The sequence below is a fragment of the Hibiscus syriacus genome, unplaced genomic scaffold (assembly GCF_006381635.1).
Source record: "Hibiscus syriacus cultivar Baekdansim isolate YM2019G1 unplaced genomic scaffold, ASM638163v2 tig00110429_pilon, whole genome shotgun sequence".
Lineage (NCBI taxonomy): Eukaryota > Viridiplantae > Streptophyta > Magnoliopsida > Malvales > Malvaceae > Hibiscus > Hibiscus syriacus.
Window position 1 is genome coordinate 12,682,644 of NW_024062733.1, and position 72,089 is coordinate 12,754,732.

General features: G+C 32.6%; 3 protein-coding genes across 5 annotated transcripts; 1 reads left to right on the top strand and 2 right to left on the bottom strand.

Moving 5' to 3' along the window:
• The first annotated feature begins 15,884 nt into the window (after positions 1-15,884).
• On the top strand, positions 15,885-21,016 carry LOC120124879. 3 transcript variants are annotated; one of them, XM_039143446.1, is made up of 16 exons: positions 15,885-15,991; positions 16,092-16,197; positions 17,067-17,219; positions 17,327-17,438; positions 17,538-17,672; positions 18,442-18,546; positions 19,206-19,289; positions 19,420-19,535; positions 19,654-19,755; positions 19,865-19,978; positions 20,074-20,130; positions 20,225-20,291; positions 20,383-20,436; positions 20,595-20,669; positions 20,748-20,783; positions 20,864-21,014. In XM_039143446.1, the coding sequence occupies exons 3-16, from the start codon at positions 17,200-17,202 to the stop codon at positions 20,960-20,962; spliced, it is 1,176 nt and encodes a 391-aa protein (XP_038999377.1). In that variant the 5' UTR covers positions 15,885-15,991; positions 16,092-16,197; positions 17,067-17,199; the 3' UTR covers positions 20,963-21,014. The 3 variants fall into 3 exon arrangements, with proteins under 3 accessions (XP_038999377.1, XP_038999376.1, XP_038999378.1); XM_039143445.1 differs by lacking the exon at positions 15,885-15,991 and having other exon boundaries at positions 16,010-16,197; XM_039143447.1 differs by lacking the exons at positions 15,885-15,991; positions 17,067-17,219 and having other exon boundaries at positions 16,010-16,197; positions 20,864-21,016.
• A 5,668-nt stretch (positions 21,017-26,684) lies between these two features.
• On the bottom strand, positions 26,685-29,065 carry LOC120125088. The gene is made up of 2 exons (XM_039143579.1): positions 28,793-29,065; positions 26,685-28,035 (listed from the first exon to the last, which is right to left on the bottom strand). Exons 1-2 carry the CDS (start codon positions 28,868-28,870, stop codon positions 26,941-26,943), a joined length of 1,173 nt encoding a protein of 390 aa, XP_038999510.1. The 5' UTR covers positions 28,871-29,065; the 3' UTR covers positions 26,685-26,940.
• A 17,119-nt stretch (positions 29,066-46,184) lies between these two features.
• LOC120125067 (ethylene-responsive transcription factor ESR2-like) lies at positions 46,185-47,360 on the bottom strand. Its single transcript, XM_039143567.1, has one exon. It carries the CDS (start codon positions 47,358-47,360, stop codon positions 46,185-46,187), a length of 1,176 nt encoding a protein of 391 aa, XP_038999498.1.
• Positions 47,361-72,089: the final 24,729 nt, after the last annotated feature.

Sequence of the window (72,089 nt, forward strand, 5' to 3'; positions counted from 1 at the left end):
GGGTTCGTATATATGGAAAGCTACCTGGACTAAGTTGTCGTCTGCCTTTGATGACCGCAAAAGTTTGCGGGGCGATGGGTCCAAATACACTTTGTCAGGCTTTGTTTGGGCCTTTAAGGTAAGAATTTCTATATAATGTTTCTAAAATTATAATTAATTATTTAACAATTACTAATTTTGTTATTATATTGTTTGTAGATTTGGATATTCGAGGCTTTCCCCAGCATGCGTACATATGCAATAAAACGTCAAATGATATTCCCAGGGCTATTTCCTGGAAGAGGAAAACTCTGTTGGATTGGGAAGACTTAATACCATATGCGAAAATAAATAATGTAAGTTAACACAAATACTTTCATATAATATAAACAAGTTATTAATAGTAGACGTTTAACTTTGTTTGAGTTTTTATATTTTAGGAGGCCAACATTCCATTACAAAGACTGACACCCACGGAGGAAGAGCTTGCCACTGATTGGTGGCAAGCTAGTCAGAGTTTTTTTGATGGCACGGATGATGAGCAGCATCCACTTCCTCCAATTCGAGAGCCATCACCTCACCTAGAGCCATCACCCGATCGACCCGACTATACACCTCTAGAACGAGAGCCATCACCTATCCCGTCACATCATCGAGCCTCTTCTCCACCATCACCTCATGATAGGCGACCGGCAAAGATGCCACGACTCCTATCTCCCTGTTCTCCACCTCCACCTCAACGGGATGAGTCAAGGGAGTTACGTGATGAGGTCAATGCCTTGCGTGAGGAGATCGGTACTCTACGCGATAACGATGGTGCATGGCGTGTGGAGGTGTCAACTTTACGTGGTGAGGTTGCCGCTCTACGTGAGATGATAGTATCATTGCAGAATGAGGTTCATACTCTACGCAACGAGGTAAGTTTAAGATTTTCCATATTTAACTTAATGATAAATTTACTCGTAATTTCACTTAGATTAGCCATTTCACTTAGATTGCTTAGTAAATTTATTCGGTTGCTGCCAATTCTGCTAAACTGTGTATTCTTTAACACTGTGAAATAGTATTTGTCTTTGTTTTGTCTTTTGGTTGAAAGTAAATTTGTTCGGTTGCTGCCAATTCTGCTAAACTGTGTATTCTTTAACACTGTGAAATAGTATTTGTCTTTGTTTTGTCTTTTGGTTGAAAGTAAATTTGTTCGGTTGCTGCCAATTCTGCTAAACTGTGTATTCTTTAACACTGTGAAATAGTATTTGTCTTTGTTTTGTATTTTGGTTGAAGTAATGCAATCCATTCAAGTTTCAATTTGCAGAAGAAGAAATAGTTTACTTTCGCAACACGAAACTTAAAATCGCAACGCGAAATAAAAATCGCAACGACAGAATCGCAACGCGAAACCAAAATCGCAACGACAAGATCGCAACGCGAAACCAAAATCGCATTGCGATTTTCATTTCGCGTTGCGATTCTTTCGTTGCGATTTTCATTTCGCATTGCGATTCTGTCGTTGCGATTTTCATTTCGCGTTGCGATTTTGGTTTCGCGTTGCGATTTTAAGTTTCGTGTTGCGAAAGTAAACTATTTCTTCTTCTGCAAATTGAAACTTGAATGGATTGCATTACTTCAACCAATAGACAAAACAAAGACAAATACTAACTTCAGGGTATTAGTTTGAAACATATTTTTCTTTGTTATCTGATGCATTTTGTGAACTATGATAGAATAATGACTTGGGTGAATACAATGCAAGTTTGAAACATATTTGTCTTTGTTTCACTGTTTAAATATCATGTCTGTTTATTTACTGATTTTTGTATTTAATTATTTAGCGGCCCGATAGAGTGGATGCTTTACGTCGGGTTATGCTTGCACGACGGAGTTCACGCATCAGACAGCGTGCACGTGCTATTAAGTCTCCGTACACCCCAATAGTGCGAAGACACCGTAAGAAGAAGCCCGACTCGCCTGTCATCCCTCAAGAGTCCACTCCTATCGTTGAAGAGGCCCCCCCTATCATTCCTCGAGAGTCCCCTCCCACCGTTCAAGAGGCCACAGTCATCATTGAAGAGGTCCCTCCCACCATTCAAGAGCCCGATTCACATGGCGTCATATGTAGGCTTCTTGAGAAACCCTCTGACGTGCCGGACATGATGGATTCAAGTTGGCTCTCGTATGAGTTACCGGCCAGTACCATACCGGTATCTGAAGAGGAGAGGGAACAACTACCGGACACAATTCTGGATAACACCCTTTGGGCTAAGACCGCTGTTGATTTTTATCTACATGAGCAGAGCTAGGGGTGTTTCACTGACATATGCAAGCTCACCGATGATATCTATTTGTTGCTTGATCGGTCTTGGTGGGGCGTATTATTAGGGGTCGAAGACAATGTCTATTTCGATGGGGGGGTAAGTCTTATATTTTTCTTATATTTCAATTTGATTAATTTTTTTTAAAATTTATGTAAGTCACTAATATATGTCTTTTTTTGTAAAACAGCATATCGATGCGTGGGTGACACGTCTTCTAATAATAAGAAAACTTAAGAAAAATAAAAATATACGATATACAATTATGCCGACGTCTTTTCACGCCGTTCACTTGAAGAATGCACGAGATGAATCATTTGATTTGGGCAATGGACAAGCTAAACTTTATCCTGCATGGTGGGAGGTCGATAAGGTTAGTATTTATTTTAGATTGAGTTTAAAGGTTTTATGAAATAAGTGCGCAAATGAATGAATTATTACTTATGATTGCAGGTGTTTATCCCTGTTTGGAACGTAAACATTGGATTCTCGTCGAGCTTCAGCTCCCATCCCTTAAGACAATAATGTATGACAGCATGATAAATTACATATCATTGGCTGATTTAAGAGATGTTATTAAGGGATGGAGCTCTCATTTGGCTAAATTCTTGGATGCGATCAATTATTGGACTCGTTCTGGAAACAAGAAGCCAAAGAAGCTCAATATTACAGTTATTAGAGACGAGACCGCGCCACAACAAACGAGCGGAGCCAGAGGAGATTGTGGTCCTCTCGTATGCTTGGCGTTGGAGCGTTTGACGACGGGAAGCATCAAGTATCTACCTCCCACCGATAGAGATAAAGCTGCAGTAGGCTTGTGGTTTCGGCATTATATGGCTAAATCGATATATACGAGACGCTGCCTACCTGCATCCGCGTTATAAAAATGTCCATAAACAATTGGTAAGTTTATATACTTTTGGTTTGAAAATGTTTGGTTAAGTACCTAGAATTCAATAATTTGCTGTTTGTAGGTTTTAGATGTGTAGAAAGTGTTGTTTGAGCAAATGTTTGGTTTCTGCAGGTTAATCTCAGAAGTGAACTGCGTGAAAATGATGTATGGCTGCAAAAGTTGATTCAATAGTTTAATTGATTGTTTTTTGATTGTTTAATTGATTTGTAAAAGTTGATTCAATAGTAGATGATCGGAAATAAGAATTATTGCTTATTTTTTGATTGTTTAATTGATTTGTAAAAGATGATTTGTAAAAGTTGATTTGTGTAATTGATGCGAACATAATTCTTATTTGTGCTTGTTTAATTGATTGAAATGTAATGGTTGATTTTGTTGATTTCAATCTGCATTATGTTGAAGGCAAAAATGACTATCGCAATGCGAAATGAAAATAGCAATGCGAAATGAAAATCGCAACGAGATAATCGCAATGCGAAATGAAAATCGCAATGCGGAAATGAAAATCGCAACGAGAGAATCGCAATGCGTTTATAATTTCGCATTGCGATTCTCTCGTTGCGATTTTCATTTCGCATTGCGATTTTCATTTCGCATTGCGATTCTCTCGTTGCGATTTTCATTTCGCATTGCGATTTTCATTTCGCATTGCGATTCTCTCGTTGCGATTTTCATTTCGCATTGCGATTTTCATTTCGCATTGCGATTCTCTCGTTGCGATTTTCATTTCCGCATTGCGATTTTCATGTTGGGATTTTCATTTCGCGTTGCGATTGTAATTTCCGTGTTAAGTCAAAATGGTTGGCCTGAGTCATTAATTCAACTGAAAATGTTAAAAGTTCACACATAAAATCCACATAATACAACGTTTGCATTTAAAAATCACCTAAGTTAACAGTCCCAAAAGGTGAAGCCAATTGTGATTGGGATTTTAAAGATGATTGCCTTTTGCTTGACACCATATGAGCTTTGGATTTTGATGAGGATCCATATTTTGGTAGAGGAAAAGATGATTTTGATGGCACTGGTGATCCACATGTCAACCTTGTATGACCACTTTCCTTGCACCGACTACATGTCGATCTCTTCTTCTCTTCACCCTTAGACGGTATACGATCGTGACTTTTTGGTCGGCCAGGTAGCCTTCTGTCCATGGCTGGTGGCAAAACTGTTTGTAAGTCATCTGGTATGTCCCACTCAGAAGGATGTGGAATAGGGTAGACAATCTCGGCATAAGTCTGTCGATAAACTTCTGTAGTGTAGCAATCCATAGCGTATGCGCTTGAATCATCTTGGTTTAAATGAAGAGCAACTTTTATAACATGGCCACACGGATAACTAGATGTTTGCCATTTCATACAACTACACGTCTTTGCATTTAGATCGACTAGCCCATTTAAGTTATTATCCAGTACTTGAAACAAAGTGTTTGAACATGGTTCAACTCTCCATGACGTTGACTTCACAACACGTTTCGTTATCTTTTTTTCAGTCCATGGTGTAACACGATGTTCCAATGTTCCTGTAAATTTAAATAAACAATACTTAGTAAAATATAAATATGATAAGTTACGAATTCAAAGAAATAATACCTGCATGGTTTCTTTTCTTGTAGTACCACTGTTGAATAGAGGCTCGAAAAAACTCCATTAACATAGTAATGGGTAATTTCCGGGAATGACGACTTAGAGCGTTGATTGATTCTGCACTATTAGACGTCATGAAACCATATCTTGCTCCAAGTTGATGTACTCTTGACCATCTTTCAAACCCGACATCTTCTAGTGTTTGAGCACACTGAGGCAAAACACGTCTTAAACAATTTATATGCTTATTGAAATCCACTTCCCGATAAGCTTTTACAGCCTTCCAGTATGTCCATTTGTGCTTTTTATACCAGCAGACCTTGATTTTAGATTTCTATACAAATGAACACCACAAAGTCCATGAAAAGCATCTGGGAAACACCTTCTAACAGCGTTGTCAATTGAGTTTGCCCTATCGGATATGATTGTCAGATTGCTAATAGGACCTATGCAATCCCTAAGATGCCCCATAAACCATGTCCATGAATCAGAGGTTTCAGATTTGCCAACCCCGTAAGCTATTGGCAATATCCCATTGTTAGCATCCATGGCTACTGCTAATAAGTTTAGTCCAAGGTATCGACCTTTCAAATGTGCTCCGTCAACTATAATAACTGGGCGCATGCAAGTAATAAACGAACGAATCTACAAAATAATATACACAAGAAATATAATCATTTAAATGTGAAATGCATGTAACTAACAAAAATGAGTCAACAAAATTATATTGATTTACTAACCGTAGCACCAATGGCGATAAACAGCAACTCAAAGCGTCCATCTCTATCTGTTTTGATATGAGTTACCGACCCAGGATTTTTCAGCTTTAAATTGTGACAATAAGCCGGCAGTTGGGCAAACGATGCTTCTGGCGACCCCCTCAACAATTCCAAGGCATACATTTGGCTCTCCAAGCTTGAGAATATGATATACTAATCTTGAACCGAGCATTCATGTCAGTCATAATTTCATGTCCCCGATATACCCTGCCATTCAAAACATTAACTCAGCCAGAAAACCACCCAACCCTTTTTGTTTGCCTGTCAATGGTGAGGAAAAACTTGGGTTCTTGAACATGTATGTTTATCAATAAAAGTCCTAACTTGAAACATTTCGCAATCTTTTATTCTCTTTGCAATCATACGCCACGTACAGTTTTTGTCAATCATACACCTTGTTTCGAAACGATCTTTGCTTGATTTGTTAACTTTTAGTTGATAGCCATCTTCCACACATTTCGTATACAAAGCTATCTTCAAGTCTTCCTTTGTATCAAAACAATCATCTTTCTTGATACGAATAACTTTTGTGTAACAATCAACTGCTTTCTTTACCAACTCTTCTTCCGGTATCTGAAGTAATTCTGGCATATTCCAGTTATACGCCCGTGGCATTTTCTTTTCTTCGGGGACTTTTTCTTCTTCTTTTTCTTCTTCAGGATTATATGAATTACAGAATGGATGTTCAACATGTTCATTCACAGTCGTAACTTCCTCCTCATTATCATCAACAATATCTTCTTCGGCAACGGCTGTTTCATCATCAAAATTTGGGTATTGACCAATATCAAAATCATTACACGCAGGGTCTGTTTCTTCTTCTGAAACATCATCAAAATCCGTGTATTGACCAATATTAAAGTCCGAATATTGACCAAGACCAAATTTCGAATACTGACTAGTACTCACAATTTTTTCTGTTGGCTCATCATCGTCTAACTGATCAATACGAAAACCGGAATTTGGTGCTGAAAGTTGATTGGGATTTGGATTAGAGAAAGGTTGTGGGTTTTGAGAAAAACTTAGTTGATTACTACCCGTTACTGACCCAACAATACTACTTCTAGTTTCAACAACATACAATGTAACATCATCTTGTGAAACACTAATGTAAGCAATGAATCGTTCAACATCTTCATTGTCGGTTAACAAATAAACTTTACCATTTCTCTGATAAGATAGCCTAAATCCACTTAGGGGCTCTAAATTCAATTTATTTGAAACACGTAGCATTAGAGTTTCATAAGTTAACTTTTGTAAAGACAATTTTAGTTGAAGATTCATGGGTAAAGGCATATATTGTAAAACACCATGAACATTATCCCATGACCCTCCAAAACACAAATCTATCCAAACATGATCAACATTAGATGATTTCATGGTTGTAAATTAATTTACTAAACAGACGAGCTGCGAAACTAAAACCTGTTGCCGGATTGGGAAGGATGTCGTTGGATATAGGAACGGATGTCGCCGGAGAGAGTGATAGATGGAGATGGAATGAGTTGCGATTTAGGGATTTAGTTTATGATTTCAGTGTTATATACCCAAAATTTCAGTGTTGTGATTTACAGATTCTCGTTGCGATTTACGGATTATCGTTGCGATTTACAGATTCTCGTTGCGATTTACGGATTATCGTTGCGATTTACGGATACGCGTTGCGATATACGGATACGCATTGCGATTTACCCATACGCGTTGCGATTTACGGATACGCGTTGCGATTTATGTGTTCGCGTTGCGATTTTCATATTCGCGTTGCGATTTTGGAAAATCGCAATGCGAATTTGTACTATCGCATTGCGATTTTCAAGAATCGCGTTGCGATTTTGGAAACTGATTTGCGATTCTGGGGATCGCGTTGCGATTTTTATTTCGCGTTGCGATTTTGTTGGTCATTTTGGCAAATCCAAAAAAAGTTGGTTAAAATCGTATATTATAACTTTTTTTGGGTCACTGAGGCGATTTTCTCATTATTAACTATGACAATCATTTAAATATGTCATTCTAATTATAAGTAATTATACATGATTATATTTTAAAGTGGATCATTTGATCAATATAGTCACTTAGGACACTAATCAAATGACAACTCTCTGAAAATACAAAGTCACTCGAAGTTTCCCTTAATCATTCTCCTATATGATTTTAACAACTAAATCTTACGAGTGATAGTTGTATATCTACAAACTGATAGTACGTTAACAGTTATGATGACCTTAGACCTGGCATCAAGTCATCAACTACCATACAATTAGGATATTAATATATTGGGTAAGATAAAAAATGAGATCTTTTGAAAGTCAATCATCTTCGGAAAAAAAAAACTTTTCTCCTCTCTTCCCAACAAAAAATAACTTATTAACAATTATTATCTCATCGTTTATAATTCTCTATCCAAATTACAAGAGGTAAATCATCTCAAGGTAAATTAAACTTATTTCATCAATGTATACAAATATAATTATTAGACTTCTAAACACACTTTTAATATACGTTTATAATTTCAAAAGGGTTTAATATCTAAAATTATTATGTTATTTTAGTAAAATTATAGTTTTTCTTCATTCTTTTTACTATTTTATCGGTTTGTTTAGTCCTTCGACTTTTAGTTTACTATCACTTTTAGCTTTTGAGTGGTTTATTTTCTGAGAAATATTGTGACTCAATCAAGTTTAACCCCGTATATAGCAATAAATTGGAAGTTGAGAATTAAAATGAATTAAATAACAATAAAAGAGTAAAAATATTATTAAAACAGGAGAGCTAAAATAAGTATTAAACCTTAAAAATAATAGATAGTATGAATTAAACATGGTGATATCACTTATAATCCAAGGACGTTGTTAATGGTCAATGGCTGGTCAACTGAACGTTTAAAAATCTGCTCATAGCTTTCTTCTTGGAAAATGTTGAATTGAACTTCTTTGTCAAGAAAAGTAGATCCACTGTTTCTGATTATTTTATATTCTTTTATTTTTGTATTATTCAACACGTTAAATTATATTAAAGTCTTGAGTTTCATATGAAATTTTCAACTATTAAATTCAAACCTATCACACTCCTTAGGTATAAATTGAATCCATACCATAAATTAAAGAGGCAAGTTAAACTCTACTGTAGCAATGCTAAATCTTATCAATAATAAGAAATTTAATATAAATTTAAAAAAATACAGGATGTGAAAGTAATCATATAAAAATTATCAAGATGTAAATTATATATTCAGTTGTCCACCTTTTCTATGGTTTTATTTTGATTATTTAATTATTTTAAAATCACATATAATGTTACATCTTTATTCCATTTTGGTCATTTATCGTTAAAAAAATAAAATTACTAACGTGATATTTTTTATTTTTTAATGATAATGTGCCTTTATTTAGCATCCTTCACATTTTCGTGAAATTTTGATTCGATCTGATTTTTCGATTTCAATACCGAACTTTATTGCTTTATAGCCTTTAACACAAATTTCGTACCGAAAATATGATTTCCATTAAATATTTTTCTTCCAAACTGTTCATTTACAGTCTAAAATATATAATTTTTATGTGATAAGAGATGAATTATTGAAACCATATGACGATATGTTTGATTCTTTGTGAATTGAACAACAACAACAACAACAAAACCCAATTCCCATATGTATGGGGTAAGGGGGAGGTAGGGTAGTAGGCTGCTCCCAACGCCAGGTTGAGAGTAGCTTCCGTGGAAGACCTCCGGCAGTCAGAAAATTAAAAATATAGATAAAATGCAGTGCATATATAAATAAATACATAGCTAAACAATATTCATATGCAGTCATTAAAATCATATGTGCATCTGTAACGGGAATTAATCCCTGCATAATAATCCCTGCGAAAGAATCTCTGCATATAGACAGAAACATAAGACCCGGCTAAATTTAAAAGAGGAAACATGAAGAGAATGATACACAGAAGTCAACGATAGCAAGCGCAGTTCTAATCCTTCATAAATACCAATAACAGAAACATATAAAAAGTAGAAGTCATGGAAAATACTACAAAGACATTAAAAGAAGACAGAGATGATACACCCTATAGATGTGACCCACACTACTCGACTACCCTAGTCTTTAGCCTCCATATTTTCCTATCAGAGGTCATGTCTTCGGTAAGGGCTAAATCCCTCAAATCAGATCTCAAGCAGTCTTCCCACTTCCGCCTTGGTCGTCCTTTCCTTCTGGCACCGTCGACTGTAATCGATTCTACCCTCCTGACCGCATCCGACGGTAGTCGTCTAAGGACATGCCCAAACCACCGTAGTCTTCCCTCCCTCAATTTTTCGGAAACAGACACCACCCCCAAGGACATCCTAATAGCAGAGTTAGTCGTCATATCCCATAGAGTCCTACCACATGTCCATCGAAGCATCCTCATTTTTGCGGCCTCAATCCTCCTTACGTGATCCTTCTTGGTTGCCCAACATTCTGATCCATACAACAGTGCTGGTCTTATTGCCATTCTATAAAATTTTCCCTTAAGTTTTAGAGGCACCTTCTTGTCACACAGAACTCCAGTAGCGGCCCTCCACTTTAGCCATCCCGCCTTTATACGGTGTGTAACGTCATCATCTACACCCCCATCTTTATGTATCATAGACCCTATATACTTGAAACAATCCTTTGAGGGGAGAACGTGTCCTTCTATGCATACTTCTACATCTTCATCGTTTTGGTTCCCATTGAAGTTTGAACATAAATACTCTGTCTTTTCAATATTGATCCTTAAACCTTTTTCTTTGTGAATTAAACTATGTGTTATATGATGTGCACATATAATGAATAAAAGATCATATGATAAAAAGGATTGACAATAATGCTAAATGTAAAGATGATGATATACATGTGCATGTGTGAATTTGATATATGAAATGATATATGTTTGTGCATGATAAAAGAATAATAAGTGTTCATGCATTGTTATGAGTTAGAATTTTCATTATATATTTTTATGTCTCACTAAGTCATCGACTTGGCGTGTGAGTGTTTCACACGTAGGATATCGGGAAGCAAAAAGATAAGCTAAGAGGAGCGAGACAGGTCAGCCACTCCTTTACAAAGTTCATATCAGAAAAGGATTTTTGAATCATATGTACCTTGTTATATTTAGCTGGCATGTACTAAGAGAATTGTATTGAATATGCTCTGGTAGGTTTTGTAAAACCAAACGTTTTAATTTATGTAAAATAACGAATTTTATTTAATGAAAGTTTAGATTTTTCATGATTTTTATAAGAGACAAACTTTGAAAAGTCAATGTGACATCTCGGACTCGGATCCGGGTCGGATCCGGGTTGGGGGTGTTACAATTTTATTATTATACGAATATAATATGAATATATATATTTTAAAATATATTAACTTAATAATAAAAATTATGTAAAATATTTTTTAAAATATATTAACTTAAAATATTTTATTATTAATTTAATATGTTTTATATATTTATATTTTTTTAATGTAAAAAAATATTCTTAATTTTTATTTATTAAAGAAAAAACTACTAAACTACAAGATGTATATTGTTTGTTGTATAATTTTAACCAACTGGATCCATTTGGCCCAATGGTTTGATTTTTCCCATTTCATTCAAGGGATCATGGGTTCAAATCCCTCCTTCCCCTTAATATGTTTTGGTTTATTTTTATTTTAAGTGAGGGTGAGGGTGACATATGTAAATCTTTAAATGAAAATAAATTTAGTCATCTAATCGAATGATAAAACGTGTTATTATTTTAATTTATTAAAATGAGGACCATATTGAAAGAATATATAAGTAAAAGAAATCATTTGTGTAATTATATCAAAATGTTTTTAACTGCCACATCACATGTTGTGTTAACTATTAATAACAAGTGGTTTGATTGAAATATTTAAATAGTTGGATGATTTGTTTGATCAAATTGAAACATCTGTGATCAAAATTATTTTTTACCATAATTGGGTGGTCATCCATATAGTTTATCCTTATGTTTGGACATCTGATTAATTCACGCTGCTTTGCCACTTGTCCTTTTTTTTTATTTAATTTGTTATATTATTGGAAGATGATGACAATTAATGACGATGAAATATCTTCTGATAAAGTCAATTATTTATTTATTTATATTTTTACGAGGAAGTCAATTATTCTTTTAATTTTAGGATTTTTTTTATTTATGACCAAAATATTATTGGAATTAGATGATCTTCTATTTATTCTTCAGGCAATCTGCCAAGTGTTGGAAAAATATAAAAATATATTTAGAATGCGTTTCAGTAAAAAATTTAAAGAAATTTATTTTTATGAAAGATTTTATATTGTTTAAAATAAAATAATATTTTTTTAAAAAATTTACAAGATATTTCAAAAGGGAAATAATAGATGGATGGAAAAACTACAGATGAAAGGGAAAGATACCTAATCTAAGCACATCAATCCCTACGTCTAAGGCTAATGAAGGCATGAAACTTTATGGAATTATTATGATAAAGCATGGGCCCCAAGTTTTTATTTTCGGACCTGCCCTTCAATTTTGGGAACCATACCGTTCAACCGCCGTCAGATTCGAATGAGTCTATGGCCTTGGGGGCTAATGCCCTCTCCTTGTAATTAAAATGAATTAAATAACAATAAAAGAGAAAATATTATTAAAACAGGAGAGCTAAAATAAGTATTAAACCTTAAAAATAATAGATAGTATGAATTAAACATGGTGATATCACTTGTAATCCAAGGACGTGGTTAATGGTCAATGGCTGGTCAACTGAACGTTGAAAAATCTGCTCAAAGCTTTCTTCTTGGAAAACGTTGAATTGAACTTCTTTGTCAAGAAAAGTAGATCCACTGTTTCTGATTATTTTATATTCTTTTTTATTTTTGTATTATTCAACACGTTAAATTAGACGATAAATTATATTAAAGTCTTGAGTTTCATAATGAAATTTTCAACTATTAAATTCAAACCTATCACACTCCTTAGGTATAAATTGAAACCATACCATAAATTAAAGAGGCAACTTAAACTCCACTGTAGCAATGCTAAATCCTATCAATAATAAGAAATTTAATATAAATTTAAAAAAATACAGGATGTGAAATTAAAGTAATCATATAAAAATTATCAAGATGTAAATTATATATTCAGTTGTCCACCTTTACTATGGTTTTATTTTGAAAATTTAATTATTTTTAAATTAAATATAGTATTACATCTTTATTTTATTTTGGTTACTTATCGTTACAAAATAAATAAAATTATTAACATGATATTTTTTATTTTTTTAATGATAATGTGTCATTATTTAACAATGAAATATCAATATCATCGTTAATTTTTCTAACGATGGATGATTAAAAGATAATATTAAATATAATTTTAAAAAATAATTAAATGATTAAGACATACTATAAACATAATTTACCCTTTTTCTATAAAATTGTTTGCAACAATAAACAAACTTTATATAGATTTAAAAGTTATCAATGATATGCCTCCTGATGTCACATCGCCAGTTTAAAAGATAAGTAGAATTGACGTGAAAGTAATCTATTCGTGTTATAAAATCATATACTTTAAATAATAAACAAATAAAAAAAGGCATTAAACGACATTTTTACACAAAAGTAAAAGCTACTCTTATAATTTATCCAAAAAAAAAAGCTACTGTTACTTATTAATCCAATGATATAGATTGAATGAAGTATTGGTGTATGAAGTGTTAAAATTAACTAATCCTATTCCTATATGTAATGGGGTAAGAGGAGGTAGGGTAGTAGGCTGCCCCCAACGTCAGGTTGAGAGTAACTTCCGTGAAAGACTTCCGTTATGAATTGTCCTCAGTAGGACTCTGTCCCACTACCACAAGGTTAAGAGCATTGTACTCTACTAACTGAGTTAGACAGGCAAGATGATGACGCGTACTCTTTTTACATACATGATTAAGATGATGACACGTACTCTTCGTTTTACATTTTAAAAATAAATAAATAAATAAATAAATAATATAACCATCGATCTTAACTCATAGTGTAAAAATTATTATATTATGTATTGATATAATGGGTAAAATATTTATACCCATCAAATATTTTAACATTGTAATTATTATATTATATATATTATACGTTATGTATTGATAAATTGTAATAATTAATTTATTATATTATTAAATCACATATATCAATTTAACATGAAATTTTTAATAACAAAAAATTTACATATTATAAGTCACTCAATTAATCGTCAATGATAATCATGTAATATATAATATAAAATCTATTTGTCAATCATGGTTGATTTGAAATTTCTTCACAAGATTCACATATCTGCACTCTTCTCATTTTGGAGAGTTTTTCACTTCAAGACTACCATAATGTCAGTTCATATTCTCACAACCCATTTTGGTAAAAAAAAAGTATTAGAGGTTTTTATACTTTAACAAAAATTAATATAATATTCATATATTTTTTTAATAATTTTAAAAATAAATTTAATGTTGTAATTTGACTAATATTATTTTGTTATTGACCGTTATAGTGTTGATGTAATTGTCTATGATGTTGATGTGACATTTCATGTGTTATATTTGAATTATCAATTTATTTGTCATGGTATCTATCACATTATCAACTACATGGACAGTTGCATCAGAACCGTAACCAGTGCCTGTCCAATGAGTTTAATGCATTGGGCGAGATAATAATTTTATGCCCCTATACTTGCATCGAGAAGACCATCTAACTTCCATTAAATTTTTTGAATTTTTGAAGGGAGAATTGATTAAGCACCATCTGGCATCTACACTTCCAAGGGAAAATTAATTTTTTGGATCGGCGATTAGGTGTTTTGGGCTAATTTTTTTGGGCCAAATATATATATACACACTATAAATACTAGAAAACTGATGCCCTTCAAACATGTTGCCCCTGGGCTAAGGCCCATCTTGCACATATATTGGGTCGGGCCTGACCGTAACTGCAATGTCAGCATCGTGAATTGTCACTTTATTACCGTAACGATCAACGATAAAAAAATATTGGTCAAAAGGCTAAATTGAACTTATCTTATGAGTTGAAGGGCTACATCAGAACCCTTCCAATATTTTTGAAAACAAAAAATTGAATAAATTGATTGTAAATTTTTGAATATAATGATTTATTTGCAAACTTGTTAATTACAGAGTGACATTGTTAATTTACTTAACAAGCAAATTTAATTAGAAATGTTTTCTAACAACCTCTTTTAACGTATGTTTGAAATTTAATAACACTAATTTTGTTGTTATAATCAACTAGTTAAATAATTTGATTATGTAAAAAAATTTTCTTTGATATATAGATTATATAAAAAAATATTACATTATTTTAAAATTTAAAAAGTTTAATCTCTAAGTTCTAACTTCTAAATTTTAGATCCCTAAATCTTAAATTTTAAATAAAATATATTCTTAAAGTACAAAATTTATAAATTTTACGTAATTTATATATCAAATAATTTTAGATGATAAATACACTATTCAAATTTATTTCAATTTAAATTTATTATATATAAATGATATGGGTGGTAAGCTAAATTCATGATAAATATCTACATAGATGTTTAAGTGTTTATTATCAAATTATTTAGAATATTTAGAATAAATACTACCTTGTAACCACTTAGTGTAATAAAAAAGTATATATTATAATTTTTATAAATTATGATGCTTGATTTTAGTTATAATCATATAAAAATATTATTTATAATTATAATTGAAAAAATAATATATATGTTGTGTATTTTTTTGATAAATATAAGGTGAATACATGGACGCTCGAATCTAAGATATCAAACAATAACAATAAATTATTTGACGGTTTGTCCATATATTGCGTTAGATTTAGTTTATATAAATTGATTTATTTTAATATTATGTGTAATAACTAAGATTTAACATTTTAAGTTATATAATTTAGAAATAAAGATATAAGGTTTGGATTTTAAGATATAAGATTTAAAATGTGAAAAATATTTATAAACTAAATTTCGTATCGCTAATATATTAAGTAATAATTTTATTATCATAAATTTTAAATTTCTTAAAAAACGTAGAAGAATGTAGAGTATTTAAGGGGGTTAAAAAGGTTAGTTTAACAGGAAATCAAGGAAGCTTCAGCTGGGGGGTCCAGAAGAATTAAATGTCAAACTGTAACAGCAGCCTCCACCACAAATCCATTGTCCCCTATTTGAATTAAATTCAAAATTATGTACATATTAGACTTGAAATAAATTTCATTTTCTGCTCCTAAAAACACTATAAATTCTTTTTTCTAAAATCTCTTTCCCCGGATTCTATGAAATCCGGCAAAAAGAGTGAAACGAGGATAGCATTCTCTTTGGTTTTTTTCCCCGGGAAACTGAAATCCTTCTGATCAGGTTCACGTCTTCTGTTATCTTCTTTCCTTCTCTCCAAGAAGTTTTTGTGCTCCCAAGACTTAAGAGAGAAGCATAAACTTGCTTCCTTTCATATTTTCAGTTAAAGAGGCGAAGGTGATTTTTCTCGTGATTTTAGAGCCCGTATAAATACACTTTCAGTTTCCATCAGATCTTCCTCAGTTGTTCTCAATCATCTTTTCTTTCAGGTATGTAAATTGTTTTAGCTTCTTCTTTTCAATCTTTTGTTCAGCTTAGTTTTCCGTTTGTTTCTCGAGAAAAATCATCGGCTTACCTGCACAGCTTATATTAGTTTTATGTTATTTAAACCTTTTCTGAGTTAGTTTTTAAATCTTTGAATCGTTTAGTTTCTCAGTCTCTTGCTGGTACTTGCTTTCTTGCTTTTCTTTTTCTCTTGTCATTAAATTTTTTGGTAAAAAAGAAAAAGTAATCGAAAAGGTGGTTGAATCTTAGATTTTTTAACAAATAAAACCGGGTTTTATGCTAATTTTGGGATCATGTTTATGTTTTTGGTGTTTTCGGTCTGTATCTTTCAACCTAAGCGAACACGGTGCATGCTGTTAAAATAAAAATTATCGGTATTGCAGCTTTTTAATTTTATAATTATAGGACATTAGTAGAAAAGAAAAGCACATGTTTACATGATTATGGAGTTATTGAATTTATGATTGGAATTTCTCTCGCTTTGTGTTTGGCCGTTGACCGTGATCTTTTGTCAATTGGGTAGCACATGGACTTGCTTTGTGGTGTTACTAGTTGAGGTTTTTGCGGAAGTTCTTAGGTGGTACTCGTAACTTCTTATGGGGACTTGCATATTTTTTTACTATATAATAAATTCCTTGGAGCAATTGTTAAGGGTCTAATTAGCTTGTCTTTTGCTGTCTGCATTTTGTATAAACTGGTAAATTTCATTGAACTAGGATATAAGCTGAGAGTTAAGTGCCATGCCCCTGAAGTTTTTGCTTGAATCTCAGTTCTTGTTAGTGCCCATCTTGGTTGATTTTATCTGTAACCACTAAACTGGTTCATTATTTTAATAAAAAAAATTGGTCTTCAGGTCTCTGTGCTGAGGGTTTCTCTTTGTTTTGAGAATGGGCAACTGAAGGCCTGCTAAATAATACTCCAAAGCTCTTGCAATCTGAATTGCCCTTAGTTTGTTGTGAATATACAATCAGATAAACTTAAGTAGAATGGGGACCTTTACACGCAGGTTCACATCTTATGGTCCCCTTCGTATCACGTCTAATTGTGTATGTGTAGAACAGGTTACTTTGATGAGGAAGCTATCTAACTTTTTTTCCATCTTGGTGGCTGCAGTCCGGTTAGTAGAAAGTCAAATGAGAGCATGAGGCTTATTGTGACAACATTTGTTGGAGTAGTTTTTGGCTTCTTAGTAGGATTATCTTTCCCAACTTTGTCATTAACAAAGGTAGGCAAACTATGTCCCCTTTTTAATTTTATATTCATTGTTATGCATCTAGAATAATGATCTTTCTGATCCGAGCAATGGAAATTTTGTGTTTGGCAGTTCAATCTATCATCCGGCATTCTTACGACCATCGATATCAAATATACTGAGTATACAAAGCCTAGCCTCTCAAGCCCAATTCCTTTGCAGCATCCACTTGATAATAATAGTTCTGCTAATGCCACATCAAAGAAGGTATTTCTACAGGATTTGGAGATAGATATTCATTGAACCAAATATATTAGTACTTAATCTGGTGCAAATCAAATTTGCAGAATAAGGTTCTGGGTAGTTTTTCAAAGTAGCTTTCAGGTGTTTTCTCCCTGGGGAAAACTATTGTCCTGTAAAGTTTCAATATCTGACCGGTCTTTTTTTTTCATTTACCAAAGTTTTGGTTTGTGAAGGGGCTATATAAATAATTGGATTGTTTTCTTCATGCACTTTTAGTATTCTACACCAATTTATCTATTCATGTCTAGCTGCTTCTCTTGCATCGTAGACTGTAGGCATTTTTAAAATCTTGATGAGGAAGTGTGATTTTTTTCCTGGGAAACAAAGATAGTGTAGTTCTTATGCCATTCAAGCTCTTGAATGTAGGGACATTTTCTGTTTCATTTTATAAAAAATTGATCCTGATAGTTCTCACGATAATACATATATGGTTCCCTTGGTTTATCTCTAGTATACATGCATTGGGAAATTGAATAAACACTACATTGAAAAAAATGGCTCCCATTGCTCATTTTTAGCCTAGCATGTTTCTATACATGAATGGACGTGCATTTATGATCTATGTATGAAACAAATGCTCACATATCCGGATGCATCGTTAAATTAATCTTATATTATCTTCATTTTCCTAAATGATGTGACTTTTATGTTTGGTTGTTTTGTAGGACCTGATTAATATTATGGTGCTACTCTAATATGCCATGTTTTTCTGCTTCTTTTATGACTGGTACAGATTTGGGTCCCATCAAATCCTCGAGGTGCAGAAAGATTACCACCAGGAATTGTTAGAGCTGAGTCAGACTTATACCTACGCCGACTGTGGGGCAAGCCGGATGAGGTGTGTTTACTTGGAACCTTTTGTTGATTATATTTTGAACCCTGAATATCTTTTCAACTTTCTAATGCATTCATGAATATGTTTATCTCTGGTATGTACAAATAAATTGTTTTGGTTTGATTGAATAAGTTTTAAGTGAAATATCGCTTCTGAAATTGTTGGAACCATCTCTTGTTGCAAATCTTATTGCTCTTGTTCCAGGGCAAATGCTAAAGAATAACCGAAACTGCAGACTATATGTGGAATTGCTGAATGTTTGATACACAAGGGAAGGGGTCAGGGTGCTGGACAGGAATAGTAGTGGTATATCTTGGTATCTGAGCGAGTTAACTTGGATATATGAAATTACCCTCTTTCCTCTAGCCTTAAAAGCAGGAAAAAGGCTATTAGTGAAGTACTTTCTGAGAAGCTAGATTTTTTATGGGATGAAATGATATCTGCATGTTTTATTCCTTAAGCATTAATGCGTAATACATTTCAGGATCTCAGAAAGACATATTTTAGTGTCTTGACTTTTTTTTTTCGCATTGTTAATCTCCATTCACATGATAAAAGCCATTATTACTTGTCTGAGTCCATAGATTTAAGAATGGTATAGATAAGAATAAAACATATTTTCTCTAACCCTGATTGCTGTTTGGAAACGTTGGCATCTACAGGACTTGACCAGTACGCCAAAGTATCTTGTCATGTTTACTGTTGGTTATAATCAACGAAAGAATATTGATGCTGCAGTTAAAAAGGTATTTTTCTCTTTATTGTATGTGCACCTGTGTGCGTGATTTTTTGTCTGAGTGCTTGTGTGAAGGTGCATCCTCATACGATTGTGCAGTGCGCATTGCATGTTGTGACTAAAAATGTGCTTCAAAACAGTTTTCAGGGAATTTTACCATTCTTCTCTTTCATTATGACGGTCGAACAACTGAATGGGACGAGTTTGAGTGGTCAAAGGAGGCAATACATGTTAGTGTTCGGAGGCAGACTAAATGGTACGTAGTTAATTTAGACTTTAAAGTCATTTTGCTGGCAGGATTGGGTGCAATGACTAGTTATCTGTGTTGATTAACGATTTCAAAGATTTAACTCTAAATATTTTTATTTACCTAGGTGGTATGCCAAGAGGTTTTTGCACCCTGACATCGTGGCACCATATGACTACATATTCATCTGGGATGAGGACTTGGGGGTTGAGCATTTCGATGCAGAAAAGTGAGTATTGGACATTGCGGGACTTCTTGACAAATAGTTTGTTCAACTTCAACCCATTTCCTTTAAAAAGAAGACCTTAAAACAAGGTTCTATTTATTTAATTTTTCAGATACATTAAACTGGTGAGGAAGCATGGATTGGAGATTTCACAGCCTGGTTTGGAACCTAATAAAGGGTTAACCTGGCAAATGACAAAGAGGAGAGGTGATCGTGAAGTTCACAAGTAAGAAACTGTAGGCAATTATACCAGGAATCATTGAAGTCTACATAATGCATTGAATGTTAAATAACATTTTTCATTTTTGAATTTTGGTTTAGAGAAACAGAGGAGAAACCAGGCTGGTGCAATCATCCACACGTTCCTCCCTGTGCAGCGTATGTATAGCTTTGAACATTGTTAATATACCATGCTTTAATTCTCCATAAGCTAAGTAAATATTAACTATTCCTTTTTCTTTTGTAAATGTAGGTTTGTGGAGATAATGGCTCCAGTGTTCTCACGTGATGCATGGCGATGTGTATGGCATATGATTCAGGTATTGAGTTTGTTCTTATTTTGTTCATTTTAACTTTTCTGCTTCTTCCATAGTTTTCTCGGTATTACTCAATCTACTGTTTTTCTTGCAGAATGACTTGGTCCATGGGTGGGGTCTTGATTTTGCCCTCAGAAAATGTGTAGAGGTTAGCATTCCATTGCTCCCGTCTCTGTCGTTTATCTTCTTCCGTCCTTGAATCCATCCATCGTTTATGAACCGGTCATGATAGTTCCCTTCCCTTAACTCTTTAAAAAAGGATTTATTTGTTCACTAAGTAGGGATATCTCTATATCTTGAAAACAGCCCGCACATGAGAAGATTGGCGTGGTAGATGCTCAGTGGATTGTTCATCAATCTGTTCCCACTCTTGGGAACCAGGTAATGAAAACTTTACTTTATCTGCCAATTTCCCTCATTTTCCCCGTAGAATTTCGGGCTTAATTTGTTTTCCGGCAGGGAGAGTCGGAAAACGGGAAGGCACCGTGGCAAGGGGTACGTATGCACTATTTTGCTGTCTTTCCATTTTCCCTTGTTTTGTGAATTGTGAAATGAATGCATAGTGAAATTGGCAGGTAAGGGAGAGATGTAAAAAGGAATGGAAAATGTTCCAAACGCGGTTTTCAAGGGCGGAAAAGGCATACTTTAAGGCACTAAATACAACTTCTCATTAGGTACAGCGCCAAACCTGACCTTATAATTCATTATACTTCTCATTCCCATACAGTTTGTAGATGACAGACATTGTAGTCGTATTCATTGTTACTAAATAATCATTACATTTTGGTCCTAAAACCACAAATTATGCTTTCTTAAATTCCATTTCTCTGCCAAACTTTGCTCACATTGGGAAAACATAAGAAAAATTTGGAAATTGTGGGGTTAAAAAAAAATCCTTTTCTTTTAAATAAAAATAAATAAATTTGATGTAAGAACCCAATCCAAATTCATTGGCCAATCACGAGTAGGGGTGCGCAAAACACGAGTCGACTCGAAAAATTAATTTTTTTATTAGATTCGACTCGAAAAAACTTGACTCGAATTGACTTTGAGTTGTAATTTCATAACTCAACTCGAAAAAAAATTTCAAGTACAAATTGAGTTGTAAAATGAAACTCGAATAACTCAAAATTTTTAGTAATTAATAGATTTATTTTCAACTTTGCGTCGAGTCTTTAGTCTTTATATGATATATGCATATACACATGAAAAAATATGAAGAAATATTTGTATTATATATATATGGTTATAGAAAGTAAGTTAAATTGGAATTAAATAATATTATAATATTATAAATATTTACAATTAAATTTTAACAGAAACTCGAAAAATTGACTCGACTCGACTCGACTAGAATTTTATAACCTTAACTCGAATTTTTTTTAAATCAAGTCCGAGTTGTAAAATAAAACTCGAATTTTTTTTTACTCGACTTGATCGAATGCTTACCCTTAAATTCACGAGTTTATTATCAAAAGCAAATTACCAAACTAGATTAAATCTTAAAGTCTTAAAAGTGTATTTTAATTTTTATTTAATATGAAAAATTCTGATTCCATATTCACCATCAGCGAAACAGTTTTATGAAATTATTTAATTGTACTTATTGTTTATACAAGCAATTAAAATGATATGAATCAAAGCAGTTGTTCGACGCTAACACTCGCACGTAATAATTTATAAACTGTGATCCAAGTTCTTTTACGATTTTGACATCAAATAATCAATATCAACTATCAGTTTACTATTTTGAAATACATTGATTCTTGATATATCAAAATGTACAAGTCACACACACACACACACATATATTGGATAAGTAATTGGTCTCCATATATTATCCCAAAGAGTTAACAAAGGAACACCGATCATCAATGGATACCCCACTCCCTACACAGCATCAAATTTACTTCATCAGATTTATCAATACAACTCCCATTCGGTCTCATACTAACAATCTCATTCATACCTGCAACAATGTCTTCCTCCTGTCGAGCACTCCTGAAATGCCAGCAATTCCTTTCCACCCAAATGCTGTACGAAAAGCCAACCCAAGCTAACTTGAGGGTTCGCACAATCAATGTTCCTTAAGTTACTCACTGCCCACTGCACAACATCCTCCCAGCCCATTCGCCTGTAGTGCAATTTACAGCCCTGCAGAATACTCCTCCAAACCTTACCAGAGAACGCACAATCAGCAAATAAGTGATCTCTAGTCTCCATGCCGCCGCCACACATGTAACACTTGCCATCATTAACGATCCCCATCCGTGTAAGTCTATCCTTGGTTGGCAACCTGTCCAAAGTATACCATCTAAACAATAATAGTCTCTTTTAGAATGTGCAATAATCAAAACAAATGATCCAAAGGGCGCCTCCACCACCAATTGAAGGCCTTTTTGCCTAGAAAGTTGTGAGCCACGCCTTATTTACAATCCAAATGAACCCTAAGAGGATTGAAAAGTGTCAATAATCTCACGGGTTTAACACTTGTTAGCCCCTATGTCTCCCTGAACTTCCCCTCCACGATCTGTGCTCATATATTTGTAAGAGTCCAACATGTGATAGAATCTAAGCATTGCTTTTAGGCAGATAAGTTGGCATCTCATACATTTGTCACAAAATTCAGCAGAGAAATGGGGTATCATGAAAATGATATAAATTGATTCCTATATCTACTGGTGTCTCCCGTTTTCGTTCGGGATTTATATTATTTATTCATAATTTTTACTTTATTATTTTTTCATTTTACAGGCCTGATGTACACCCAAACCGAGCACAATATTACAAAACCCCATGGCCCATTATGTTACAACTTTGGCTAACCCTAATTTTCAAAGCTAAGAGGGTTGTTTCGAGGTAATCCTTACAGTCTTTGGTCACCGTGAGTGGCGGTCATCACGTTGGCCGGATCTTAGTTCTCATGAAGTTAAGAAAATAAGAGAGGGAAGAGGAAAAATAAAAACAGCGGGGGGAGAGGAGGAAAGAAATGAGGCTAGGGTTTCTATAATGTTTATTGGGGTATTTAAATCCCATTTAAAACGACGTCGTTTCAAGGCATCCATGCTTTGCTCTCGTGGGTTAATCACTGTAAGGATTCCTCTTATTTCAATATTAATGCAATTTAGTTCTCACTCGAGGTTTTTTAGATTTCTGACTTTGCCCTTTTACTTCATGTGTATTTTATTTTAGTCACTGATTTTTGTTTTGCATATATTTTTGTTTATTTGTACATTTGGTAGGTGATTTCTAAATACTTTCATTTTAGTCTTCGGATTATTTGTTGGCCATTGTTTGATATTCCTGTACATTTGGCATCATATTTTGATATCTATCATTTTAGTCCAACGGGTTGGGGGTTATTCGCTCTTAAGTGCCTCTCCATTTTAATATTAACGCAATCTTCATACCCTAGGCATATTTTGGTTAAATTTCTTATTTTTATTGCCTATTTTCTAATTTCATTTGTTTAGTCCCCATATTCCTTTATATTTGCATGTGATTGATTCTTTGGATTTGTTTTCCATACATATTTAAGCATTTGGTGTCTTCATATATTATATTTATTGTATATAAATTTGATTCTTTGTTTACCATATATTTTAATAATTATTTTTGTAATTTCCTTAAATATGCTTTATATATTGTGCATATGTACTAACATATTGTCTACATACTTTATTGAATGTTTTTTTTTATCACCATATTATTATATTTGAACACAAATTTTTCCTCATTCTTTTTATTATTTTATATTTAAATAAAGCAAGACAACGTTATTTTGGGGGAACTCGTATAAATCCCTCTTTTTATTATTTCCTCTCAATTCAATTTTTTCTCGTTCATTAGATTTATTCATCATCAAGTTTTTTTTTTAATTATGATTACATTTCAAACTAGATATATTCTCTCATTATACTAGTTATGTATGTAAATATATTTTGTTTGACATGCATGATATCCTTGTAAGCGTTATTTGGATTCGAATCAAATAATGGGATTAAAGGTAATACCTCTTTATTTTAAGTTCATCGTAAGTGGTTGTCTTAACGAATAAGATGTCACTTCCAATGGCTTAAAATAAAAGGGTATCTTATTAAACGAAGCAAATAAAATTGATTTCATTTAAAATTTGGGACTAAAAAAAAGATTATGTTCTTTTAATTAAATTCACCGAGAAAAGATTGTTAGATCGGAGCTAAGGTCTAGTCTCGATGTCTTTAAATAATTGAATATTCTTATTCTCATTAAAGGTCGGTTAAATAATTAATTAATCGTATTTGTTTGATGTACGTTTTTTAATTTTCGTCCTATTTTGTATGTGTTTAAAAGGGATCTCAAAATAAATTATATTCGAACGTATATGACAACTAATTAATTAATTAGGAACCGATTTAGGGTGTTGTGGGGTGCTAATCCTTCCCCACGCGTAATTGATTCTCGAACTCAAATGTTTGGTTACGCGTACCGTAGAATTATTGTTTTAATTAAAACTAATACTTTATTAAAATGACAAATATGTTTTTAGGTGCCCAATTACACTCTAATCAGATATTGATAACAATTTCACGAACCAATTTTTTTTTTTAAATTCGAGTCTCAAATTATTTGAGGCAAACGCTTTTATAAAATCTCGATTTTTAATCGATCAGATTTTAAAAGTAACATCTCGACAGCATCTATATGTGGATTTCAGATCTATCAAATTATGCTACAGACTTGATGTCAACCGAGTTGATAGTGCAATAATAAATTGTTCATGGTTTTGACTTTGGAGCCCTGATTAATCGTATTTTTATGAATTTACTCATTGCTAACTATCAGTTCAGGCCGAAGGGCATCTATCCTTCTCCTGTGTCATTTAAAATTAAATATAAGTGTTGAATATATATATCTAATACTAATGTAATTATTTTTTAATATATTTATAAACATACATATCACCGACAATAAGTTGGTCTAGTGGGATGAGGCACTAGGTCCCTTAAGCAAGGTCAGGAGTTTGAATCCTGGTGTTTGCGAATGGAGCAAACTGGGTTGGGAGGGTCGCCTTGACCTCTGCAATATCCAATCTGAATTAATCGGTCAATAGGTCAAATACCAGTGATTAATTTAAGAAAAAAACGTACATATCAAAATATACATCCCAAATCATAACCTTCCCATAGCAGCACCTGAGTGTTGCTGCACTTTATGGTGGAGGTACATGCTATCTTTTCTCTTAATTATATATAAATGAAGATACTATCAGGGAGAAGCATAAAAATTTTATATTAGATCAGTGAACTTATAAAAAAAAATTTTATTAGATCAGTGAACTTATAAAAATTTTAAGATAAACATATTTATAAAATTTTAAGAAGATGAAAATAAATTTTTAATAAAAAAATATCTAAAATTTAAAATTTTTAATCGATTCATCCTGAATGCCACCATCGATCAGGAGAACTTAGATGACTTACATCCCCAGTGCATGCCTGTTTTAAAATGATGAGTATATATGTTATGAGCTATCCAGTTTCTGATAACCTATTTTCCCCATAAGCCTTTTAATTTTTTAAAAATAATCTATGCTGATTAAAAGATAAATTTATTAAGAATTCTCATTAACCATTAGCAATATATATATACTCCTACAGATGTAGCTGTTCAAACACGAAGTCTTTAGGGAAAACAACACACCCTAAAAACGCAGCCTTTCGATTCAAATAAGCTTTATTCACAATCTCTCGTTGGAGTATATACTTTTAAATTCCAAGAGCTATAAGGGTGAATGTTTATTTGAGTTGAGTCAAGTCTCAACTCAAATAAACTTGAATTAGTTGAATGAAAGAGTTTTATTTTATAATTCAAATTTTATTTAAAATTTGAGTTGAGTCGTTCAAGTTTTTGTTTAAATTTAATAGTAAGGAATTGATTTCAATTTAAACGATTTTCTATAACTACATTAGATATACGTATATGTTTCTTCATACTTTTTTATATGTTACATATATATATCATATAGAATCGAGAAAGTAAATTCGAAATTGAAAATCAATTCACTAATTACTAAGAAAATTGGATAATTCTAGTTATTCGAATCAAATATTTAGCATCAGAATCGAAAAATTTGATCTCTTCCGAATCAAATTTGACGCACTCCTAACCACAAGATTGTATGAAAGCAACATTAAGTTAGAGAGGATCATACGAATATGAAAAAGATGAAAGTGGCATCCATTAACGGAACAAGTGAGAGACGTATTGAAACAAAATTTGTGGACTGCCACACAAAACATAACCAACTTCCAACAAAATATCACCTTTCTCATCTCTTGCTTGGCGACACATTTGTGTTGAATGAATGAAACAAGAGTCACCATGAAACGAAACAAGAAACAAAAGGGAACAGAATTAAGGAATATAAGAACATGTGTTGAATAAATTGTCTCAACAAATATCCCTCCACCAATTACAACTATAATCAAGCAAAATTTTGTTATTATATACAAACCTACAACTCTTCAATCATTTTCCCAAAGAGTTGGACATTTTAGCTCGACAGAAGACAAGGCTGCTCAGTAATCAATGATCGTTCAGTCGAACCCGTCATGGGGAGCCATATCGGTAGAGCCTCTAACTAGCTAAAACCATCTAGTTATCAGAAGAATCAGCCACTTTCCCTTAAACAGTTTCCAGGCAAAAGAAATTTGTATTCATCTGCATTCTCTAAAAGATGTGATGGAAGATGAACAGCCGAGAAAGAATGAGGAATCGGACCCATTTTCCCGATTATTTCCTTGAATGTATACTCCTCTGGAAGCATGTCGAATAGATCGGAACCCTTGCAAATTACTCTCTGGATTCTTTTCGGGTTCAAATAATGAGAAAACCTCACTCTATCGTTATGGCTGTAAGCTTTCATCTTAAATACGAACTCGCTAATGTGGCGGAAGCAGAAGCTGCAGTGCCACCCTGCATCTGCCAAAATCTCATCTGTCTGACGATAATGTGCGTATCTTGTTTTGCCTGTCTGATACCTGTGGACCGACGCCCTCCAGCTTTTATCATCCACAAGAAACTCGAAAGAATAAAGATAATTCTTTAGCCGAAGATGAAGAACTTGAGGAATGTCATCACACCAGCTCAATAGGTTGATGGTATGTCTGCTTGGTATCTCGTCAACATCAGACATAATCAACAAGTCATCATCAGTAATCCCAGCTATTTTGAGAAGCTGGTCTAATGCTACTCGCTGCATAGCCTCCTCAACGAATGGGTTTTCTCCTTTCTTAAACCTTCCTCCGATGGAGCCATAAGTCAGTCGGGGCTCAACAAATTTGAATCGATCTCTATTACTAGCAAAAACCATAGGCTTCGGAATTCCAGAAAATGTGGAATTAGACTCGAGAAGAACAAACTGTGTAATATAAGGGTATAACTCTTGCCACCGTAGGGTAAGAATATCCACTTCATTACTGAACAACACCGCATCGTAAACCCGTCTTGGAAATTCACGAACTCCCCAACCATGAAGTTTGCAGAGTGTCTCCATCGACACATTCTCGTTATAATAATGCGGGATATCAGGGAAAGGCTTGGGCGGTGATTCCCATAGAGGCCGCAAGAAGTATGAAATCTTCTGTCCGTGAACATACACACCGTAAACGATTGTAGGAACTAGTGCAAATAGAAAGATATAAGTTTTCGAATCAATGCCGCGCAGTATGCAGCGGATTCTCGACATGCTCAGCCGGCTAGATCCCTGTTGCATAGATATATACTATATCAGTACTAATCAAATTTATTAAGATGTAACCAAAGTAATATTTCAACACAAGACACTCCAGAAACATCAAAGAAGTATAATTCTTACAGGGAAAATAATAATCTCTGCAAACAGAATGTGTGCAGATCATATGCAAACTGTAATGCCCTTTAAGATTCTTAGTAAAGTATTACAAAAATAGCTTCATGTCAAATGCAGGGATTTACATAGATATCTGCTATTCCGATTGCGGCCGCTATATATTGGTAATGTTGCTGTCCAAAAGCCGCAATAGCATCGTGTCATGTCCACAATCACAATAAAAGCAACGCGACCACAACCACAATTAAATCCCTCGACTCAAAGCATCAGCCCAATACCTTTCCACCCAGTTTCGTATCATCTAGCTTTTTTACATCTTTGAATCTTTGTTTATTGTTGAATTTTACATAATCCCAAAAATTAACCAAATAGTTTCATCCACAGCTATACAAATTTCCAGATCGATTTAAAATTAGCAGGAACACTATCTATCCACCAAATCAAATCATAAGCTCTTTTTTTCTTTTCTAAATTTAATCCAAAACCCAAGAAAAAACAATGCGATTAACCGAATATATAGCAGCTAACTTAAGTAAAATTTTAAATTAAGACCCATTTTCTTCAACCCCATTAATTTCCCATGGAGGGTTTTAACACCCAGAAAGTATAAACATGACGATGAAAGCAAAAGGAGATGAAAATAGCGAAGTACCTGACCACAAACATCTCCACAGATGTCATCAGTTTTCTTAGGACAAGTATGGCATCCTTCACTCATAATCCGCATCATTTTTCTTGAAGGAACAAAAGGGGAGAAAAGCCAAAAAGAAGGTGAAATCTTTGAGCTCAGTGCCGCAAAAGCCAGCTGATGAGCGGCCGGAAACAGTCGCTTGATATCCGCCGATTCCCTGTTCCTTCTCTAACGGTTAACTCCACAGGCGATGATCACTCTCTCTTTATAAACGAGAAAGTTAGAAACCCAAAAGGCAGAGAGAGAGAGAGACTTGGTTGTAACAACTGAAGTAATTGTGGAGCTTAAATAGTGTATATTTAAGAATGATCCAATTTTTGAGATTAACGAATAAAAAGAAAAAGCGTGGTGGCAATTTTAAAGATTAAAACGCGGGAGGAGAGAGAGAGAGAGAGAGAGAGAGAATCGTTTCCCTTTGATTATTTAATTAAAAAAAGTATAATTCAGTTCACTCATAAATGAGAAAGTTATTTAAATATTGTTTTTTAATTCTTTCATATAAGATATTTGAAAAATTATTTCTTTATTTAGCGTGAATGTTAGGGTGCGTATAGTTCACGGAATATAGGATTATCAGTGAGAATATAAGATTACCAGATAATAAGATTACCGAGAATGTTGTATTTTATGTTTGGTTGGTTTAACATAAATGTAAGATTAACATGTTTGATTAAAATAATAAAAGATTATTAGAATACATATTTGATCGAATTATCCTTATTATATATTTATTTTTAACAAGTTGAAAAATATTTATATATTTTCTTTAAAAAAATTAAATTAATAAAATTTATATTTTTTTACAAAATTCAAAATATAAAAAGGTTTAATGAAAGGGTAAAATTTTACTTTAACCCCTAAACTTTATATTAAATTTTAATTATAGATTTTTTGTAAATCTAAAATAGTTTAAGGATAAATTTGTAATTTAACCTTCGTAGAATTTTTATTATTAAATGACAAAATAATGATATTTTTGAAAAAAAATTAATTTAAGGGCATTTTAGTCCAAACATCGGTAATCCAACAATACCTAAGGGAAGAGAGGTAATGACATTCCCGGTAATATACCCCAAAAAATCTACTATTGATAATAAAACATTACCGAGAATGAGATTCCCGGCCAACTAAATATGAGAATATGAATTCTATTCCCATGAGAATCCACATTCCTTGATCCAAACACCCCTTTAAATTATACGTCAAAAAACGTCCCAATGACAATAATTTAAAAAAATATACCCAACGATGTGGTGATTTTAAAAAGACATCCAACGAAACTATATGTATGCTCGTAAGTTTATAATGCTATAATTTTATCAAAGACGTCGAATAATACATTCGTCTTCCAAAAATTGTCATGTTGTCTGGGTTATGGTGTTTAAAAATATCCAACTCGATTTATTTGATTTGTTGTCCCATTGATTTAAACCTAAAAAATTATCTGATAGGGTTGGATATCTAAACCGTGATTTTCCCCAAAATATTAGCTCGGCTCTGGATCAAAAACTTTTATAATCGAATACTTGACTCGACCTGATATATATATATATATATATATATATATATATATATATATATATATTAGTTTAAATTACTTTTTTTAGGTTTTTAATATTTTATTTTTGAGATTAATTATAAATCCTTAAATTCTTTATAGGTTTCTATCACGTGTACTTTTAAGTTTATTTTTTTTATTTTTTTATGAATTTGTCAATATAAGATTAGGAGGAAAAAAATCACAAATGATACTAATATTTTTAATATTTTCTTATAAAAATAAGTTTTAATATATATATATATATCCTTAAAACTAACTTTTTTAATTAAATCCTTAAAACGAATTTTAAATTTTAGTGTATCATTTGTGATTTAAAATAAAATAAAATAAAATATATATGAAATGAGTACTCGTGACCGAAAATATAGATACCTAAATTTTACGAATACTCGAACTTAACGAGCTAGGACAATGATCGACAAACATATTATTCGGAGAATCGAGTACTTTATACTTTAGATATCCAAAAATGTAGGTATTCGATTTTAAAGACCCTAGTCTAAGTGTATTTCAACTGTATCGTGACATTTACAGATAAAAAAAATTCAACACCACCTTATATGAAAGATTTTTTTTATCACCACAGTATTTAACCAATTTTACCCTCGTACATTATTTAATTTGAATTTAAATTTAAATTTGATTAGATATCATTTTTAAAATATAATATAATTTATATCTTATAAATAATAAATTCTACTTACTATTTTTTATTAATATAAAATATATAATTTGAATTTAAATATTTTATATAAATAAAAAATAATTATTTGAGTCAAATCGATATTTTAATTAAAGAATTAAGTATAAAAACTTTACATTTTAAGCTTAAAGGTTTAATCAAATTAAGCCAATATCAGAAATGACATAACAAATTAAAACTGACTGATTACTTTAATTTAATTGCTTAAATTTAAAATAATTATAATTAATTAAATAAAAAACTCTATCTAATATTATGTTTTCTTTCTTTTAATTTTTTGTTTAACAAATGACATATTATTCTTAATGTTGATTTTCTTTATTTTCTTATATATTTTTTCTTCCTTTAGTTTTTCTTTGTTTTGTTCTTTAATTTCTGATAACTTTACCTCTATGACACACTTTCATCTGTCCTTATAACATTTTTTTTCTATTTTTTTGACATATTTACGGTTGCTTTTGTCATTTTTTTGTTTAATTTTTCAAGGTTGGCTTTAACGCTGCTTCAACGGATCAATATCATATTTCTTTGTTATCATGTTGATCTTCTATAATTTTGACCATCATATTGGATTTGAATATGTGATTTACGTTTGGAGATAATTTTCTTACGACGCTCGACTCCGATTTACAATTATTGATAGTCTTTCAATAGTTTGATCTCTTGTTCTTGATGTAGCCAATCAATTCATATATATATATTTTGTTCGAATTTTTTAGATGTATTTCTAACATTTTTTTGTATGGTCTTTATATGACCTCAAATGCTTTTTTCCCCGAGACGGTGACTATATGGATATGTCCTAAGTGCTCATTATAACGTTGTATATTATTTTTAATAAAAACGACTTTTTATTTACATAAAAACAATTATAATTGATTTTTCTTGTTATTATATAATTAGATTATATTGATTTTAATGATAAAATCATGTGACTAAAAATCTAAATAATCTTAAATTTATTAATATCTAATTTAATTCAAAATCATTGAACATTAATTATACATTAAAAAAATGCTCGTATCTCTTTGTATTGTGAATTATAAACGTTTCTCAACTTTGAGGAAATATTTTGAAAATGGGAGCCGAGAGACAAATGCCCTTTTTAAGGACATGTAATTGATTCAATAAAGGTGATATATATTGCTAAAAAAATAAAGGAGATATATAAATAAAATTTAAAATTTAATTTTTTATAAGAATTAATATAAAAATCAAGGATTAAAATTAATCTAAAACTGTAACTTATCAAAATCATAACCCACACTAATGAAAATTCAGTTCAAAACCTTTTTATAATTCAATTGCATATTGTGCTCTTTTTCCTTTGTGTTGTTGAAACGTCAAATTCATCAGAAAAAACTTATGAAATGTCAACTCACTGAGATTTATTATTTTTTATTAGTAAATTATTTTATAATAGTAATGATAAGAAATAAATAATCAATAAATATGTTGGGAAGAATAAAAAAATATTCCATTCTATTTTAAATTGTGAAGATAATATTTTAAAAAAAAATCATTAACGGATATTAATTATAAAAAATATAGAAAAACAAACTTATTACAAATTTAAAATTGAAGAGGAAGACGATGACGATGACGAGAGTAAAATGATATACTATGAGGTTAAAGTACATAAATGTTTTATAATTATAAGACGATGTTTTGTTGAGTATATTAACTATTAAAATTTAGAAAGTGATCTTTCTATTATCAGGTGTTATTTTGAGTCTTTCGGCTATTAAAAAATTACAAATTGATCGTCCAATTGTTTATATGTTTTAAACTCGCTCTTTTTTATTAAAAGAATTAGCGGTAATCCAAGTTGGACGTTAACATGTTAACTGAGATATGATAAAATCTGTTTTTAGAATCATTTGATATATATTTTATGAATTGACTATTTATTTATATTATATCGTTAAGATAGTGCTTGAAATAATATGTTGTCGAACTTGCTTGAAAGCAACGGAGGTGCCGACAAATATTATTAAAATATAATTTTATAATATTTTAATTAACAAGTTAACATCTATCTCAGATAACCATAAAAGTTTTAACAAAAAAAACGAATTTAAAATATATGAATAATCGATTTATAATTTTTAATTTTTGATAGTTAAAAAACTCAACAAATAATTTTTAAATTAAGGCGATGATTTTATAACTTTTAATCACTGATAAACTTTATAAAATAATGTCATATAGCTAGAAAACTATTTGTATACTTTACCCATATTATTATTAGCAATAAGATTGGATGGATGAGATTTGAGGAGAAATATTCCACATGGAGTCGACGACCCAATAAGATACTAAATAGCCACACACGGTGAGTCAAGCCACTGGTTTCATTACAGGCTTGTTAAACCACGGATCTTGCCCTCGTATTTATATATTTTTATATTAAAATAAAAAGTAAACTATATCGATAATTCTCTATGTTTTTTATCTGATCGACTTTGGTAATTAAGAAAATTAAGGGAAAATTGTCACTAATACCATCGGTCCGTCCGATTTTAGTCCCTAATGTTATCTATCTATTCGATTTTATTCTCTCAGCCATGTTAGTGACTTCAACAAAAGGGGCGTCAAATAAAAGGGGTTAGACAAAATTAATAGCATAAGAACTTAAACCGGATGGACCAATAATATAAAGTATCATTTCTCCTTAATTTTTTTGGTGACCAAAGTCGGTCAGACTGATAACAAAAGGGACTATCAACATATTTTACTATTGAATAAATATAATTATATAAAATCAAAAATTATATATTGTAGGTAAACTACACATTTAATATCTAAACTATTACTTTTATTCTATTTTAATACCTATTTTTTTCAAAATTAATATCTAACATTTAGTTTAAGTTTCATTTTGGTACCATACCGTTAAAAAATTAACAGTGATGTCGAAGTGTCACCATAAAGTAATACAACGTCCAATGGCGATCCATAAAAATTTTATAGGTTGGTCCCATATATAATAAAACTTTATCTAACATAATTCATATATATCTCAAATTTAAAAATATAATAACTATATATATATGGATTAAATCTAAAACATATATATTGATTAGACCAATACAAATTTTCTAACATAATTGATACATAATTTTATTTAGGGTAAAATGTTTATTTTGTCACCACCTATTACTTAATTTATGTTTTTGTTACTTAACTATTATATATTTTTTAAATCATACTTAACATTATGTTTTGGTCATTTGCTGTTAAAAAATTAACATTGATGTTAATGTGGTATTTTTAATTATTTTTCAATCATGACTTGACATTATTTAATAATGACACATCAACATTACCGTTAACTTTTTAGAGATGAGTGATCAAAATAGAACTAAAACGTAACATTAGATATGATTTAAAATAAATAATAGTTAAGTGTCCAAAATATAAATTAAGTAATAGGTGAGTGACCATATATGTAATTTCCCCTTTTATGGCAGGGTATGGACCATAACCTAGGCCTCGTCGCCTCGATACGCCCTTGGCAACGTCGTTATTGAAAAAAAAGGTTATCACATCACTAATTTTGGTATTCTTCTAACACTAAGTACCAATTAAAATCTAAACTAGACAATAAATATGATTTAAAAAAATAAAATTTAGATATTCAAATGCAAAAAAGTAATATCTGATTGAATTAATGTAATTTTGGCCTGAATTAAATAGCTTTGTCCATTTTGTTTTAATTAAGGATGATTGGCTGTGTGGACGATGACCGAAGGTTCTTGCATTTCCCCCCACAGATAAGACAAAGACCACCCATAACCGAAGTGGGTCGGCAATATCTATTATCATATACAATTAATCGAATTTAAAAATTCAACAACCTTGTATAATTAGAAAGTTGAATTATCCCTTTTAAAAATAGAAAACAACAGACAATATTTTAGTTTTGTCCGTAGGGCGTAGAGTTTCAATTCCTCTACTGAACAAAAATAATTATTTACTACATATTATGCACAGGCTGTCCTTTTTTTTGGCGTTTACAAGTGTCTGTCAACTTATAACAGATTGAAGATAAGAAAACAAAGTATTTGTTCAACAAAGTATTTGGGGTCATGGATCGAGTCCCACGGAATGCATTTTATAATTCGGATGTCACATACGAAAGCTGCTCTCAATCTGACGTTGGGGACAGCTTACTATCCTACCTCCCCTTACCCCATTACATATGAGAATAAAGGTCAGCTAATTTTTTTCAATTGACATAACAACTTACTTGTTTAAAAGCTTTGATAATCTTTTTAAATAAATATGTATTATTTGAATTAGATATATAATTTCATTCGACTTTATATATATATATATATATATATATATATATATATATATATATATATATATATATATATATATATATATATCTTTACTTGCTATGTATTTAGATATTTTAACATAAATACATTTAATTGGGTGTTTTATGTATAAAGAAAAGCAGTGAGTGGAGATATTATGAAGTCGGAGTCATGAGAAACAAAGACAAAGAGGAGGTCGATGTTTTTAAAGAGCAAGTGGCAATACGCATGCATTTTCCAAAACAAAAAAGCGAATGTTGTTGTCCACCAAAATAAAAAAATTTCTTGTTTTTATTGCTTCTACGGCAGGACCTGGCGGGTCTTACTGGGAGAATATACTGTATTATTTACACCTGGAGATTCTTCCAACTCTTTCCTAATGCTTAATGTTCACTAAATAAAAACATCTAAAGGATTGCATGTTAATGACTCGTGAAGTACATTTGGCACCTTATGTATCCATGATTGTATTTTGTTTTTTATTTATATTATATAAATCCTTTACTTAAATTATATGAACTTCGATATTTTTTATATTTTAGGGTTTAGGGTTTAGAAAGTGACCCTTGGCATATACAGAATAAGCCAATCTTCTTAAGGAAATGGAACCCAATCTTAAGAAATTAGATTTTAAACTTTCTAAAATGTCGATTTGGGTTCATCTATATAATATTCCACTGGAATTGTTATCCAAGCGTGGCCTCAGCTGCATAGCCAGTGCATTCGGCACTCCCTTGTACATGGATTCAATTTCTGCATCTGCATCGAGATAGAGGCTTGAATTTGTAAAAAAATTGTATTAAAGTTGCTGCAGGATCTAAGATTCCAAGAGGGATTGAGGTCATTTTGTGTGATGGGTTCATTGTGACAATTAGGGTTAATATTTCTAGGCTTTCCTTGATCAAATTGTTGTATTTATGAGCATTCATAGCCCAGAGCTAGTGAAGAAGCCTAAGCCTGATGCAGTTTGGAAGGTCAAGACCTATGTTACTAGTGATGATGGATCTTCTGGTGGGGGTATTCTTAAGAATATGAAAGTTGTTAATGCAATAAGGCAGATTCTCCTAAAGCTACAGTCATTGTGGCAGTTGAACGGCTTCCTAGTGGTTCTGCTGGAAGGTGTGGTGTTGTATCTTTTACAAAGAAAAACAAGCAAAAGGATGAAAAGGGGAATGTGTCTTTTGCTAGTTCTAGTAATAAGTAGACGGTCTTGTCTGTTATTGATGATGACTCTTTGATTTAGAAAGTTCAATCGAGCAAACCTCATATGCTTTTTTGAGAGTTGTACATTTACTAAAAGAAATAAAGACGAAAAGAAAGATCATTTGGATAAGATTAGAAGCGTAGAGAGGCTACTATTAGGATAGCAAAAGGTCCTTCTTTTGGCATTTTTCCACGATAATTTTCTTCTAAAACATTAGGGATTTAATAACCCACAAAAGTAAGGTAGGATCATATAGATAATAAACAAATTGCATGTGGATGTGGTTTGTTCGTTAGAAACAAGAGTGAAGGAAATAAAGTCGTCAAACATTACTGTTAGGGTTTTGGCTGGCTGGAATGTTTGTTCAAACTATTGTGTTGTTGCTAATGGTAGAATCTGGATCTGATAGAAGAAGGGGTTAGACTTGATCCCTTGTTTCATTGATAGTCATGTGATCACCATGAAGGATAAGTTCAAGGATATTGATCTGTTGTCTCTGCTGCTTATGGTAATAATTATGAGATGTAAAGAATGTTGCTTTTGCACAAGCTAAAAGCTGTGAAAAGTCTTGTAAGAGATTCTTCTTGAGTTATCGGAGGGAATTTCAACATCATTGTCAGCCCTATGAAAAATTATGATTCCGATGGTTTTATTCTTCACTTTGGGTTGAAATTATAGAATCCAGAGATTGCTTAAAGGAATTAAGATCATATGGACCATCCCTAACTTGGTCCCCAAATAACCTAGTCTAATGGATACGAGGATAACTTTTTAGAAAGAATATTAGATAGGTTTCTTATTAATCCCTATTGGTCTGTTAAGTTTTTCGAACCATTTGTGGAATTCCTTACTCCTGATGACTCGGACCACTGTCCAGCTATGCTCTGGCTTACTAAAGATCTTCTTGCGAGCATGTTTAAACCTTTCGAGTTCTTTAACTTCTGGTCTCAACGTCTTGATTTTTTTACCAAAGATTAAGAAATCTTGAGAGGAGCCGATGCTTAGATGTCTTATATAGGTTATTTTCTAAAAACTGAAAAGGCTCAAGCCTAATTTGAAGGCTTTAAATTTGAGACTCTTTGGTGATATTCCGAAGAAGGTTTCTATGAAAATGGAGAAATTAGATAAACAACAGCTTTGTACTCTCTCCTTTAATGATGAAGGTAATGATGCTGATGCTCATATTAAACAGATCCTATTGGCTCAATTAACAGCTTTAGAAAAAAACTGAGGCTCTTTTCTTCAAATAAAAGGCTAGGATTCGATGGTTGGATGAGGGTGATCAAGGAACTAAGTTCTTCCACTCAACTGTTGCTATCTAACTAAAGAAAATACAATTAGGGTCATCCAAGATGAGCTTGGAAATAGACTCGATTCCTTTGATAGTGTAATTAGTTATATTGTTAATTTTTTGTCTAAGTCGATCAGTTCTGTTGACCATAATGTGGAGAAGTGTGATCCAACCTTATTAAAAGATCTGTTCAAATATTCATTACTTGCTGAAGATGGAGATAGGTTGGTGCGAGAGGTCACTGTGGAAGAGGTGAAAAATGCTATATTTAGCCAAGGAGAGGACAAGGTGTCTAGTCTCGATGGCTTTACCCCCTTGTTTTTAAAGGCTGCATGGTCTCTAGTGGGTACTGATTTTGTAAAAGCTATTAGATCCTTTTTACTGCCTCTTTTGTGCTCTCGGCTTTCAATGCTACCTCCCTAGTTTGTCCAAAGGTGTCAAACATGTGTTTAGTGAAAACTTCTGGCCTATTTCATGTTGCTCCGTTATCTACAAAACCATCACTAAAATCATTATGGAGAGATTGGCAACTGTATTTTCTGATATGATTTCGTTAAATCAAATTGCTTTTGTTAAAGGTCGAACTATTATATATAACACTCTTCTCGTTCAAGAGTTGGTCAAGGGTTATGCAAGGAGGACTTAATCCCTTAGATGTGTTCTCAAGGTGGACTTGCAGAAGATTTTTGACACTTTGAACTGGGATTTTGTTCTCAGTATCCTTGATGCTATAGGCATGCCTGATTTGTTTAAGGGACATGTTACAATCTACTTCACTTCTCCCAGATTCTTTGTTTCTCTCAATGGTAGCTTAGTAGGTTTCTTCAAGGTGCTAGAGAAATAAGGCAAGGGTACTCTTTTTCCCTTTACCCTTTTGTTTTAGCTATGAATATCCACTCTAAGCTCTTAGATCTGACTGCTGTAAAGTATTTGGGTTTCATACTCGATGTAAAAAGATTGGTTTGACTCATTTGTGTTCTGTCCAATTCTAAGGTTCCCTCAACTCTATTGTAGGTATTCATTGTGTCTTGAAGCAGTTTTACAAGTGATCTAGTCTTAAGCTAGTGCTGCAAAAAGCGAGCTGTTTTTTGTGGAATTGATGAAGGTCAAAAGGAGGCTATTAAGGTTTTTTCTAACTTCTGTGTTGGTAAACTTCCTATTCGATATCTCGGAGTGTCTTTTGTAACTAAGAAATTAACTGAGAGTGACTGTACGATGCTTATTGAAAAGGTTAAGTCTAGGCTTGGTCAATGGTCTAGCTGGTAACTTAGTTATATTGGTAGATTGCAACTCACCAAAGCTGTTTTGTTTAGTATTAATAATCACCGGTGTCGTCTACTGGTTCTACCCCCATGTTGTTATTATCCGTATTGAACATTTCTATGCCAGAATTTTTTAGACGGCTTATGACTCGACTGATACTGGGGCTAGTGTCAACTGGAAGCAGATATGCACTTTAAATTTGGAATGGGGCTTGGTGTGAAAACTTTACTCTCTTGGAACAAGGCCTACATGTTCTTTCTCATTAAAAGTATATTGATTGGAGAAGGACCGCTTTGGGTTGCTTTGATCAAGGTTCATATTTTCAAAGGGTCTGGTTTCTGGCAGTTGGGGTGTAACATCAATGCTAGTTGGATCCTTAAAATTCTACTTGACCTATGGGATAAAATTCGGACCTTGTTTGCTGCAACTAACCTTAAAGCGATAAAGGTGAAATGGATATACTCTATTATTTGTTGTGATCATATAGAATCCTTTGGTATAAGGTTATATGGTTCCCTCTTCATGTCCCTAAATATGCCATAATATGCTAGATGATGATATTAAGGAGACTTCTTACGAGAGATAGACTTCTGCGAATAGGGATAGAGGTGCATGACCAATGTAGAATTTGTGGTAGCGAGCTGGAGAATAGGGGACATATTTTCTTTGAGTTCCCGTTCTCTAGGAATTTTTGGACAGCTATCTTAAGCTAGTGCAAGCTCTCCAGGCAAGTGGTAAATTGAGATGGAGAATTGGCTAAGGCTATTCGTTACCTTAAAGGTGAAACTCTGCTTACCTTTATCCTTAAGGTAGCTTAGAATGCACATATATATTGCATATGAGAGAAGAGAAATTGCAAGCTTTTTAAAAAGGTATTTATAAGAGAGGATTAAGTTCTTGTTGTAATTAAGGATATTGTTAGCATCAAACTTGGGGTAAGAAATTTGATAAAAATAATATTGTAAATAGTCAACTACGTATAAGGTGAGATATTCATTAGGGTTTCCGGGTTTTTGTGGATACTCTTGTTTGTTGTAGAAAACTCCTGTTTCTTTGGATAATATACACACACCTTATCCATGAGGATGTATTTAAAATATTTCTTAGTCATTAATAATATAAAATAATGGATTGAGGGAGAGCGGATGAGGGCAGTTGTCCTCGAAAATTTAAAATTACCATATACTTTAGATTTTTTTAAAGTATTTTCTATTGAATATATGCTTTTGTCCCTGTGGAATTTTGTAAATTCAGTCTCTCTTAAAATTTTAGATGTATGTTCTCCTAACATAAAATCTTACTTCCTTTCCTCATAATGCACACACTCTGCATATGCAATAATTTGAACTCGAAATCTCTGGAAAAAAACAACAATCTCTTTTTATTACCGATATCACTTAATAGGTTCAATACTCGATTTTCTTAAATTCAAGTCGAGTCGAGTTGTTCAAATTTCTGTTTAATTGTAATTATTTATAAAATTACGACATTAATTTATTTCAATTTAAAAGATTTTTATAACCATATGCTATATACATTTATATTTTTTTCATATTCTTTCATTTGCAATATACATATATTATAAAGAGTTGAGAAACTTGACTCGAACTTGAAAACTAATCCACTAATTATTAAAAAATTTGAGTTATTCGAGTCCTATTCTAGGACTCAGGTGTTATATGAAATATTTTCATGTCGAGTCAAGTCGAGTTTATTTAAATTATTTGAGTCACTGGAGTCTTATTTTATAATCCCTCTAATTTTTCATTTTCTGGTTCTTTGGCAAATGCCTTGTAAGTTCAGTTGAGAAACAAAGAATCTCTATGTGCATTGTTCATGTAACCTAAAATAATAAGAATCAAGATCTCCAGGAGACACTGAAAATTTTGTTCATTTTCCCAATTGTAAACGACTAATCAAGATAGCCATGTGGTGATATGGTATAAATTAAAAAAATCCTCTAAAATGAGAAATGTTAAAACATACAACTTCAAGTTATACGAGTCCGATTTTCTTAAATTCTCTATGTGTCACATCTAAATGAAATATATTTGATTACAAGATTTATCAGATAATCCTTAAAATGTGTGCACATAAATTATTTTCTCTCTTTTTCTGAGTGACCATTTATTGTGTCAAAATTTTGATTAAGCCAAATCAAACAGACTCGGCCACCATTATACTTCTCGAAGGTTTTTCCTAGCAAGAAGGAAGAGAAGCGTTGTAATAACCCAAATTTTGGTTAGTGATTAAAATGTAAGCTTTGAAAGTTTGAAAGCTTAAGTATAATTTTTATAGAAGTTTAGGGATCAAAAAATAATTTTAAAAAATTATATATTTTAGCTCGTAAATGAAAAGTTTAGCTTAAAATAAGGAATTTCATGAGAATAAGATTTTTTGTACATGATTTGTGTTAAAAGCTATAAAGCAATAAAGTTCGGTATTGAAATTGGATAATCAGATCGAACTGAAATTTTACGAAAATTTGAAGGATGTTAGAAAATGGATGTAAATATTATTTCCATATTTTAGGTCGGAGAAATTTAACTCAGATCAGCTTTGATTTTTGCAGTTATATACTTGATTTTTGGAATAAACTATTAGATAGAGAATTATTCCACATAAAATTTTCTATCATTCGGTATAAATATTTCATGATGAAGATGCTTGTGTGTTGAGGTTGAAAGTTAGGGTTTATGTAGGTTTTTGGAGTTTGAAGATTTAATGAAAGATTATTATGTTTTTGATGTGTGAGATTAATTCTAAGGCATGTGTGATAATTAAAGTGATGTATAAAGCCTTGTAGTTGATTTGGCCTAATTAGGGTTTTGGTGATTGATTGATTTTGGTTCAATTTGATATTGTGTTGATTAGAATAGCATGAATTTGAAGTAATGAAGTTGAATTCATGCTTGGAGTTGAATGAAAATTTAGCCTTAAGACCATAGTGAGATTCGACCATTGGGGAAAAATTAGGGAAAAATATTGAAAATTTTCCTATGATCTAAAATTGATATTAGAAGTGTTATATGTGATTTGGTGATCAATTTGGATCAATTTGGATTATTGAGTTAGTAAAAGGGTTATTATACAAATATTGAGAATTGTGGGAAATTATTGCAAGAATGTAATATTTTGAGGGTTAAATGCTGATTTTTGATAGTTGAAATGTTGGAAATTTAAGTTAGAAAGTTGATTGGAACCAAATTGCAAGTTTATCAAGTTGTGAGGTTGAATTTGAAAAGTCTAAGAAAGTTTAGGATGAAATTTTAAGCTTTTGAATGTTTAAGTGTTGATTTGAATAATTTAGTAAGGTGCTTGAAATTTCATATGATTAATGTATAATGATCATAACGATGAAGGGCCATTATGAATTAAATGGGAAAGTTAATACGAATTCTAAAAAGAATTCATAATTTATGGCTTGATGGTGTAATTGGGAAAACTTAAAGGGTTTATTTGATAGTGGAAATAAATATTCATGGGATTGAATAAGAATTTTGAGAAGTTTGAAAATTTGATGGAAATATGATTTAGTTTTATATCGATTTAAGTATCAGATTTATTTCTATTGAATTTTATATTTAAGTTTAGATTATTTAGTTTAATACTGACGTATAGTTTGAATATTTTATGTTATTATATAATATCGTCAGACCACAGTAAATCTAGTAATTAAAGTAGCTTGAAAAGGGAGGAAAAGTGTGGGATCGAGAAGAATATCGTGGAGAAGGTTCAATAGCAAGACAAAAGGTGAGTGCATTTAACTTCTATTTATGTTATTGAACAAACATTGACTTGCGATGAGCCAATGTCGGAGTTACATTAAAAAGTGAATCCTAGTGTATGCGAAGTGTGATTCAAGCCTATATGTTTAATTGGTAAGTTAATAGAATTAGTGAATAAGTTAATGATGCAAGTGGATGAAATCTGCCTAGAAATTATGTTATGAATAGTAAGTTTAGAAAATCACCAGAAATTTTACAAAAATAATTGAAGGATGAATCTTATATCATTGGATTCATATATCAGTCAAGTTTTGTTTAGAGCAAACGGTATCTAATTTCGAAGAGTATACAAAAATATGAATTTTTAATAGGTGATAGGTTAGAAAACAGGGCAACAAATTCTGCCGAAAACAACTTCTGTCAGTCAACTTTGAAAATTCGCTATAAATTGTACAAGTGAAACTAGATGGATTACCTTATATGGTTAGATTTGTATTCGAGTCTAGTTTTCAGTGGTACAAAAGGAATAATTTTTCAGTATGTGGATTAATACAGAATAATATTTATTTGAAGGTAATACAAACTACCAAAATATGAAATTTTGATAAATTGTGTAATTAAAGCAATTTAAAGCAAAGGATTAAGCTTAAAACTTGATGAGGCTTATATTTTGATTTATAAGAAAAGTGTAAAATGAGTGCAGTAGTTTATTTGATTAATTTGATTGAAGACGACTTGTAATAAGTCAATGTCGTATTATTTTAAAGTATGTTTTCTAGTTTAAATACGAATTATTTATATAATGTCCGCATGAATGTTTAGGGTATGAATTACCCAAATTATGGTTTTTATGAGAATAATATTGGAAAAAGCTATTGATTGGAAACGTTGAATTATATATGATATGAATTTAAAATAAAGCTCATTGTATATTGCATTGAGAGTCGTAGGTATAACTGGCATGCCATGAGGTGAAGTGATTGATATGCCATGGTGTTATTGGTGGGTACACTAGTATATTTTCGATATGACTGCACTTTATGTGCATATTATGATTCTGATGTGATACCACTGTGTGTGCTTATGATATACGATGGTGTTACCGGTAGGTACACTAATATATTTTAGATATGGTTGTACTTTGTGTGCATATTATGATTCTGATATGATAGCACTGTGTTTGCTAATATGTTCCGATTGAGATGATAGTACTGAAGTGCTTACTGCACACACTCGTCTGACTCACGTACCTTGTATCATCTTACATATACATTGGGCTATAAAAGTAAATGTGAAAGTTATGACAAAATATGAGAAATGAATATGGAATTAAAAAGAAACTTCTAAAACATGTTTGAATGAAAAGAACATAAGTTGTTTATGATATTTGATATTGATTTACATGATTTTTGATGAAATTATGAGATAATGATTTTTTAGGTTTTCAAGATGAAAACAACATGAATAGTCGGGTTTGAAAGTTTAAATGCTTTTATTTAAATTACATATTTATGTTTATAATATTTTACGAAATTTATGTTTTATCTCATTTTAGTTATATTACTGTTTCACTAAGTTTTACTTAGTGCGTGAAAATTTTTATGCATAGGTTTGAGTAAAGAAAAGAACATAAAGTGAGGAGTTATTAACGGCATGTACATTACACCTGATTGTATGTTTTGTTTAATTTATTTTAAAAACGGTTTGTAATAGTAACTATGATTATTTTCTTTATTTTTGACTAATTTTAGTATTTAATCGTATTTTTGAATGAATAGTATAAATGTTATATTTTAAACGGTTTTTAAATTAAGTAGTATTTAGACAGTGATATATATTTTTGATCAGTTCTGAACTGCCTACTTACTGATTGAAATTGGATTTATTTGCAATCATTAAATATTTTTTTATGATTTTATACAAATAAGGTAAAAGTTTTTAAATTGAAACAATGAAAGTTTAAAAATAAATGAGATTTTAAGTCTTTATGCTCAACAAATAATTGTCAAGTTAATATGACATTTGTAACTCGTATATCAAGACATATATGAACTATGGATATTACATGCGTGAATTTTTTATTACGGAAAATAAGTGTTTTGACCTTCAAAATATTAATATTAAAATTGAATATATAGACAAAAACACCATCAAATGTTTTAATTTTTTATGTGAGATACAATGCAAATAACAATTCGAGCATTCCCTCTTCAATCAATTAGAAAGAAAAATTCGGATTTGGTTGGATGAATCTTTTATCTTACTTGATTAAAAAAGATATATCATTTTTCAAAATTATATTATTAAATATTATCATTTTTTTATCCTCCAGATTCTTAAGGTTTCATCTTGATTAATCCAGATCAATCTGGGTCACACATTTATTTTGGAGGGTAAGTCTATCAAACAAGATTTGCTACATACACAAAAAATTTTGGAAGGTAAGTCTCTCAAACAAGATTTGCTACATACACAAAAAATTTTGGAAGGCTCTCAAACAAAGATTTGCTACATACACAAAAATTCAAACTTAAGACTTACTTAAATGATATCAAGCTAGTTACCACTTAAATTATTTAATAATTAAATTAAAATTAATATTATTTTGATAAATTTAGGCCAAATTAGTAGCCCAACGGAGGGCATTTGATCTACAGCCCATGCATAAATTTGCTCCGTCTAATTCTAATCTACTTGCATAAAGTTTTATGCTCCCATCGGAAATCCAACGGGCAAGGAAGAATCCTCCCCGACCTATCCGCATTAATCAAGAGCAACCACCAGCTCTTATGTTGTCTTGTTACCTTTTTGTTGTTCCAACGAAAAAAAAAAGATTTTTTGAACTTTTCTCTTATGTTTAGGGTTTGCAGAGCTCGGAGGTGTAAGAGAAAAGAGAATACCCAGAAAGGCAACGCGTCTATCATGTAAAAACCAGAACGTATAATGCAAGGCGCAGACAATTTCAGACATTAGAGTTCCAAGGCCAACGCAATTTATGGTATCCCCATCCGATACAAAACCACCATCGCTCAGAACTTGTTTCCACCAAAGAAGAAACACATTACTCTCTCTTCTTTTTATCATTTCCCATGCTTGATGAACAAGGAATTTGCATACTATAGTTAAACTTAGGGAAGAAAAAAAATCCCTACCAGATTACGATATCGTCAAGGAATTACCATTACATGTTATAAAGATTACAACATAAAAGCATGATGATTTTAATCTCACGTCTAAGTAACGAAAAGCTTGAAACCCTAAACATATTGATATGCTCAAGCATTTTGAACCCTAGCTGCCAAGGCATCCGTGAAATCTGGGAACTGAAAGATATCATCTAACAAGCAGTCTTGACCTACCTGCAGGTGTTTCGTTGGTATTTCATTAGCATACGGCACCGATTCAGAGCCAGTGACTCCACTGAAACTCTCCACCTGCTGGAGGAATCCTTGATCGTAACCGGAATAATAAAAACCTAAATGTTCATTCTTCAACTCGGGTTCAGGGACGGCAACTGAATGTTGAGTGTAGTTTGAGGTAACTTTACGTTCACCTGATTTCTTCGGAAATAAACCTTGAATTATTTCCTGCAACAAACCGGAATCTGAAGGCTCCTGCGGGAAGAATTCCATATCATCGACGGTTTCCTTGAGAGTGTGCGTCATGGATGAGCCAGTGAAAGAATCAGATACGCTATCGGCTGCGCTTAGAGTAGTGTTGTTGGTCGAGGATTTCAACAAAGATGCACCGGCCAAAACGCTTGAATTAGCCGGAAAAGTGAAAGGAAACGAAGAAGAGGAAGTATTTCCGTTCATGAATGGAATATTGTCCGCCAGAGACTGAGGAGGCGGCTCGTGGAGAGATGAATTAGATGAATTCATGAGGTCACGGAATAAAACCATGTTCAGAGAAGCGTTTCTTTGAGCAGAAGACCCAACGGAGAAGTCACCCGAATGTTGGTTTGTCAACGATGGCCAATTCGAAGATTGGCCAAACTGATGATTAATGCAGTTAATGTCCCTGATGGATGACTGTGACTGCTTCGAGAAGGTAAAAGGTGGAAGGAAATGATTGCTCCCCGAGTGAGGCTCCGTCGCCGGGTAGACGAAATTGGTGCGAGCCTTGATCCCACGCATAGCTCGAGCTGCACAGTCGTAGGCGCATGCGGCCTCCTCTGCAGTGTCAAAAGTCCCGAGCCAACGCCGTTCCTTGGACTGTGGGTCTCGTATCTCAGCAGCATAACGCCCCCACGGCCTGCGGCGAACACCACGGTACCTCATTGTTCCACCGGAGACACCATTTCCTTTGAGAGACCTCATGTTCGCCGCTGTGGCGGTGGTGCGATCTGTTGAGGTGGCGGCGCTCTTCTTTGTATAGTCGGTCATGGAGTTGCTACCATTTGGGTCGGAGACATAAGTCATGCTCTGTAGGTTCTTAAATGCCTCTTCCATTAGCTAAAACTAGGAGAGAAGTACACAAGGAATCAAAGACTACAAAGAAGACCAGAGATTGGCACCTGGAATTCGGATTGTGGTGGATGGAACTTTGCACCACAATATATGCTTGTATTTATAGTAAAATAAACACTGTCAGAAAATCTAGAGAAAGTGACCCTTTTTATTCATGCTTTTTGCTTCTTCTTTTTTACGCAAACAAAATTCAAAAAAGCAGGGTTTGAATTTTAAATTAAGAATGTATATTTTTTTATGTAACATATATATTAAACTAACCATTCAAAGAAAAGGTGTTTTAATCCTTCATTTTACTGAATTTTAGGATGTACTATACTCTAATGAAAGTTATCTTAATATTTTTTTAAAGAGAAGATACCTTAAATTTTAAAAATGGATAGTCAATAGTACGACGTTATTATATTTAAAACAAGGACTTAATTGAACGTGCAACTTAGAGATTAAAATGCAAACTTTTCAAAGTATGAAAATAAACCAAATATGAAATTGAAGATTCCAATATGAAATTATTGTCATTATAGAGTTATAGAACAAATTTCAACCAAATCCGAGTTGAAACCAAGATTTAATTGCAAAATCGTGCTTCTTGGCCAAATTGAATACATTTTAAAGTTTAGGGACCAATTGAGGACTTAGGGGACACTTTAGGCCTCTAATGAATGAAATTTTACCTATTTTTTATCGAGCACACAACGAAGGGATCGATCCTTGTTTCACGGGGAATCGATCATTTACAAAATAGTGAGTTTGGGACCGATCCTTTATGGAAGGGATCGATCCTTTGCCTTAAGGGATCAATCATTTTGAAAAAGGGATCAATCTTTTTTTATTTATGAAAAATGCATAAAATTCATTCTAATGTGCATGAACATGCATTCAATAGGTCATGCAATCGATCCTAGGATCTACGAACATGCTTGGACACCCTTAAACCACTTAGACTGTCGTAATACATATGTAATGTGCTTCTTAACATCATTTAACATAACATACAAGTATTAAGCATCCAAAGTCAAATATTGCATAGGAAGTTAACTTAAATGCAAGTCGATTAACCATTTTGTGCATTATTAATCGTTTCATGCTTCCTAAAAGTCTTACATATTATGTCATCCTATTATAACTTGTCTAGGTGATCTAAACATGTATTTAAGGTATAAATCATACTTTGAAAAACTTATGCATACTTAGTAATAGGGCACAACATGTAATACAACATCAAACTCATCATTTCATTATTCATTCAAGAGTCATAGTATAATATAAGTCTTTATAGGCCACTTATGCATTAGCAAGGGTCACAAGAACAAATCAACTTAAATCTCAATTAAGGATCCCCTATTACCTCAAAATAAAATCAAGATTCAAAATAACTTTACAAAAGCTCCATTGCTTTGATCACCACCAAGTGCCTTGCCTCTCATGCTCTCGAGTCAAAAAATAAAAATCTGAAAAATATTAAACAACGAGTGTGGGCTATAAAGCCCAGTGAATTACTAAACATTCAAATATGATGCACGTGCCAAGACTAAAAGAAATCATACCTAAATGCCATGAAACCTTACTTGTTTTTACCTCAATGATCATACCTTAATGTCATGCTTCAATGTTCACTTAATACATCACAAATGCACACAAAATTCATATTATAATTATAACACCCCCAACCCGTACCCGACCCGGATACGAGTCTGAGGTGTCACATTGACCTTTTAAACTTTGACTCTTAATGAAAACCAAGAAAATTTTCAAACTTTCTTTGAAATAACATTGTTACTTTACATAAGTTGACCAAAACAAAACAAAATCGATCAGAGCATTCGTAACTAACACATTACTTACATGCCAATACACTATACACAACAAAATACATACGTATCAGTTACTTATGATATGGTCTTCTAGTAATGATGTTGTTCTTGCCACCCCTATTTTTGTTCTTCTGGATTCTTGGTACCTACGTGTAAATCACTTACACGCTAAGTCACAGACTTAATGAGGCATAAATAAACATATAACAATAATCTCATGAACATACAATATTATCAATCCACTAGGACATTGCGATGCACATGTAAATACCACACAATGACATATGAGTAGGATATGCATGAATAAACAATTATGTTTCATAAGAATTTCCTTTAGTTTATCTTTGGATGCCCATGTATATTATTGAGAACAGAAGGTACGCGAGTACACTGATGTTGTGCACAATGATGTCACCACATCTCGAATAAAATCCCACTAGGGGCACTGAATATTTGTCCCGAATGACCATTATGTCCCGAAGGACCACTGATAATCCCTCGACTCTTGGCATGCCAATTATACCTACAGCTCTCACATTAAGTAACATGGGCTTAATTATAATACAATTCTCATTTTCATATCTCTTCTATATCTTTTCATATAAACACATAATTCATTCATATGAATACACATGATTATTTTCATTATTTCCCATACCTGAATGGATTCTCATATAATTGCATTCATTCAAATAAGTTCATATTAAAGCATGAATGAATTATGCATGAAAGCACTATAGCATTAATACATATATAAATATGCATGTACATGAATGTGAAATCATAAGTTTAACTATAAGAGATAGACTCATCGCAAGTCTTATCTCAATACAATTTCATATAAGATATGCACTCACCTTAGAATTGCTTTGACTCGATTCTAATCATTCAATTATTCTGGAACAAGATTACGTTCTATATCTACATAGTAATACATTGATACATATCAGTATACTAATTGATATATTCTAAATTATCACTTCTTAGACTAAAAGAAAGGCTAATTTCATCTCTTAATGAAGATATGTATCGATGCACTCTACAGTGTATCGATGTATCCCTTAATATGTGTATCGATGCAAAATCTATGCATCGGTGCACAAATCACATTAGATGTTTTCATTTTAAGGAGGTGCATCGATGCACTAATTACATTCGATGTTTATTTATTTAAGAGTGCATCGATACACATTGAAGATGCATCGATGCACATAACCCATAAATTCTATTTTAAGCACGAAATTCACTCTCTTTTCATCTCAACTCTTCATCTTTCACCTCCTTTAATATCCCTAACTTGCATACACCTACTTAAACTAATTTATACCCATTCAATATCTCTTAAACTTCAAAATTCATTTCTCCACATAAAATTCAAGAATCTCACTCAAATTCCAACATGTTCTAAATCTAATTCTAACACTTCATATTCCTTAATCAAGTTGGTGACAAGTCAAATTCAACTTCCAATTCTCATTATGAACTTTATTTCAAAATTTCATTTAAGAACTCCTAACCTTTAATTCTTTCTACACTCTTCATCTTGTTGTTTTAAGATAAATTAAGCTTTCCTAAGCTTAATTAGTATCTAATGATCAAAACCAAACTTAAATCTCAACTAATAATCAACTACTAAGAATTCTTACCTTTACCTTGGCTCATACGCATAAAGAAGAAAGGAGGAGAAGAGTTACCTGGAAGCTTGGATATTTGCTTCCTCTCATACACGAGGCCTCCATATATATCTAACCAAATTTAATTATTTTCCTTGCAAATAACCATTTTATCCTTCTATTCCTCATTCTTTTCAATTTGATCCTACACAATATTTTTCATATAAGTCTTTAAAATAATAAACTATTCTACTTAAATCACCAACTTTTATAATTTTACAATCTAGTCACTAACCTGGTATTGAGGATGTTACAATAATTATGTTTTACATAATCATACACCTTGCATCAAATTACATACACTCATGCTGTAACACCCCCAACCCGTATCAGACCAGGATACGAGTCCGAAGTCTCACATTGACTTTTCAAAAATTTATTCGTATAAAATAGTGAGTAATTTAAAAACTTTTATAACATTTAAATTATTCAAAACATTTACAAAATTATTCAAAGCTTATACAATATATTCTTTTGATTACATGCCAACTAGAACTTTATATACAAAAATACATATTATTCACCTCTCTTTTGATCTGACATTCTGTAAGGAGAACTGACATGTCTTGTTCATCTTTACTTTTCTTTTCGCTTTCCAAACCTACGTGTGAAACAATCACACGCTAAGTCGATGACTTAGTGAGGCATATAAAACATATAATATTTCATATAACATAAATCATACATACACATATACCATCATTATCATAATCTCTATCATTATCATTAAGAAACACACATAACATCATATGGTTCATGTAACACATTTCAAACCACTTACCTTTGATAACCATTTATAAACTCATTGTATACATATCACATTCAGTATGCTTGTTTAATCACTTTATTAGCCCATGTACACTAGTGAGAACTTAAGGTATGTGAGTACATTGAGGTTATGCACACGTATGTTGTCACCACAGCTCGATCAATGTCACGAAGGACCAGTCCATAGATTCCGAAGAACCTAGGTACTCAGTCCATATGTCCCGAAGAACATAGGTAAACAATCCATATGTCCCGAAGAACATAGGTAAACAGTCCATATGTCCCGAAGAACATAGGTAAACCCTCGACCCTTGGCATGCCAACTATACCCTAGCTCTCATATCACATAACATGGGCATTATCATTTAACAGTTCACATTACTTGTCATTTCTCTTCTGTCACATACCACATGTATGTGTAACCATGTATTCCATATCATATCACATGTATCACGTATTGTCTATTCATATGTCATTTCATATAACATATATCATATGTGCATGTAATCACATAGATCGTATCATATAGCTTCATTCATATCACATATTCATATAAGTTCATAGCTTCTTTCACATATACATGTAATCACTTAGTCTATTTTCATGTAATTCTTTTCACTTCTCATATGATTTTATATTCATATCTCACATAGCTCATATCATATATCTTATAATAGATTCTTATATCATCATTTGTTTCCTTTCTACCTATTCATAATCACATTAACATGTAATGCAAGCAATATGTATTAATGCATACATGTAATCACATAACTTATACCACATGATTCATGTAGTCATTTAGATCATTGTCTTTTAACACATATCCCATAATCACACAAATCATCACATAGATTTCCAAACAAATCACATTTTAGGAGTTACTTCTTACCATAGTAACTCCATCACTAACTCATCGCAAGCCAATGTTTATTCAATAATATAAGTACAAATTAAATTGCACTCACCTTAGCCTTGCTTTGATTCGATTATAATCCTTTGATTATTCCGGAACTTGTTTAGGCTCAATATCTACATAAATGTACATTTTAAGGCAATTATTAGATACCTACACCTTGTAGTTGGATACTATCAACTTAAACGAACTTATTAAACCCATATTTTCAATTTTCCTTTAGGGGTATCGATTCCCTACTGGGGGGTATCGATACCCTCATGACATTCTGGAATTCTGTCGTTTGAGAGGGTATCGGTACCCCTTTGAATGGGTACCGATTCCCCCTAACCCAGAAATCATTTTTCAGCACGAAAATTACTTCATTTCCTCTCAAACACTTCATATATCATCCCCTTTTTCATTCTTAACTCTAGTACACATACTTAAACCAATCTATATTCATTTATTTCATCTTAAACCTTAAAATTCTATCTTCCATATGTAATTCAATAATTACATCAATTTTGCAATATGTTTCAAATCCAATTCTATTACTTCATATCTCTTACTTAGATTGATAACAAGTCAAATCCAACTTTCAATTCTTGTTATGAACTCTATTCCCATATTTCATTCAAGAACCTCTAATCTTTAATCTTCTCTATCTCCTTTATCTTTTGATCTTAAGATAACTTAAGCTTTCCTTAAGCTTAGTTATCATCTAATGATCAAAACCCAATCTTAAACTTAACAAATAATTAACTAAGTAGAATACTCACATTTGAGCTTGGAGATACGGGAGGAGAGGAAGAAGAAGAAGAAAAGAGAGTTTCTGGAGAAATCTCTCAATCTTATCCCATATATATCATTATCTTATCTTTCCAAGTCAAATGACCACTTTGCCCTTAAAATCATTTAATAATTACTAACAACTTTTAGGATTTATTTTCAGATAAATCATTGAACTAATTCATTCTTCTACTTTAATCACCAAATTCTGAAACTTTACAATTAAGTCACTAACCCATAGTTTGGGATGTTACAACTCTCCCCTCCTTATAAGAAAATTCGTCCTCGAATTTTCACTGCACATTTTGATAAGAACATATCTTCTAATGTTCTTATGTTGCTTCCCTGACTTATTCTTTCTTGTCATCATCAGACACTTACTTTTCAATCATTTAGTTTTCCAACTATCTTTTTCGTTTATACATTCATCTTTTGTTGCTTATCATATAAACAATAACCAGTAATATCAATCCATTGTTGTCTTTTCTCTCATTCGATTATGCATTTTTCCTTTGACCTTTCTAAAATTCATATAATGTTACTTATCCTGTAGACAGTAACATCAATTCTTATCACTCAAAATCAAAAATCAATCAATTGATTTCTTTCCTCATTTTCTAATTAATTCACCACAATCCAAACTTTTACTCATTCTTTCATCCTTTTCTGTATTACGATACACATAATCTCTTCATATAACCTTACATACTTTTCTTACTTCTAATCAAACTTACAATTTGCACTTTCTTATAACCCTTTATCATATTTAATCCTTTAAACACCATCTTGTCATTTCTTTATCCATTTATCCTTTTATTATCAAAATCTTCTTATATACAAATCCTATCTTTATAACCTCTTTATAACGTTGATAACCAACTTCACTTATACATAACCTCATTCTTTACTATCTCTTATAATTGTATTTTCCTTCACCAGCTTCTAATCCTTTAACTTAATATACTCCAACTTCCTAACTCTGTTAATCAACATCGATTCTTCGAATCTAAAGCGAAAACCTTCATCTAACCATTCACATACATTCTTTGCAATTGGAATTATTTCAACAATTACCAAATCTCAATACTCATCTCACCCCTTTATAATACTTTTCCCGCTTCAATTTTCATAACTCTAACAGAACTTTTAATCTAATTCACAAAGGTTGTCTTTAACCTTGGTTTATTATCAATTAAATCATTGTTTAATCTTTCAGTACCAGACCATACTAATTGAGTCTGTCTGACTCTCTTTGATGGTACTGAACTCTATGAAGCACCAATTCTCTTAATCATATCCACACTCTTGCTTATACCCAATATTATCCTTTCGTTTCAAACTCATAAGCTCTGGCTTCATATACCTTATACACTTGTCATTGATGCACTTATCCTTGAACTTTTTTACAAATTCTCACTAATTCATTTAATCTTTTAACGTCCTTATGGTGACACTCGTTCACCATATTCCATCTTATCCACATAATAACAAACTTCTCAATTTAATTTCTCCATTATGGAGAAATGAAGATCTTCTAGCATTATCTTCATATCATTTATCCAAAGGTCTGTAACAACAGAGCCTTCCTCAAATTCACCCTTGAGCTCGGGTGCTTATAATGCTTTTAACTATTTCGATACATTCATTCTATGAGTTAACGAAGTATACAATTGAAAACAAATCGAAATATCATTCAACATCATGAATCATTATCTAATCTTATACAGACATTCCCTGAGGTTTTCGCTCTTCTCCCTGCCTGGCCAGGGCAGGTGAATGCTATTACCTTCAGGTCTATCGTCTTGTATTTCACTTTAGAAACTCTCATATCATTTCTTCTATCACATATCACGTGTACATATGATCATCCAATTCATATCATATAACATGTCATTTGCATATGTTCACATATCATCTATCATATCATATAAACATATATATATCTCATAAATCATTCTCAATATTCACTTATCTTATATAACATAACAATTTAACTCTATTAACAAGACAACACACTCCTTACCCTATCAGATCAGAATATTTTTTTCCACTTTGTGTTGGTATGTACACTTTTTAAAACACTTTTGATTTCGTTTTTAGCCTAGAATCGGCTAAACCGTAGCTCTGATACCATTAAATGTAACACCCCAACCCGTATCCGACCAGGATACGAGTCTGAAGTGTCACATTGACTTTTTAAAAATTTATTCGTATAAAATAGTGAGTAATTTAAAAACTTTTATAACATTTAAATTATTCAAAACATTTACAAAATTATTCAGAGCTTATACAATATATTCTTTTGATTACATGCCAACTAGAACTTTATATACAAAAATACATATTATTCACCTCTCTTCTGATCTGACATTCTGTAAGGAGAACTGACGTGTCTTGTTCCTCTTTACTTTTCTTTTCGCTTTCCAAACCTACGTGTGAAACAATCACACGCTAAGTTGATGACTTAGTGAGGCATATAAAACATATAATATTTCATATAACATAAAGCATACATACACATATACCATCATTATCATAATCTCTATCATTATCATTAAGAAACACACATAACATCATATGGTTCATGTAACACATTTCAAACCACTTACCTTTGATAACCATTTATAAACCCATTGTATACATATCACATTCAGTATACTTGTTTAATCACTTTATTAGCCCATGTACACTAGTGAGAACTTAAGGTTTGTGAGTACATTGAGGTTGTGCACAAATATGCTGTCACCACAGCTCGATCAATGTCCCGAAGGACCAGTAAATAGATTTCGAAGAACCTAGGTAATCAGTCCATATGTCCCGAAGAACATAGGTAAACAGTCCATATGTCTCGAAGAACATAGGTAAACAGTCTATATGTCTCGAAGAACATAGGTAAACCCTCGACCCTTGGCATGCCAACTATACCCTAGCTCTCATATCATATAACATGGGCATTATCATTTAACAGTTCACATTACTTGTCATTTCTCTTCTGTCACATACCACATGTATGTGTAACCATGTATTCCATATCATATCACATGTATCACGTATTGCCTATTCATATGTCATTTCATATAACATATATCATATGTGCATGTAATCACATATATCGTATCATATAGCTTCATTTATATCACATATTCATATAAGCTCATAGCTTCTTTCACATATACATGTAATCACTTAATCTATTTTCATGTAATTCTTTTCACTTCTCATATGATTTTATATTCATATCTCACATAGCTCATATCATATTTTCATATCATATATCTTATAATAGATTCTTATATCATCATTTGTTTCCTTTCTACCTATTCATAATCACATTAACATGTAATGCAAGCAATATGTATTAATGCATACATGTAATCACATAACTTATACCAAATGATTCATGTAGTCATTTAGATCATTGTCTTTTAACACATATCCCATAATCACACAAATCATCACATAGATTACCAATCAAATCACATTTTAGGAGTTACTTCTTACCATAGTAACTCCATCACTAACTCATTGCAAGCCAATGTTTATTCAATAATATAAGTACAAATTAAATTGCACTCACCTTAGCCTTGCTTTGATTCGATTATAATCCTTTGATTATTCCGGAACTTGTTTAGGCTCAATATCTACATAAATGTACATTTTAAGGCAATTATTAGATACCTACACCTTGTAGTTGGATACTATCAACTTAAACGAACTTATTAAACCCATATTTTCAATTTTCCTTTAGGGGTATCGATTCCCTACTGGGGGGTATCGATACCCTCATGACATTCTGGAATTCTGTCGTTTGAGAGGGTATCAGTACCCCTTTGAATGGGTACCGATTCCCCCTAACCCAGAAATCATTTTTCAGCACGAAAATTACTTCATTTCCTCTCAAACACTTCATATATCATCCCCTTTTTCATTCTTAACTCTAGTACACATACTTAAACCAATCTATATTCATTTATTTCATCTTAAACCTCAAAATCCTATCTTCCATATGTAATTCAATAATTACATCAATTTTGCAATATGTTTCAAATCCAATTCTATTACTTCATATCTCTTACTTAGATTGATAACAAGTCAAATCCAACTTTTAATTCTTATTATGAACTATATTCCCATATTTCATTCAAGAACCTCTAATCTTTAATCTTCTCTATCTCCTTTATCTTTTGATCTTAAGATAACTTAAGCTTTCCTTAAGCTTAGTTATCATCTAATGATCAAAACCCAATCTTAAACTTAACAAATAATTAACTAAGTAGAATACTCACCTTTGAGTTTGGAGATACGGGAGGAGAGGAAGAAGAAGAAGAAAAGAGAGTTTCTGGAGAAATCTCTCAATCTTATCCCATATATATCATTATCTTATCTTTCCAAGTCAAATGACCACTTTGCCCTTAAAATCATTTAATAATTACTAACAACTTTTAGGATTTATTTTCAGATAAATCATTGAACTAATTCATTCTTCTACTTTAATCACCAAATTCAGAAACTTTACAATTAAGTCACTAACCCATAGTTTGGGATGCTACACATGCACAATTACCTTTTCGACAAAGTCACATATTCCACATACATTGTTTCAATTAAAGATCAATGGCCTTTGTTGAAAATACAACTCACTCATTGGATAAACGAACTCCATACAACTCTCATTTTATTTGTGGGCTCACATAGGTCTGAAACCACAAAATTACGGAGCAAAACTCAACGCCCAACCTTACCCTGTGTCTTTTCAGAGCATAACTCAATGCACCAATCGAACCCCGTATAACTCGATCACACAGACACATATAAAACACAATACTATTTTCTATGCATGTTTTTCATAACCAAAGGTCACATTAAGAACAAATAGTCAATTAATTCGAGTTACCAAGAGCGGTTGTCAATGATGCATAGTTTTTCACTTATATTGGTTCAAACTCATTTTGAAAAATAATCACAATTGGTTGTCATGATCAACTCACATTATGGACATCGATATGGTCGACTCGTCTAAGCACAGATTCACACTTAGAGATGGTTGTCATGATCAACCTCACACTTATGGATAACGAGAATGTTCGCTCGTACAATCACACATTCACATTATATATAGATTTTTGGAAAACATTTTCAAAATTCTATACATTATTTGCAACGCATCACATTCACATTTCATATAAATTGCACATTTCCAATTCACATCCCATGAATCATAATCTTTCAATACACCATAACTCATAGTCACCATGTCATAACATATATACGCTAACAATGATCACATGCTTCCATTACACCATAACTCATACTCAACATGCTTTAACACTCATGCTTGCATATAACACTTGCTCCTAATACACCATGAATCATAATTAATACATCACAACTCATATAACTATCTCAATCACATTTTTTCAACATATCCTTAACTCATAATCAACATGCTTTTATACATATGCTCATAATGATAACTCGCTTTCAATGTTCTATAAGTCATGTCACAACATACAATGTTCACATTGATCACAAACTTTATTCTACACATGATGAATTCACACAATCAATTATCAACAACAAGTATACCAACTTATAACCTAAAATTCAGAGTTCACACAAAACTAAACGTCCATTCAACATTGAACAAGTTCATTATAAGTGAATGGACAGCTACTCACCTCGATGGCACAACCACAAGATTTGTCCCCAAACGCTAACCAAACAACCATCAACAATTGATGAACCATTTTCCACCAATCATACACACCTTAAGCACCATATAAATCAATTCAACATGTCGCAAAACATCTAAAATAGAGAAAACATTATGCTTCTAAAACAGAACGAAAATCAACCGAAAGATCGACAAATCTTACCGAAACAACTCTCCAAGCCTATGATCCATTTGAGACTACTTTTCCTCAACAAGAAATTAACAAGAACAACTATTATCAGCATCTAAACTCATTTAAAACCCTCTTAATTGACATCAATTAACTCTAATTCCTAGCTTTTTGAAAAACGTCGAAATCAAACATTTTTTAAAGAATTCCACATTGAAATCAAATGAGATTGAAAAACTGATTTAACATGATAATAATATTATAAAAACACCTTATTAAACAAAAGAAAACCTTAATAAGTGATCAAGAAAAATAACACATTAAATACCTCCGAAAATCACTTTTAATTCACAACTTCTCTTTAAAACAATTGTTCAATTAAAATTATCAATCACTTTTAATCATAATAATTGAAGAATACAAATAACCAAGGAATGAGCATTACCTTTCTAGAAAATGAAAGAAATAAGAAGATCAACAATGGTAACACCAAAGAGATCAAGGAAAATCGACAGAGAAGAAAATGAGAAAAAACAATCTTGATTGATGAGAGAAATCAAGAAGAAAAGAGTAAAATTCAATAACAAAGAAATAGAAAATGACAAAGAATAGTTTCATCCATTAGAGAGAACTTGAGAGAGTTTGGGAGAAAATACAAGAGAGTTTGGATGAGAGAAAAATAAAAGGAACAGTTACTGAAAATTAGAAATGAAAATAAGAAAAGATTAAGAGAATGAATCTAGTTGGAAAATTAGTAAAAAGGAGATGAATAATACGGTTAAGAAAGAAACAAAAATCATCCACACAAGCCTTGGTAAAATAAGCTTCATAGATTTTCAATTTGTGATCTTTTACAATTTAGTCACTAAAAACACAATTTTCAATTCATTCAGTTTAGTCACCTAGTAAAACCAAATTATAAATTCAAAAAAATAAAAATCAATAATTCAACCCCTTCAAATTATTTTAGAAAATATTTATCAATTAAAAATATCGATATTAATATTTTTATCGAAAATTCAAAAATCGATGATTTTGGGATGTTACATAATACCTCGTGTTTCTCATAACACGAGATATTGAACCGTCCTGAGAAATTTATCACGAGTGGTATTCAAGCTACCTCGTGTCTTCCAAGAAGCGAGGTATTTAGTTTTTCCATCAAACCACAAGGTGCTTATAGGCATGTTCGAGTATATAATATCAACATTTTTGTAATTTATAAGATTCTTTACGTAGTATTGGAATTTATCTTTCAGATTAGGCCAATACAGATACATACGAGATATCGCAAGTGGTTTAAAAATCAGGTTGAAAATGGTTCCAAAGTTTGTTTTTGCTTGAAGAAAATGTTAAAATGATTTGGTAGGCATATTCGATGGTTTTTTCTTGTAGTTAATAGGAAAAATTACATAATTTATAAGAGTAAAAGTGTAGTAATGTAACTTATTTTTTGATTGAGAGTAATATTGGCACATACGAGACTTTGTAATCGAGGTAAAAATCACATTAAAAATGGTACCAAAGCTTGTTTTGTGTAAGAATAAGAAGATACAAAACACGTTTAAAATGGATCCAGTGCTTGGTTTTATACATACAGAACAAGCTAAAATGGCTCGATAGACATGGCTAGACATTTTAAGAGGTGTAATAATCACATTAAAATTGTTCGAAACAAAAGTAATACAATGAAAAAACACAATAAGTTTGAGGCAACGAGTGAAGGTGTGTCATCTGTGGGTTTGATGCCTTAAGTAGAGGATGCCACTGGAAGAGGATGTATTCTAAGAAAGATCGTGGGCTTCATGAAGAGTGGATCGTGTATAAAAATAGAATTCGGAAGACGAGCCCACCACTACCAGATCCACATCACGAGTGATAAGTCGATAGAGCCACCTGAAAAGAATGACTTTTTAGAAACGATTAGTTTCCCGAGCGATAAGATGAGTGACGGTTTGCTATTTGTCAAATTAGCGTCTCGAGCAAGAAAAGTCATAGAGGATAATACCAAAAGAAGATCCCTTCGTAGAGTTTACCAAGAAGGTCGGGTTACTCATGTTTTAATCGACTTTACAAATATACCATATAAAATATAAGTTACAGAGGAGGCCACCCAAAGAGAATGTCTTTTATAAACATTAATTGTTTGACGAAAAAAGTCAGAATTTATTAAAAACATTTTGTCGAGAAGGTCATATCTTTTATAAAATGCATTCTCTTCGGGTGACATAACTTATAACACCAATATTGACATAAGTTTAGTGCCAAGTTGTGCCACTAGAAGAAAAGCCTCTGATAGGTATAGTTCGTGTTAAAATTCACAATATCAACATAAGGGTTTAGGAGATTTACAGTCAATAATCTCACACTAATCTCGAGTTGTGCAAAACGCAAGTTTTGCAGAGATTACTGACGTGTCAGGAAACTCGCACTCTTCAAAACGCGAGTTCCTTGACGTGACAGATATTCCTGAAGTGGAAGTGATATTTGATTTGACATGGCAAGTCTTAGTTTAAAAAGAGCGATAATATGTCTATAAAAAAAGGACAGTGACTATTTTGGATGAAATATCTTTGTTAAACAAATATTAATAGTGATATTTTCTACAACTGTGTTCCATTCCAGAACTTATTTTTACACTTTTTTTAATGCCAAGATTAAGAAAGATGAGTTGTATGATTTGATTTCAACGGAGTTTAAAAATTTACAACACGACAGATGTCTTCATTGCAAGCTAAAGTTCTCGGGGGAAATAGTGGTACTGAAGCACATTACATGTTGACCTTATCAAATACAAGTGACCTTTGAAAGATATTTAAGGCTTACACACGTCTTGGTGGTAGGAACATCAAGTTGAGTGTAACATTTGATGAAGAACCATATTCAACAAGCAATGAATGAGTAACTCAATTATCACAAGACTATTTGAACGAAGAGTCAGTTCTGTTACATATTGCCCGTGAACATCGGGAGAGAGAGCTTTAAACAAGTCGTGTAGGTTTTTTTTATTATGTTTTTAAATTAGTATTAAAAATAAATTTTGTGTGAGTATCATGATTCCCAAGTTGTTTATGCATCAAACGAACAACTAATTATCATATTGCTCAAGGATAACTTAAACAAATCAATAATTTAAAGTTGATTAATAATTTAAACAAATTTAAAAAAAAAACTAAAAACATTATATTTGAATATTATTTTTTTAAACAAAAAAGAAAATTGAGTTCTATTAACTAAAAAAAATACAATTCGACTAACTAAAAATTTACAACTTTAAACAACTAATGATGCTTTTGTCCACCCGTACCACACTGTGATGCATGACGAGTCCGATCATCATCACTCTGATCATCACCATCACCACCCCCACCACCATCATCACTCTCATCTACATGGCCACTACCACTACCATTGAGACCAAAACCGGTGTAGAACATGATCTACAGCGACATCTGCTCAAAACTGATGGATCTGAAGTATGTTGCCAATGGTCGAATAGATGCAGGTAGAGGTGATGGATAATATGGTTCAGCTGGTGCAAAAGGGCAATGAGAATGAACAACGACCGCCGGATAGGAACAAAATTCGTCGGTGAAGAAACCTTCTGTCGATGGTGTCATACGCTGAAATGATTACGAATTAGACATATGCTGAAATACAACTGAGTCGAGTGAGTGAATGTAGGTGTCGTCAGTGGTTTCTGATGCTCTGTAGGTGCCTGTGTCTTTCCCGATAATGAGGCCTCAGCGTGTTTTCGTCTACTCCGACTTACACCACGTTACATCGGGAGATGTTGCGAGGGCGGACGATTTGAGGGAGACCTATAAATTTCTCACACTCGTTCCTTCTCGGTCAATATTTGTGGAATAGTATTTTGCTCGTACCATAGCATGTAATCATCTGAAATACTGTATTCCAAGATGGGTTTAAAAACGAGCTGTCTAACGAACCTCGACAATTAACATCCATCTTCCTCTGTCGCATTAGGTGATGTAAGGCATTGTCCAAGGTTGTTGGTGGTGGAATCGTTTGGACACAGCCAAATTGCCGCAACACTTGATCAACAAGATTGCACTCGATGATCTCACAGGCTATCAACAGGGCCACTGACATCCAAATATGCAAACTGTGACATATCTCATCCAGAGTACACACTCTAATAGCACTGTCACTGTATGGCATCCACACAAACTACACAAATATTTTTCAAGGATGTTAGAAAAAACTCGAACAAAAATTGATATTTAATTTATAAATTAACATTATAAAATCAATTACCTCGTATGTCATCTTATCAATCAATAATCTAAAATCACGCAGACTTTTTGATAGGTGAGAGTGACTAAGTGTGACAATCCACCTATCATTCATATAATAAAATATAATTATCTGTAAAACTAAAAAAACATGTAGTAATAAATATATAAAATTAGGATATTTGTAATTACCTCCGAAGTAGTGAAAATTATAATGGGTCGATCGTGTAGGAATTGATGCTAAAAATGGTATTTGACACCAAGCCCACGATTGTAACAACATCAAAAAGACTCTAATTGCTTGTTTGTTCGGATTAACAACTTTACATAGCTCCCGGAAGAAAAAGGCTAATACTGTCGATCCCCAACTCTTATTTTTATCAACCTGAAAATTGCGTAGTTGATCCAACCACATCAGATGCACTTTTTCTCGGGATTTATCAGGCATCAAGATCCCCCAATAACTTGTAAACTATGAGCACGAGCAAATTGCTATAAAATAAAAAATGGTGTGAATATATTAAAATTTTATCATCAAAAATTACAATAACATAAACTAAAACAAAATTTAAATATTATAAATAAATTAATTAATAATAAATATATAGATTTAAAAAAGTATATGTTTAATTTCTGGAGCAGCATCGGTGGGGAGCTGCGTAAAATTATCGTCCAAAAATTTAATATAGATCTTCCCTCCATCCAAATCGTCCTCTGTCGAAGTAAGTCTGAGCAGCTCCTAACACAAGTTTGGTCAATCCCCATGAGCCATACCGGTAATAGGCTTTCCATCAACAGGCATCCCAAGATGGTATGCGACATCTTGAAGGGTAACAATCGCCTCCCCACAAGGAAAACAAAACGTTTGCATCTCCAGTCTCCACCATTCAAGCAATGCGTTTATCAATGGATGAGGCAACTTCATACCACCAATTACAGTGTTGGCATAACCAAAACTGACTTTGTGAAAGTATGGAATAATATAGTTATCAGGGGCGGGAAAAGGTTGATAAAACACATCAACGAACATTCATATCCCTTCAAATAAATAAATAAATTTGAAATAAATAAATCCAAAATAAATAAATAAATGAGAAAATAAATTTGAAATAAATAAATCAATTAAACAAATTATTAAAGAAATAAATAAATTATTCAAAATAATTAAAAAAATAAAACAAAAGAATAAATGAAAATTATCGCCGGATTATTTCGCTAATAGGTGCATACATGCGGAATATCAATCCTCAATAGTCTCACCATAATAATATGAGAGAGAATAATTGAGAGAGTTTTTTTTTTTGTGATTGTGTAAGGAATTCGGGTGGGGGGCTATTTATAGTAGTCTTCGCACTGCCCTCAAAGCGAGGTAAATGATACCTCGTGTTATATAAATTGCGAGGTCCAGGGAATCTTTTCGAAATTTAAATTTTAAAACTTATGTGAACGATAATTTCCCAATATCTTGTGGACCTCGCGTTATGGAAAACGCGAGATATTAAATAATCATATTATATTGGTAATATAAAAAGTGCATGCTACCTCGTATCTTGTAAAATACGAGACATGTCCTACGTGTGCTCTTTGGGGATATTCTTCTAAGAAATATGCTAAGGGGTTAGTGTGCTCTTTGGGGATATTCTTCTAAGAAATATGCTAAGGGGTTATTGTTCAAAAAAACAATTAACGGGGGTTACAAATTTTTGGTTGACACTTTCCTTTTTTCTTTTTAAGAATGGAGGTCGAATACTAACTAAGAGTGAAAAAATTACTCGTTTTCATCTACGGATTCTCGTTGCATGGTCTGTGGTGCCTTAGTTGAAGATGTTGAACTTGTTCTAAATGGTGCCTTCTGGCGTTTCAACCGTGGTCCGACCTTGTGTAAGCGTATAAACTAGATGAATTCCTAGGTATGGATCTTCATGCTTGGATTGTTATTAATTTATCTGGTTCGGCTACTGCTATTAATAATGTTGGTTGTTGGGATCTCGTTTTTGGGTATATTGTATGGAGTCTGTGACTTGGTCGAAATGCAACCGATTTCAATATACCGGCTGTCGGCTATGGTTCTGTTATCGATCGGAGTATGCACCTGGTTAAAAATTCCATCAGTGCTTTAGCTGAAAATCGTGCATCTATTTCGAATGGTGGCAGAAGTACTCAAAACGGAAGTATAATGGCGTGCCCGACAGCAGCAGTAGACAAAAATTAACACGGACGGAGCTCGGTGTTATTTTCATTTTTCCGTTTTTGAGATGATTTTCCGACAAAACTTTCCAAACAATTAAAATTTCAAGAACTTGGGAAATTGTCTTCTTGCTTTTGCGAGCCAAACAATTTATGGATCACATGGAGTTGTCTCGTGTAAAAGTTAAGTAGGGATATCTGATTTATTAATTAATTAAATTTATAATTGTCAGGATTTGATTTCATGATCCTGCTTAAGAGATCTAATATCTTATTTCATTAAATCAACTTGTGGTTGGTAGTTAATTATAGTTCAACCATTTTTGAGATTTAGATGTAAGACAAAAAGTAGTTTATTTGTTCCATTTCTAAAGTCTAAAATAAATGGGATAAAATATCGATGCGATAAGTGTACATATTGATACTTAAATTAGGTATAGATATGTTTATCTACTTTTTCATATTTTTTAAGAATTTTTTTTAAAACTTAGTAAGTATTGACACTTAAATAAGGATGTCGATGCCAAAACTCAAAACATCAATTTAGTAACCGAGCCGCACAGAAAAATCTCTAGCGTCATCTTAAAATAACATACAACCACTCGATATAATATGAAGGTTCAAATAGCATACTTAAACATGTTTAGAGCACATAAAGTGGCGTTTTTATTTTAAAAATCCCACAAAAATAATTAATGCAAAGAATAAATGTTGTTTGTTTACTTCAGAATGATTAAGCGCTGAATCATTTAAATACTGAATGATTCAGATGCTCTGTATAAATTAGCTCTGAATGTGACATGCTGTTTGATAATGCTTTGAATCATTCAGAATGTGCTTCTGTGTTGAATCATTCAACATTGTTTTACTGAATCAGTCAACACTGAATCATTCAAATGTACGAAACAAACACGCTGAACGGTTCAACATTCAACGCTGAATGATTTCATTAAGAGGCAAACAAACAGCCCCTAAGACTTCGTATTTTATGAGATGCCAATTACATGTATTTATTGTGTTTTTTATCTAAAAATTAAATCAATTTATCCGAAAAATTAATAGATCTTACGTCCAATAAAACACAGTATTTTTTAAACGCATGTTGTAAGACGTAAGATAATCTTACGTATATAATTTGAGAATATTTTTCTATTTAATATTGTTTATGATTATTTTTCTAATAAATGAAATTTTGAGTTTTTTTTTACTTGAGCATGTTCTGACACAAACATCAAATCATCTATCACAAGAGATGACTCAAATCCTCGATCACAATACCTCCCTCCACTTTTTAGGCTCCCCGATCTCATTGGTTACCACTAAAAAAATATAAAAAAAAATCCAAATTATTCTAATGATCAAGAGGAAGAAAAATATGAATTTACACACACACAAAAATGAAAATGATATGGAATGGTCTTTCATCCACAAAAACTTCTCAAAAATTCCCTTTCGAAGTTTCCTACCATGAAACTTGAAGTGATAAGAGTTTTTCTTGAAGCTTTCATAAATGTAATGTTTTTTTTAATGCAAATTTTAAATATAATTTTATTCTTAATTAAAAAGAGTGAAAACTTAAAAAAAATGAAGGAAAAAATATAAACAGTTGGATCCTCATAAAGATAGTGTTAATTTTACTTTTAAATATTATGAATATTATATGAAAACATGATGCATTAGGATCAAGTGATATACATTGTAATGAAAGAACAATGAAATTAATTGTGTAAAATTAATTTCTAGCTACTACTTTTGTACCTACTTCTATAGATTATGCCAAGTAATTAATAAAAGTATAATAATAACATATTGGTGCTGAAATTAATCCATAAAATGCTCACCTCGACATATTAGCATAGATACATTGGTACATTAGCCATTAATTCCTGCATTAATGAACAACTAACTACAGAAGCCATTTATTTTTATCTGGTATTTCGTCGGTGACAGCTTTTCGGTGATTTTCTCGATATATCATCGTTGAACAATATATTTCTCGATTAGGCACTGTTCAGACTATTTTATCCGATCTAACACCTTTTGCAGAAAGGCGCGGCGCTTGCAACGCATTTTACATTGATTTGGCACCATGTGGGGTAAGACGTGCCCCCTGCAACGCGCCTTATGTTGACATGATATAAACGTGTGTACAGTCGTGCCTTACCCCAGAATCTGCCACGCGTCAGTAAGGCAACCCACCTACCCCGACGTTTCACACCCCAATCCCCCTGCAAATACCCTCATCCTCAATCATTTTCATCACACCAAATTCTTTCAATTTCTCTCAACTTCTCTTAATTTCTCTCAACTTCTCTCAAATACTCTTATAATCTCTGTCTAAGGTATATTTTATTATATTTTTAATATTTTGTATTTAATTTATTTAAGTATTTAATTTATTTAATAGTTTATTTAATTAATTTTTTTTTGGAGATATAAAATGGAACACGGACTACTTCGCTTGGATGCAAATCATATATCTCGACACTTTGCTGATACGATAACATTTTAACGTTTTAATTTAATTTAAATTATTAGTAATTATTTGTTGATTTATTTAAAGCATGATTATTAGATTAAGAATTAATTTTTGTAATTATTTAATTTTAGGAGAAGGACCGTGTATTAGATCTATTTATTAGGAATCTTAAGTTAGTGATATCTAGCCGTATCTTGCCGTATTTAGTAGAGGTTGGATTCGGTTACATAGGTAGATATCAGGGTCACTGTAAGATAGAACCAGACCTTATTTATGCCTTAGTAGAGCGGTGGAGGCCAGAGACCCACACATTCTATCTTTCGTGCGGAGAGTGCACGATTACACTTGAGGATATTGCTATGCACCTGGGGCTTCCGGTGGATGGAGATGTGATATCGGGGATCGCGTAGGGTTCTTGACCTGCTTTGTGTCAGGTTATTCTAGGACATGTCTCGGAAAGTTTTAACGTTGGTCGGATACCGTTAAATTGGTTAGATGCCAATTTTTGGGAGTTGAGCGAGGACGCGTCAGTTAATGAAGTTAAAATGTATGCACGGACATGCATACTGCAGCTGATAGGAGGGTTGTTGATGCCAGACAAATCGCACAACCAAGTTCATTGTATGTGATTGCGACATCTTGTCGACTTTCGTCTGGCCGGATCACTCAGTTGGGGCTCGGCTGTTTTGGCTTTATTGTACATGGAGATGTGTCGAGCCACTAACTATAGGAGAAATGCTATCAGCGGATGTCTCCTCCTGTTGCAGTCTTGGGCATGGTATCGATTGCACTTTTTATGTCCCGTTGTGAAGAACTCATTCGTATTTCCGCTACTCTTGAGGTAATTATAAAACTGGTTTCGTATATTAATCATTTTATATAGCGTATAATAATTTATTTTTCTTGAATAGGTGGTCTACTAATAGAAAAAATCATGAGGAACTACCTGATGATTTAGAAAAAATTAGGGTGCTCATCGATCAGAAGGCTGTCACACATGTATGAATTTAAATGTTTAAAAATCGATTTTAGATTATAGTTATATAATTAGATTATTATTTTAATAAAAATTATATATATTTGTTTTAGTTTGAATGTGTGTCATATTCTAATGATGATGTGAGGACGGTGATCCCACCTGAGTTGAGGGGCCTATCAGATGTTTGGATGGCGATGGTCACTTTGATATGTTATTCGACCGTCGAGTAGCACTCCACTGATCGCGTGCTCTGACAATTTGGTTGTTTTCAACCAATTCTGGAAGCACCTCGCAATATGGACGACTTGCATGCCATAGATAGTCGCGGCAAGACCGATACAAATTGGCTGGTGAGGCATTATGAGTGGGTATTGTTGTGGGAGGATCGACATCGGCGCCTTCCCCGTAGAGAGCCCATTTATGTTGATGTATTGACGGTTGATGATGATTATTATGAGTGGTTCAACAGAAACGGGAAACTGTTTCTGTTTCCCGAGGATGCACTAGGGCAGACCTTTCCACGACGTAGATAGAGACGTTCACCAACACAACACCATTGTCCCCCGACTCGTGGACGGAGAGCAGGTGTTTCCGGTTCATCATCAGCTGCACCAGCAGGAACTTCACAACAGCCACAGTCTGCATCGACTTACATACCGTAGCCATATATGATGCCGTCACCGCCTTTCCATTACCAGATGCCGCCGCCACCGTCTTCACCTGGTTTTATGACTCCGCCGCTGCCACCTTCACAGAGTTTTATGAGCCCTCATGGAGGCTATTATGGGTCTATGTTTGCAAATCCGACTTGGGGTTTATATGTTGGATATTTGGCGGGTTCAGCCTCATCACCCATGGCCGCAGCACATACACCTCCTGTACAATTTTCACACTCATCAATGTCTGGGTTTTATGAGTTTTCCCAGTTTTCGCAGCTCGGTGGGATAGTCAGTCATACACCTCCAGGGTCCTTATTCTATGGAGGTGCCTCATCATCATCAGCTCCTCATCAACAAAATTTAGCTGCTCAGGTCGACGATGACGAGGACGACGACGATGATGATGGTGATGACGATGACAACGAGGAGTCACAACCAGTGATAAGAAGAAATACTCCTCGAGACCGACAGCCACCGCCCTGCGGAACACATTCGCGTCGCAGGAATCGATAGATTTTGTTTTTTTATTATATTTGTATTTAGTACTTTTTATTGTAGTTGTTTATTGGACTTTTTATTGTAATTTTTTTATTTATCATTTAATACATACTTTAATTCGTTAATATGGTTGTATTTATTTTAATTTATTTTGATAAATTTGTTGGACTTTTTGTTAATTTATTTTGCTTAATTTTGTTTATTACCATTTAATATTAGTTATTGTAATTTGGTTATCATTTACCATTTAATACTTATTGTATCGTTAATATGAGTTATTTGTTAATATAACGCCAATGTCCAATCTCATATAATTGTATCGTTTTTTTAATCTTCATCAGCGGTTATCGAATAATATTAACTTTAAGAAAATACAAATTAAAGTACAATAATTATTAATGGATAAACAACTACATTATTTCCTCATCAATTGTTACTTGATGACAACAGAAGTGAACATGTTTTTCTAGTGTGTCTTGGGTTTCTACAATATACACATCTTCTGTCTTGTCTAGATCTTTCTCGAATATCCATATCGCAATGAATTTGATTGGATTTTGGACGCTCCCTCAATAAACTCGGATTTGGTACAATCGGAAGCCAATCTTGAACCTCATCAGGGTCTTTGTCATTACCTATTGGGGGAACTCAAATTCGTATACCTTAAAAACTTCAGATAGTAGGTATACGTGATCCACAAAATGGTTATACTCTTGACGTGTATGCGAGCAAACTGCTATCACATGAGAGCATGTATATTTCAGAGCTTGAAAAAACCCGCAGTCGCAAGTTCTATCCCTTAGATTTACTCTTAACGACACAACTTCAATCCCTTGAAGAGGTCGCGACAACTTTGTGACATGAAACATTTCATGCCTTCTAGAGAAACTTGTTACAGACATCCCATTATATGCAACAATTTTTTTTATGTAGATCTGCAACTAATCTAGGGTGATACACATGACTGCCTTGCATCCAGGTTTGAGCTTGTTCCCCGAGCTTCGCAAAAAGCGCCCCCAAATAAAAATATATAGTCTTTACCAAAGCCGCCAAGTTGGTTGTCATGTGTCCATATCGATATCCACCATTATATGCGTTCGTCCATATTTCTTTATCGATGAGCCTGATGTAATCGTATCCTTCCTCGTTCTTTGCATGAAAATCTTGAAGCATTGATTCAAAGATTCGAGGAAGTAGTTCGTAACCTGATCAAAAAATGTATAACTTAATAACATGATCAAAAGGATCGAAAGAAAACAAACTACATCAGTTTCACATACCCATGCACACAAGTAATTGACGCTCGTCATTCTTCTTGTATCTTCCATGGTAGTTCGCAGCAATGTGTCAGAGACAATACCTATGCTGGACAAAGGGTGGTTGCCACATTGGACCCAAAGAATCCATTGATGCTTTGATCCCAGCTCCGCGATATGAAATGACATAGATTTTTTCCCTTGTGATAACATGTGCACGTAAATTTCTGAGGAAAAATCCCAAGAATTTGTATCTTCTCCTTCGACAAGAGCAAAAACAACTGGAAGAATATTGCGATTGCCATCTTGGACAACTGCCAATAATAAAACTTGTTTGTATTTTCCATACAAGAAAGTCTCGTCGATCTGGACCACAGGCTTGCAGTATTTGACAGCATTAACGCACTGTGGGTAAGTCCAAAAACTCGGTAGAATTGGCATCGATCGAGGAGAACTCGATCATTATGGTATGCATAGGAAGTTTCAAAGTCCATAATTATTCCAGGATTCAACCTCCGCACCAGCCTAAACCAGCCTGGAAGTTCGTTGTAAGATGCATCTCATTCACCATGAAATTTGACAATAGTATTTTGTTTTGCCAACCAAGCTTTT

Excerpts from the sequence above, each read along its gene's own strand:
- LOC120124879 (XM_039143446.1), top strand. The coding sequence starts at position 17,200 with ATGGGGACCTTTACACGCAG. Across the intron at positions 17,673-18,441 it reads CTAATGCCACATCAAAGAAG|ATTTGGGTCCCATCAAATCC; the intron begins GTATTTCTACAG and ends TGACTGGTACAG. Across the intron at positions 19,979-20,073 it reads GGTGATCGTGAAGTTCACAA|AGAAACAGAGGAGAAACCAG; the intron begins GTAAGAAACTGT and ends ATTTTGGTTTAG.
- LOC120125088 (XM_039143579.1), bottom strand. The coding sequence starts at position 28,870 with ATGATGCGGATTATGAGTGAAGGATGCCATACTTGTCCTAAGAAAACT. Across the intron at positions 28,036-28,792 it reads GTGGAGATGTTTGTGGTCAG|GGATCTAGCCGGCTGAGCAT; the intron begins GTACTTCGCTAT and ends TCTATGCAACAG.
- LOC120125067 (XM_039143567.1), bottom strand. The coding sequence starts at position 47,360 with ATGGAAGAGGCATTTAAGAACCTACAGAGCATGACTTATGTCTCCGAC.